Raw genomic sequence first — 72,089 nt, 5'->3', positions numbered from 1 at the left:
CACCAGGTAGAGTAACTCTTTGTTTGGAGATCATTAGCCAGCAATTGAGCCCCATGGGTGACAACTTCATGAACCAAGGTCTATGGCTGGCAAGTGCCAGAGTCGGAACTCAAGTGTTTTTTTGAATCTGACTTTGAAGCTTGAATGACATGCTATTCTGTGTTAAACATAATGGCCAAGAAACTCCTAGATAGATAGATAGATAGATAGATGAATCGATAAAGGGACAAGTGGATGGATGAATAAATGGATCAATAGATAAGACATAGATAGATGGATAGATACATACATAGATAATAGATAAAATGGGTGGATGGATGGACATAGATATGTATAGATAGATATGATAGAGATAGAGATGCAGATACCAATACGCCGGTAGAAGGGGGAGCACGTAGGAATTTTCGTAGACACTGACTCGTGTGGCAATATCAATAGAGAATGGGATGACAACAAACAAAGCAAAACAGAAGACCTCAATGTAATAGTGAGCTGTATTAAGTGGGAAAATGAATAGAATGAGAGAAATGAGGTACTTTGTTTTCAGTGACCCACAAAGCCTAGTATTATATGTTTAGTTCCACACAGCACTCTTTTTTTTTTTTTTTTTTTTGCGGTATGCGGGCCTCTCACTGCTGTGGCCTCTCCCGTTGTGGAGCCCAGGCTCCGGACGTGCAGGCCCAGCGGCCACGGCTCATGGGCCCAGCCGCTCTGCAGCATGCGGGATCCTCCCGGACTGGGGCACGAACCCACGTCCCCTGCATCGACAGGCGGACTCTCAACCACTGCGCCACCAGGGAAGCCCCACACAGTGCTCTTTAAGAGAGAAAGTGGAAGATGGGAATTGTCCAGCAGAAGGTAAGCAGGGTGGGAAGGAAGTTAATCATAAAAAAAGAAAATAGTCAAGGGAATGAGTTTTTTCTTGAGAGGAAAGGCACTTAGGAAAATTAATTCCTTCTTACTATGAGGACCTCAGTTTACAGGAAGCGGAGATAAACAGTGAAACCCTGGAGACTTGCTGTTAGAACCATGGATAGAAGCTTAAGGGAGACAAAGTTAGGGACCTTATCAGAGTGATGCTCAGAGAGTCAAAAGCTAGGTTTCCAAATCTCAGTCACGTTTGTACCACCTTCACTGTATCTGCAGAAAACCTGCCCTATGTTTTGGTCCATTTTTCTTTAAACTGACTTTCTTATTAAGTGTAAATAAATGTATTTTAAAAGAATACCTTCTAGCATCACTATACATGGAAAATAAGTACCATTCATTGTAAATGAGAGTAAATAATAAAAATAAGTAAGATGAAAAGACAGTGATATGGAATTCCATCTGGTCTGAAGGCTGCTACCTCTCTGTTAAAAAAAAAAGGAATAATAAGAATTAATGTCATACGTAGAAAACAAACTTATGGTTACCAAAGGGGAAAGGCAGGGGAGGGATAAATTAGGAGTTTGAGATTAACAGATACACACTACTATATATAAAATAGATAACCAGCAAGGACATACTGTATAGTACAGGGAACTATACTCAATATTTTGTAATAATCTATAAGGGAAAAGAATCAGAAAAAGAACACACACACACACACACATATATATATATACACACATATAATTATATATGTATATTATATGTATATTATATGTATGTTATATATATGTATATTATGTGTATATAATATGTAATATGTATATATACATATATAATATATATGTACATATATATATAACTGAATTACTTTGCTGTACACCTGAAACGAGCACATTGTAAATCAACTATACCTCAATAAAACATAATTAATGTCATAAAATACACACTTAATTACTAACTTACACCAAGTAAACTAAATTACTTACATCATCTTCATATTTAAAAATAAGAAATTGCATCATGTACATCTCATAGGGGGGTAAAATTCACAAAGAGTGAAATAAATTTACAAAAGTGGTAGTTCAACATAAGAAAAGAAAGATTGGAAAGTGTTGGCGAGGTGTTAGAGGATATTGAGATCACCTCCTTGATGTCAGAAGAAACGTAAGAGGGCTAAGAAGGACATCACTTTCACTCTGGGAGAATTAATGTCCATCCCATCCTTTGGGAAACACTGACCAGGATGTCCAGTGATGGGTCATTTAGCAAATAGGGAGCTTCAAGTCAAAGAAGTATTTCTAAGAGACCATAGTCAGCAGGGATGTCGGTTAGAAGGTTACCCAGCTACCAGGCAGCCAGAACCCTTCTGGCTCAGAGCGTTAATGATTTCATGGTTTACTGAGTGGGACTTTCTATAGAGAAAGGGACCTTGCTTCCACCCCGTCCCATGGCTGGAGCTCCTGGTTGGCTCCACAGGGCTGCTCTTTGACGTCTCTGTGTTTATCCCACACCACAATTAAAGCTGCCCGTTTTCCAGGGCAAATGTGAGAGGGGTTGTTTGTGACTCGGCCGGCAGGCATGCAAATCTGGCCGCGCGGCACTCAAGGCAGCTCCTCATTTCTCTGTGTCACTGTGGATCTTGTATAACTTGCATTGTTTCATTCTCCTGGTAATGCAGTCATGATTTCTTCCTGATTGAGTGGGAAGTAGCTCAAGCAGTGCCACCAAACAGCGCCAGCGGGGAGGAGGAGGGGCAAGTGGCACCCAGGAAAGGATCATTGTCCTTTTCACTTTTCCTGCACAAATCCAAAGGTGCCTCTCTTGGAGATGGAGAAGATGATGAAGGCCACATATAACAGAGTGCAAAATGGTACGGTCTTTGCAGCCAGACGCAGCTGAGCTCTGATGCCAGCCCTGCCATCTACTGTTATGTAAACTTGGGTGAATAAGTGATTTAATCTCTTTAGGCCCCAATTTCTTCGTAAATACAATGAGGTTAATAAAATAACAACTCACAAGGTCCTTATGAGAAATGGCTGTGATAAAGTGAATTCACGTAAAACATCTGTTTAGTTCGTCTTTTATGTTCGGAATACACGGGTGCTGCAAGGCAGAATGATGGGCAGGAGTGAGCCGCAAGCTTGCCTTGTCATCAGCTCGCCTGCATATTGTCATTCCCAAGGGAGATGGGGCTGGGAATTAGGAAAGGGTGTTTGGTGTAGATTTGGGGGTAACTGAGATAAACAAAGAAACCAGCCCTTTCCCCTAAATTTGTTGTGGCATATGTTCACTCATTTCTTAAATTTATTTATTTTTAATTTTTAAATCTTTTTTTACTTGTTTTAAAATGTTTTATTTTGTATTGGAGTATAGTTGATTAACAATGTTGTGATAGTTTCAGGTGTACAGCAAAGTGATTCAGTTATACATATACAGGTATCTATTCTTCTTCAAATTCCTTTCCCATTTAGGTTGTTACAGAATATTAAGCAGCTTTCCCTGTGCTATCCAGTAGGTCCTTGTTGGTTATCCATTTTATATATAACAGTGTGTACATGTCAATGTTCACTCATTTATTTAGTGAATATTTCTAATGAGTAACTGCCATATTCTACACATGGCATTAGGTCCAGTGGATTCACGGGTGGAAAAGATAAGCACCCTTCTTGTGCTCATGAAGCTTATAATCTACTGGGATGGAGAAGACTCACCCTGACTTACTAAATACACATGTGATGAATGTTCTGAAAAGTGACAGACACAATGAACATCTATTCCAGGGAGATCCAAAAAGTCTGCAGAGTCAGAAAATATTTCTAGGAGTGGGCAATTTTTTAATCCAGGCCCTGAATAATGAATTCATTCAGCTCAGTGGTGAGGCATGGGGAGAGAGGAAAAGGCCGGCTCATTGGAGGAATAAAAATCAGTTCAGCATGTCTAGGGGGCCCTCGAAGGGTAGCCAAATTTTCATTTTGCTGATTAAGTACATCTTTTAAAGCAGCTATTGACTATCATAATTTCATGGAAGAAAGAACTTTTGAACACCAGGAAAATAAGGAGACACTGTTAGATTAATGTCAGCCCTTTGAACTGAATAAATTCAGAGTTATAAAATATCCACTTCATTTTGCTTACTTTTACTTAAAAACGTGTCTGTCACCATTGTAGGTTTCCAAGAGAGGTAGAGAAAGAACCAAATCATTCTTACTAAAGAGAGCTTTTGGCTCCAACTTGGTAACTTATTTTCTCCCAGTGAGGTGACCCAGAAGATAGATAAACATCAAAGACTTGCATTCACTCCCTCATTCATTCATTCAACAGTATCCCTTGAGCTCCATGTATATACACAAGACACTGTGGAAAGAGCAGCAGAGACTGAGGAAGATACTATTTGTCCCAGGAAAGTGCACATCTCTTTCTTTCTCTGTCGAGTTTTTAGAATTGGGGCTGAGTCCACAGAATCTGAGTTGAACCAGTCAAGATTCCATCACATATAAACAATATCATGTGCTATTTGTCTTTCTCTGTCTGGCTTACTTCACTTAGCATGATCATCTTTAGGTCCCCCCATGTTGCTGCAAATGGCATTATTTCATTCTTTGTATGGCTGAGGAATATTCCACTGTGTATATAGAGAGACCACAGTTGTAATTATTGGGCTGGCCAAAACGTTCGTTCGGGTTTTCACTTAATGTTACAGGAAACCTGAACAAACTTTTTGGCAACCCAATATATTCGGTTCACTACTGGCTTCAGATGTTTTCAGAGTCAGATCAGGGCTTTCCCTCAGCAGGATTTGGGATCTGAGCACTGGCCAGACCCCAGAGATCTCACTACGCTTCACAGAGCCACCAGCTTTCAGGGTCACTGAGGAATTCTCTCTGTCGTCAGCCCCACCCTGATTTTCTGTGCCTCTGGCGATTTCTCCCCACCTAGCTGGCCTCCCCCAGCACTGTGGAGTTGCTGCCTGAGCCTGGTGAAGGCCTGTGTATCCGGGAATACGTCTCAGCTCTCCGCCCTGCCCGCACCTTTCTGCAGCCACTCCTAACACTAGGCTGTACCTCCTGGCTTTTCCTCAGCTCATCAGACCTTCGTGGGCCCATGCCAGGCACTCTGAAAAGGATCCTCCTCTAAGCCCTCCTGTCCTGCCTTCACCATGTGGCCTTTGTGTGCTGAGTGGAGCCCCCCAGGAAAAGGGTCCTCAGGGTGGTGCAGACTCGCCCTTTGATGGGTGCTCCAACAGATTCTAATCCATCATGGTAGCCCACAAGGTCTGGTAAAAGTTAGGCTGATTTCTCCTTTCAGTTTAAGGTAGGTTTGCTCCTTCTGCCTTGCCCAGGGGTAAAAGAAGCCAGGGGTTTCTTCTCTCCTATAAATAGCTTAGCTCTTTCTGGATTTTAGTTTAGGTTTCTTTGCATCTCTAGATTTCTCCTCTCTCCCCCACTTCTCCCCCTCCTTCTCCTTCCTCTTCTTCTTGCTCTTCTTTTCCCTCCCTCACTCTCTCTCTGTCATCTCTTTCTCTTTCTCCCTATATATACAAAGTATAGTAAATAAAGCCAAATTCTACATACTGCCTTCTCTCAGTAACACTTTTCTACCTCTCCTCCAGAGGTAATAATAAAAAAAACTTGTATATATGATTCGTATTTTATATACTTTGACTAACCATCAAAATATAAAGAGTTGTAGTGTTATGAACTTAGACAAATTGCATATACTATGCATATCATTCTGAAATTGACTTGGTTTTCTCAAGATTCTGTTTGGGGATCCATCCAGGCTAACCCAAGGAGATCAAGTTCTTTGATTTCATTTTCTGTTCACAATTCCATTCCATGAGTACCCCTCTGTATATTTATCCATTACCCTCCTGGTTGACAGATGGATTGTTCTTTTCTAAGGGTTAGGGGTATAAACATAGGGGGTAAAAGGGGGAAAGTGAAGTTCAGTAATTTGAGCACCTGTTTTGTATTATTTTAGGACTGTGGGCAGAAGGAAAGATATAATACATTTCCAGTTTAGTGGGATAGACGGGGAGGTATGCAATCATTGAATTTGCCTTTTAGGAAGATTGATCTTGACTACATAGGGCATATGGGAAGGAGTCGTTGGACACAAGGAAACTCAGTAGGAATAGTCTGTGATGAACCGCAGGGGTCCGATGAGGCACTGGAGAAGTTCAAATTAAAGCAGTGATTGTGAACAGTGGGAAATAATATGGACATGGGACCCACATGGCTGATACAGTGAGGGTGGGATGGAAGCCCACACTAGTCTTTCCCCAAAACCTCTGCTTGCCCACCAAGCCACACCTGTGCTGTCCAGAGAGACAAGGGTCAGTCTATGGAGAGACCCAATGATGGGGATAAAGTGGTGTATAGTTCTCAGTGTCTGCTCCTAAGAAACTCAGAGGACTTAAGAAGTCCAGTGGGAGAAATAAAAAAAACTGACTTTATAATATAGAGCAAAGCTGTACTGTCTACTGGTATGTCTGATCCCAGCACAAAATGGGCACAGAGGATGAACCGCTGTGCCAGACGGTGAACATGAAGAGGTATTTCCAAGAGATGCTGTCTCTTCAGCTGAGATGGAAGGACAAGTAAAAGGTAGCCAGGAAAAGAAAAAAAGAAAAAGTGTGCAATCACAGTCTAGGTAGAACAGACAATTTTCAGGATTATACGACCAGGACAGCTACATAATGATTGCTAGGTGTCTGGCACAGTTCTAAGTTTATTTCCTCCTCACAGCAACCCCCTAAGACAGGTGGTGTGATTGCTATCATTCTCATTTTCTGGAGGAGTAACGTGAGGCAGAGAGAGGCTAAAGTCACACACCCAGTAAGCAGCAGAGCAAGCGAGGAATTAAGCCCTAACAGCATGGCTCAGGGACCACGCTCTCAATCCCTGTTGTACATCAGCTCTCACTATGACTGCATACGGTTCAGCGCAGAAGCCGTCAGTGGCTGTATTCCAACTCAGGATTCAGTAAGGTTTTCTGGGTGGAAGTGTCCAGTAGAAGGAGCCCGAGAGTGAGAAAATGGGGCTGGGGGTGAGGAGGGAGGGAGGTCTTAGTGCCTGTGCCATGGATGCCTGGGGAAGCAGAGGCTAGGCAGGAAGGGAATTGTAAAAATGGGAGGCGACACCAAGAAACGACATCCAGATGTTACCACAGGCTGATGCAGCTGGGCTGGGCTGCACGTGATGCTCCTCTGGTCCCCATTCTCAGATTCCACCTTGATGCAGTGACTCCCAGTCCTAATCATTTCCCTCACTTCCTGGTCTGCATATTCAACTGGTTTTTCACACTTTTTCCATCTGGAAAATTTCCAGGCAACCCTATTTAGAGCAGACAATGTATAAATGCCAAGTTCCTTCCTTCCTTCTTCCTTCCTCTCCTCCCTTCCTTTTTCACACACTGGATGAGCATCTACTATTTACAAGACCATGTGTTTTTTAGGCTAGAGCAGGCATGAAGGGGCAGCCTTGCTAGTTACAAACATGAATCACCTATGGCTTCCCTCCTCAAAGAGCTTGCAGTCCAGTAGAAAAACACCCAACATTTATCCTGAAACATTTTTTTTCCATCAGAGAAGTCTTGAAAAATTTCTCTATGATGTCAAGAAGTTGAGGACAAGGGAAATCTTTCCTTTTCATACCATGCTCAAATTGGAAGAAAGCTCAGAAAATTGTGGCTTTGGGATCCTATCTTTGTGTTCAGAATTCTGTGGAATATATCCCAGAGTTTCTGAATATATCCCTAGTAGATCTGTGATAATATTAAACATAATTAAATATAATTACTATCGCTAAGGTTAATGATATATGAGTTAATAATAATAGCTAAATCATATGTAATGTTTACTATGCCCCAGAGATTTTTCTCATTGCTTTCCAAATAGAAAGTCACTTGGTCTTTGCAAACATCTTATGAGAGAGGTGCTATTATCATCTTACTTTATAGGTGAGGTGATTGAGATATAGGTTATGTAGTTGGTCCAAAGCCACATAGCTCAAAAATGGCAGACATGACACCCAAATGGTATGGCTCTGGAGACTCAACTTTGAACCACTGTGAAATTTTTCATCTTACTTATAAGTAAATAAAACTACTTAGAACATAGAAGTTATACTTTATTTTCTCAATGACTTTTTTTTTTAAAATTATCTGAGCATCTGAAAAATGTTTTGGCCTTTAAAAAAAAAAAACTCTCACATTCCAAAACTTGATTTCTACAGATTTAAATCAATCTCATTTTACGGGCAAAGAGACTTAGGAAATGACTTTCCCACGATCGTGAAGACAGTAACAGGACATGGCTTAGGACCCAAGCAGTATAGAAAAATGTTGCCAAGTATAGGCTTTGAGACAGAAACACCTAGAATGAAGTCCCAGCTCATTCATTAACTAGCCCTGTAGGCTGGAGCATGTTGCTTATTTGCCCTCCGTCTCCATTTTTCCATCTTTAAAATGGGAAAGACATTCTATGAACCTCACAGTGTTGTTATAAGGATCAATTGAGACAACATATACAATGTGACAAGCATCATGCCTACACATTGTAGCACCTCTGTTGTTACAGGTATTCTTCTGGTTGTAATTATACCATTTTAACTCACCCAAATCTTCTCAACTTAAATCCAGTGGTCTCTCCACGGTATCAGGCAAAATCACCTGCTTGTGTGGGAGTATGCCCTCACCCCCTCCAGGCTTTACTAATAGCAGCAGCTACTATAGCCAAATAAAATGGGCTCCATAACCTCTTATCACCATGTCTGAAGAGACCCAGCTCAGTGAAAGAAGACACAATTTCTCACTCTGTTGACAGTCAAGGACTCGTGTTTCCAATCGTCAAGTTCTTCACAAGATTCTGCCGTTCCAGCTGATTTATCATGTTTCCTTCTTTATTTTTCTGATAGCCAGTAGAAGTCATCTAAAATAAAATGGCAATGTGCAGGTTCTAGGATGAGAATTTAGATGTCAGCCAAAGACCTTCATGGTCACATGCCCAGATGCAAAATTTTACAAAGGTGGAGGGCAGGTGGCAGGGGCCATGAAAGAACGCAAGTGACAGGAAACATGTTGTGGCTGAGAGAGGCTTGATCTTAGAGATTTGTATCCTAGTGTGAAGAAAACTCAGTTTGGGATTCTAATGACATCCTTCTGGTCCAAAGAGGCCCATCACTCTTCAGACAATGGTGAAAGCATATCCGAGCTCACATTGGAGCCTCAGAACCTGCGGTGGAATTGCGCTCGTCTGCTCATCTTTGTGCAAAGGTAGTTCAGTATTCTCCATGGATTTCTGATTCTTTAAAACAATTTCCTACTCACTTCAGAATTTGTCACATTTTCTCCTTGGCTTCTTTCTGTCATTTTTGCTGCTTTCTTTCCTTCTTGGGCTTATAAAGACATCCATCCTGCTGGAGGAGACCATCAATAAAAATCACCGTGCTCAATGCTGTGATTAGCCAAGAACAACGCTCTTCCTTACTTGAGTTTTCGCCAAATCAACATCACATGATTTTTCACCTTCCCTTACGACTAGCATTTCAGATGTCGGGAAGTGATCTTCAAATAATAAATGATTAAATCTTCCTGTAAAGAGAGGAGTCTGGGAGAAACATTCAGCAGGCAGTAGAGACTTTTTTCAGCAAATACCCCTGTCACACTGAGTGGGTCAAACCAGGGTTCTTCACAGGCCACGTGGGCAGGACTTTAGGATTTTATTGAGACTTTTATGGACATGAAACGGAATGAATGTAGGTCTGTAATGGGCAGCTAGACTTGTCTTGCCCAATAGCTCTTCTCTTTCTTCTGGTTACAGAATTTTTTTTTCCTTTGCAAAATTTCCTACCCCGACCCCCCTGTCTTCTTAATCAATGGAATGACCATGTGACTGCAGCAAATTGGTCAGAGCAGCCTATCCTCCTGGACACAACCATTGATGCAGGAACCTGCATGGGATCCAAGAAGGGCCAATCAGGGATTGATACGGCCACTAGGAAAGAGATGCTTTCACCTCAAATTCTGTGAGGTCTATACAAGTCTGGCATTTTGCACTCACTTGGAGAGAGTCTGGTTGAGAAATAAACCAACAAAGAGGAAAATAGATTTGAGAGATGGCAGAGAGAAAGAGAAACAGAGAGAGATGACATCATTTGGAGCCTAACAATAAGTTACAGCTGAATCTGTAACAATCTGAATCACACAAAAATATTTCAGTTGCCTGAATCAATAAAAAACCCTTATTCCCACTCCCTCCTCCATTTTCTGTTGTTGTTTAATCTACTCTTAGCTGTTTTCTGTCACCTGCAACTAAGCCATTTAATGTCACCCCTTTCAAAAGATTTTATCCCCAACAGAATTTGCAAAATATTTGTGTTAGTGTGTGGCCATTGGCTTCCCCCAAATCTCACTGCAAGGCCAGAGAGAGGTTGCAGTTGCCTCTGCTCTCAAATATCAGACTAAGGTTTGGAAGCTTAGAGGGGAGGCCGCTGGGCCAGGAACAAAGTGTAGAACTGTAACTCTTGATCTGCTCCTGATGTAGTGGGTGTTACTGTGGATGTTTCTGCACCTCTATGGGCCTCTATCTCCCCCAGGTTAGCTGTCACTTGTAAATAACTTGTGATTATGGGGATAGTAATCAGACAGTATTATTTCAAACCTTGGCTCTTCCATGTAAGAGTTGAGTGACATTGCAAGACAAATATCATATGATGTCATTTATATGTGGAATCTAGAAAAAGGATCCAAATGAACTTATTTATAAAACAGAAGTAGACTCACAGACATAGAAAACAAACTTGTGGTTACCAAAGTGGAAAGAGGGGAGGGATAAATTAGGAGTTTGGGATTAACAGGTACACACCACTATATACAAAATGGATAAACAACAAGGACCTACTGTATAGCACAGAGAACTATATTCAATAACTTGTAATAACCTATAATGGAAAAGAATCTGAAAAAGAATATGTATATGTACATATACATATATGCATTCTATATATGTGTGTGTATATGTATGTACACCTGAAACTAACACAACATTGTAAATTAACTATACTTCGATTTTAAAAAGTGTTAAAAAAAATGTTGAGTGACACTGAAGCAAAAAAGGTCATATTTCAGATTCCTCATCTATAGAAATAAAGGTGAAAAGAGTAATTATATCATGAAGAATGAAAAAAATTCACATAAAGTATTTAGCATGATATATGGCATATAGTGAATCTCAGTACATGTAAGTTAATGTTATTACTTTATTGGGACTTGGGGGGGATCAATAAATAATCAAGGCTTCACAGATGTAACATGTGTAAGCCCAGTCATTGTTTGTGTGTTTGTGTGTGTGTGTGAGAGAGAGAGAGACACAGAGTTGGCAGCCATGTCTACTGTATTCACAATATACAGATTGAATGTTGAATCCCATCTCTGACACTATCATTAAGTGATCTTTGATTGATCAGATCTTTCTTACTTTCTTTTTCTTTTCCTTTTTCTTCTTCTTTTCCTCTTTCTTTTTTTCCCTCCTTTTGTTCAACAATTTATTGAACACATACAATATACCAAGTATTTTACTAAGAATGAAGTATGAAATAAACAAAATTGTACACCACTTATCTTTTCCTCTTGGACCTTAATATTTAATATGACGTCTCTGATAACTTGTCCTGGTCCCACCACGTGCAAGTCCCTTTGTCACAGGGAATGCAGACCAAGCTCTTCTCAAGTGCTTATCTCTCCTCTTCCAGCATTTTCTAGAAAAAAAATAGGAGATAACAAACGTTGTCTGAGCTAGTTGAGTGTGGACACTGATGCATGCATTTTCTGAGCTTTGGCCATTGGAATTGTAGAAGCAATTGGTAGCTGCCTCTGGGAGTAGACCTACACTTGGTTTACCTGGGAACATTAAAATAGACACAACCAAAAAGGCATCACTTCCTTTGCCCCAAATCTCACACTACAAGCCAGATTGGCCGTGCCTGGATCTCTCCATGACAAGGGTGAATTATAAACCAAGGGCTGCATTTGTTCCTCATCCCTCTCCCCTTTCTGCCTTCCTGCACTCCCAGGTGCCCATGATGGAGATGTGATTGAAGTTGCACAGAAGGAAATATTTTAAGACCTGCCAAAACACTTGGCTCAGAACTCGCTTTTCCAAGCAACCTTTCTGAACAAGGTGACTGCAGTGAATTATTGAGACCTTAGAGGGTTCACCAAGAGGAGCATAGCACAGAGAGGGTGGGGCCGGAGGCTGCAGCTAGAATCTGATTCCCTTCCCCACTCCTGACACCAGCTGGGCTGCAGATCTGCTATCTCCTTTGGGAGCTGTCTCCTGGGCCTGCACAGGAAGGGTAGGATGGCATCAGGCAGGGGGCAGCTGAGGGTTTGGGACTCCACACTTATCTTTGATGGTGAGAAGCAAGACATTAGTACATGACTGTCCAGATACATCTGGCTTCAAGGCTCAGGAGAAGGGTTTTTTTTTTTTTTTTTTTTTTTTTTTTTGGTACGTGGGTCTCTCACTGGTGTGGCCTCTCCTTTTGCGGAGCACAGGCTCCGGACTCGCAGGACCAGCAGCCATGGCTCACGGGCCCAGCCGCTCCATGGCATGTGGGATTTCCCTGCCGGGGCACCAACCCGTGTCCCCTGCATCGGCAGGCAGACTCTCAACCACTGCGCCACCAGGGAAGCCCAGGAGCAGGGTTTTTATAATTAAAACATATGAGGTCCACAGATATAGAGAACAGGCTTGTGGTTGCCAAGGGAGAATGGGGTTGGGGAAAGAAGTATTGGGAGTTTGGGATTAGCAGATGCAAACTATTATATATAGAATGGATAAACAACAGGTCTTATTGTATAGCACAGGGAACTATATTCAGTATCCTATGATAAACCATAGTGGAAAAGATATGAAAAAGAATATATATATGTGTATATATATATATATATATACACACACACACACACATATATATATATATATATATAAAAAACTGAGTCACTTTGCTGTATAGCAGAAATCAATACAACATTGTAAATCAACTATATTTCAATAATTTTTTTTTTTTTTTTTTTTTTTTTTTTTTTGCGGTACATGGGCCTCTCACTGTTGTGGCCTCTCCCGTTGCGGAGCACAGGCTCCGGATGCGCAGGCCCAGCGGCCATGGCTCACGGGCCCAGCCGCTCCGCGGCATATGGGATCCTCCCAGACCGGGGCACGAACCCGTATCCCCTGCATCGGCAGGCGGACTCTCAACCACTGCGCCACCAGGGAAGCCCTCAATAATATTTTTAAAATTTGAAAAAAAAAGAAACGTGAGGTCCAGCTTTAAATAACACATACAGATATTCGTTCCTTCCCATATGAAAACATCACAGTGGCTACCCCAGTTCCAAGCACTTTCCAAGTGTTCATGCAGTTAATCCTCACAACATTCTATGAGAGAGGTGCTATTTTTATCCCCAGACATAGTTGGGGAAACTGAGGCACAGATAAAGAAATTTGCATAAAGAGTATTTGGAAATATTTGGAAAGTGTAGAGCCAGGATTCAATGGGCAATCTCCAGGCCTGCACTCTACTTACTATGCTACATGACCTCTTGCTGATAATGATGCTGAAGGGGAAGAAGTTACTGCTGATGGTAACTCCCTGAGCTGAGTAATCTGTCTGCCACATTTCATTCACTTCAACAACATCACAAGCTCATGGTTTTATCCCCATGTCACAGTAGAGCACAATGAGGATAAGAAAAATGAAATGATTTGCATGAGGTCACAGTAAGAAAAAAACAACCACCACAAAAATCCAAACCAGGACTCAATCCTAAATCTGTCTGACTCCAAAGTCTATGCTTTCTGAAATGCAGTGAGCACTCTGTGACTTTGACCTAGAAAGGAGCAAGACCTTCACAAATCCTCAAGTTCCCAAATGCCACCAGCGCAGCATTCAAGATTCCTCATGAGTGCAGTAAAGCATGGCTGAAGGAAAGCCAATTGCTCCTGCAGAGAAGGACTGAGTCTGTAAATACAAAACTGAATTTCCACATGAAGCTCGTTCCTGTCTAAGAATCGCCACTTTCCTAAATCCCTGTAATTTCTCATCCTTTCCATCCCCAGCATGAGCAGTGGACTTTCCTGAGGGGACCATTTCTTTCACAAAGTATCAAGTTATAGTCATTTCCTAAGAGCTCCGAGTACGTGATGACAGGATGTGAATAGCAGTGATGTGCGTAGGGGATGCTCAGCCTGGCTCGCTAAGCCAGGCACTAGCCCTGCAATCTGTGTTCGTAAAGGATAGATTATGACACAGTGTGTGCCTTCAAGGTGGCCTGTATATAAATAGAGAAGTCATCAGTTTGGATCTGTTCCCAGAGATGACATTAACTCTTTTTTTAAAAAATACTTACTTATGTATTTATTTGGCTGTGTCGTGTCTTAGTTGTGGCATGTGGGATCTTTCATTGCAGTGCGTGGACTTCTCTCTAGCTGTGGTGTGCGGGCTCAGTAGTTGCGGCACTCAGGCTCTAGAGTGCACGGGCTTAGTTGCCCCACAGCATGTGGGATCTTAGTTTCCTGACCAGGGATTGAACCCATGTCCCCTGCACTGGAAGGTGGATTCTTAACCACTGGACCACCAGGAAAGTCCCGACATTAACTCTTTTTTTTCCCTTAAATTAATTAATTAATTAATTAACTTTATTTTTGGCTGCATTGGGTCTTTATTGCAGTGCGCTGGCTTCTCATTGCAGTGGCTTCTCTTGTTGCGGAGCACGGGTTCTAGGCACGTGGGCTTCAGTAGTTGTGGCTCATGGGCTCTAGAGTTCAGGCTCAGTTGTGGTGCATGGGTTTAGCAGCTCTGCAGCATGTGGGATCTTCCCATGGACCAGGGCTCGAACCTGTGTCCCCTGCATTGGCAGGCATATTCTTAACCACTGCGCCACCAGGGAAGCCCCCGACATTAACTCTTATTTAATACAAAACTAGAGCCAGATCCCCAATCTAATGTCTAATATCTACCTATCAAAGGCTGGTGGAATAAATTACAGAACATCCACACAGTGGAATATTATACAGCACTTAAAAGGAATGTGCAATATCTCCATAGATTGCTGTGGAGTCTTTGCCAGGATATAGTCCAAAATTAAAAATCTAAAATGTACAAAAGTGTTTATAACATGCTGCTATCATTAAGGGAAGGCAAGTAGGAGTAGTAGTAGCTTGTGGGATCTTAGTTCCCTGACCAAGGATTGAACCCGGGCCCTGGCAGTGAAAGCACTGAGTCCTAACCACTGGACCACCAGGAAATTCCCGAGTATGTAGTAGCTTATATTAAAAACAATGAGAGTGTTCTTAGGGGATATTGGGAGTTGTGAGTCCTATTTCTAGCAGCTCTTCTCTAAGTTCGAAATTATTTCCAAATAAAAAGTTTAAAAATGTAAAAAAAACCCAAAAAACCCTCCCCAAACAAACAAACAAAATGAAAGTGTTTTTAAAAATAAAGAAAGAGGAAAAGAGGGAGAAAACAATGTGGATGGGACAGAATCTTGACTTCTTTGATAATAAATTCTATAGATCTTGCTCTGAAACCATGTAAATATTTCCCACAATCACAAAACCAATTTATATTTTACAAAGCAATTCCTAAAACATAACAAATGAGCCTGATTGTTCATCAAGCTGATGGCATACACATAGAGAGGGAAACTATATCATGATTTTAAAATAAGTAATTTCACTCTGTATCCCTAATGAGATACACTCTATCACCTACGATAACTGGGGGGAACTGTTTTAAGAAAGCGTATCAGTAGTGGTAGTGTTGCTGTTGTTACTGTGGGTCTGCTGTATGTGTGGTATGAGACAAAACAAATGAGAAATCATGTTGGCATCATTGGGAACCAGGATTTCTAGCACAGAAGAAAGGAAAGGAAGATTACTGAAGTTAGTCCTGGATTCAATTTGTAGGTACATTTTTCTGCAGGAGAATCGGGATCTAAATATTTCACCACAAGCTTGTTTCCATCAGTGGCCCAAGACTTCTGACCCTGGGCAGAGGGCTTGTTCTGATACAGATTGCTCTTTAAGGTATAATCTGAAATTCTTAAGTGAAAATATGTCTCTGGAAAGAGAAATAGTTGGTTTTGTGGCTCATGGCCCAATTAGCATCCATCACTGTGACTACATACACGTGGGGGGGGGGGAGGTTGGTTTCCAAGTTTTTTTTTTTTTGCAAGCATGTCAAGTAACATCTATGGGTATTTTTTTGGGTTGGGGGCACACTTGATGGCTAATTCTCATCCTTTTAACTCTGTCTTCCAGTTAGGAATCATTATTAAATTTAAAAGTATAAAACATAGTTGAATTTAAAAAGTGATGACATGTCCAAAGGCAAAAAGCTATGAAAGAACATCAGTTAATCCTGAATAATTAAGTCAGATCTTGGTTATTTTTCTGAATTGATTGAACCTTAAATATCAGGGTGAAAAATACTTTAGAACTTTGGCATCAGGTAGACATAACCTAATACCCAACATATAAGTAGGATTTCAAGCCAGCTGCCCAATAGACCAGAGCATGAACTTCTATGGTGGTAAAATGTAGATAAGTGTACCTTTTTCTTAGAGTTTTTGTGAAGAGTAAGCAAAATACTGAGGTAACATCAAGGGACTGACACAGATACAGTAGGCATTCAACAAGTTATCACGAGGCTATGCTTCAGAATTAGGGCCAACTGGTATAGTATTTGTGCCCCGGAGTTTTGCCACTCAGCTAGTCACCTTCAATACTTTCCCAAATAGAGCAGGTTTGCTAGGCAAATCACAAGTCCTTGAGGAAAAAGAACGTAAATGCTGAAAAATAACTTCACTTTGAGCTGTGATTGTCTTTAGTGATATTTTACAAATATTCCCTTCCTTTGAACACAAGGTAGAATGTCATTTCTTGAGTATGATGCCATTGACTAGAACTAAGTGATTAGTTCTGTCCCCTGAATTGTCAGCAAAAGTGACATTCGTGAGGGTCAAATGCCAGTACAAGAGTCTCCCCTGCTCTCTCATAGCACAGCAACTGCCAGAGATGTTTCAGTTGACAACTGTCCTATCAGCCTAAATTCCCAGCTAACTAGAATAAGCAAAGTTCCTATGCTGACTTGTGGTGGATATATAGTGACAGAAAGAAATCAAGCTTTTTTTTTTTTTCTTAAGCTATTGAGAGTTGGGAGATGCTTGTTGCTACAGCATAATCCAACCCATCCTGACTGATACATAAAATCAATCGTATTTTAGCAAATTGATTTTCTATAATTCAGTTAAATTAAACTGATTTTTTTTGCCTTGGGGGGGCTTTTTCATAGTTACCCTCAAAAGTTTTTCAGATCCAATAATCAGCATTTTATGTACAAATTTGATTGCCTTATTCAGATGGTTTTCTATCACGGCATAGATTAGTAGATAACAGAAATGCAGTCAAATACCTCTCTCCTCAAGGGGATACCCTCATCACCTACTATTCTTCTTAAACCTTACAGTCACTCTGGCCTTCTTCCTGCTCCTCTGACAAACCAAGCTCATCCTCTGAGCCTTTGTACTTGCTGTTCCCTCTAGACACCCTGAAGCATGTTGTCTTCAAATTTTGAACTAGGTGGCTTCTTCTGTTATCCAACCTCTGCTTGTATTTCACCTCCTCAGTTGGAGAGCACCTGTCTGTCATTTCACCCTGTTTTATGCCCTTCGTAGAACTTAGCACTAACTGCGTCTGTATTTTTTTATGTATATGTTTGTTCGCTAATTATCTGTATTCCCTTCTGAACAAGACAAATCTTTTGCCTATCTCATTCACTGCTAGAAAAAGACAGTGCCTGGAACAGGGGTGACAGACAGAAGATGCTCCATAAATGTTTATTTAAGAAAGATGAGGGCTTCCCTGGTGGCGCAGTGGTTGCGAATCTGCCTGCCAATGCAGGGGACACGGGTTCGAGCCCTGGTCTGGGAAGATCCCACATGCCGTGGAGCAACTAAGCCCGTGTGCCACAACTACTGAGCCTGCGCATCTGGAGCTTGTGCTCCGCAACAAGAGAGGCCGCGACAGTGAGAGGCCCGCGCATCGCGATGAAGAGTGGCCCCCGCTCACCGCAACTAGAGAAAGCCTTCGCACAGAAATGAAGACCCAACACAGCCAAAAATAAATAAATAAATAAATAAATAAATAATTTTTAAAAAAGAAAAAGATGAGTGTATGAGACATATTTTCTTCCCTATTATTGCTGAAGGATGTGTCAGTATCCCCTCAACCTTTGATAGAGGACCTTGGATGTGTTCTACTGAAAACATCAAACGCTTTGTGAGATTATTGTTGTACTTAAACATTCAACTTCCTACATCTGTGCATCGTCTGAGACAGCAGTAGTGGCTATATTTTCTGACAAAGATACCCTTTCCCTCCTTTCTCTCCAGATGGTGCTGAAGTTTTCTCTTCTTCAGGAAACATACTCTCCTCTCTGCTGGTTTCATCGGTTTTGTTTTGTTTGTTTGTTTGCTTGTTTATTTATTTATTTTTGGCTGTGTTGGGTCTTCATTGCGCGGGCTTTCTCTAGTTGCGGCAAGCGGGGGCTACTCTTCCTTGAGGTGTGCCAGCTTCTTGCAGTGGCTTCTCTTGTTGCAGAGCATGGGCTCTAGGCTCACAGGCTTCAGTAGTTGCAGCACCCAGGCTCAGTAGTTGTGGTTTGCGGGCTCTAGAGCACAGGCTCAGTAGTTGTGGCACATGGACTTAGTTGCTCCGCAGCATGTGGGATCTTCCTGGACCAGGGATTGAACCGGTGTCCCCTGCATTGGCAGGTGGATTCTTAACCACTGGACCACCAGGGAAGTCCCTTGCTGGTTTTATCTTGACCTCATCAGTCACAAAAATTCTTGCAGGAGATCTGTTGTTTGGATCATTTAAACTTTGTGAATTTTGAAACTTTGTTTCAGTTAATACTCAATGTGTACTTCTCTGAATAATTTCTACTTGGTTCCTAGAATACTGGGCTTCCTCTCATTCTCTTTTGAACGGCAGCTTGCCAGGGTTTGCTAACTGCCCCCGGCCAAGTCTCTGTGGAGGACAGTAGATGGAAATACTTCATGCTGAGATAGTATTGTTTGAATGATGAAGCTGACTTTTCAATGGAAAACTTAGCAGTCAAAGAAGATATTTAACAGCCCCTGCTTTTAAGCCCATTGCTTAACTAAATGACAACAGGATAATTCCATTTGGAGGACTTGAACTCCTCGGAGTAGATGGAGCCAATCACTTCAGGGTGTCAATGGTACAGGTGAAGGCCTGCAAGGTAGTAGATTGGTCCTGAAGCATCTGTCTTCTGGGGAGGCTTTTGCAACATTCAATGGAAATTTGCCTGTTTTCTCTCTTTCCTTAGAGAAGTCAAGGTAGACATTGGGATTCAATCTAGACACACTATCCTGAAAAGGCAATAATTTCCTTATGCAGAAAATATTCCATGCTCTGGACAAAGTATGCACAGGATAGAGTGGCTCACGTTTGCAATAATACATTTGAGGAAAGGCCTCTGTTGTACAGCAATGTACACGTATGTTCTTATTGAAAAAAAATCTTTGTAGTCCCTGTTTATCGAGGCATCATCATTTTCCAAAATCAACTCTATTCCCTTCACAGAGGTCAGTTTTATAAATGATTGTGTGTGTGTGTGACACATAAAAGGATGAGACTAAATTACAGAGTAATTTTTGAATAATGTACAATAATTATGATGATGATGATGATGATGTTTATGGATGGTTTGTCCCAATGCCAAACACTGTGCTAAGTACCTTATCTATAGTATATTTTATCACTTAATTCTCACAGTAACCCTATGCAGAAAGTACCATTTTAGAGATGAGGAAACTGAGGCACCAAGAGATTCAGAAGCTTATCCAAGGCCACACTGCTGATGAGGAACTAGGAATGGACCTGGTAGTCTTGCCAGGACCAAAACTCTTAACCAGGAGTTTATACCTAGAAGAGATCATAAGGTATATAAAATTGTTGCATCATGGTTTTATTTCCTTTACCTCTATAATCAAGTGGTTTTCCCTAATGTTATGTTTCTAGGTAAACCTGGACCCACAGAAATTGCATGTGCATTTTTTCCCAGGAGCAAGATCATAGCTTTTATAAATTTCTCTAAAGAGTCCATGACCCAGAAAAAAATCATAATAGGTAATATCTGTGTTTATTTACTCTTTAAGGTTAATTTTTATTTACACATTCAACAGTTATTTCCTGACAGTGATCAAAGCATTGGGCAGAGGGACATGGTCTTCTGCATCCAGGGGTCCCAAAAGTATGTTCACACATCATTATGATGGTCCCCTCCGATTCTGAGATTTTATGAATCTCCAGGCTGCTGTGTCTACATCAGTCTGTGGTTATCTGTCCTTTTCCAGTTTACCCAGAGTCATGGCCACACAGTTCAGCACAGCACTGTTTTAAAATTAGTCCCTATGTATTAATTCCTACCTTCTTATTTGTATCAAGCATTCCTTAAAGGCAAGGATGATGCTCTCCACATTTCTGGCATCTCTACCCAGCCTTTCATCCAGGGATGGGCAAAGAGCAATTACTTAGTGGATGTTCTTTGAACATTCTTCAATAAGCCTGGTGCAGAGAAACGAATCTGCAAGATAGAGATTCACCTCCCCCCACCTCTGTCTCTGACAATTGTTTGATAATTAGAGATCACGTAAGTTAGGTGTCTGTCACATAGGAGGCTCTTGGTAAATATCTGTGCCTTTTGTTTCTGAGTGGTCTCACCCCACCCCCACCCCATTGGTTGGCCCAAGTCAAGAGGGACGAGAAAGTGTTTCCCTGCCTGCAACCCCCAAATGGCCCCTTCCCGGCGCTGAGCTGGAGTCAGAGAATGGCTTTTCCCCAAGCCTTTCCATCTCTACCATCTGCGCAGCCAACTGTTCTCTGGCTGCAAGCTTCCAGCTTGCAACCCCGCTAAGCAGGTGTGGCTGACGCCTGCCTCTTCTCTGCTTTGCATGCGGAATCTGATTGTGTTTGACAGGCTGCTCGAGATGGAGAGAAAAAACCCCATGAACTGGATTAAATGCTCTTTGTTTAGACTTTATTAGCCAAAGAGGCTGCTGCATCATTAATTGCAGAATAAGCTATAATCTCACATGGAGGCAGAGACTCAGCCCTGTGAAACACAGCCTTGCGAGACACAGCCTTGCTTCCACGTAGGATGGTTTGGCAGGGAGGTGGGGGCAGGAGTGGTTCCTAATTGCCTTGCGGTTTTGAGGAATCAATGGGCACAGACAACGAGAGATGTCCTTTCCACCTTTATCCATCCACAGGACACTAGGAAACCAGATCACTTTGGCGGGTTGCTTACTCTAAGATTCAGTTTCCCCATTTTGGAAAGTATAGGGTTGTGATGAGGATTAAATAAAATAAATAAATAAATAAAGAGTAGCCCAGTGCTTTGCATGGGTTTGAGCACCCAATATATTTTAGCAAATATAAATTAATAATAATAGTTATTATTATTTTTTATCATTGTAATGATTACTCTTCTTAAAATTTAGACCATACAGAGGAGTCCCCAGAGGCCAACCCTTCTTAAGTTGGGCTTCCGAGATAGAAATTTTAAAATAATAGAATCCTGGAAACTTCTATTTCACTTCAGTTAGACCAAAGAGAAGTGCCTTCTCCAGAGAGAAACAGAAATTCAGCCACAGTAGAGGAAGATTTAAGTGGACTGTTCTATGTTTATTCATGATAATGTAGATGAAGTGTCCTGAAAAAACAAATAACTCTTCTTTTTTAGATTATGCTGTTAAAAATACAAGTACAAACAAAGACACTTTTAAAATTCATCTCTTTGTCCCAGTTTATTAATCTGAAACTTTCTTAGTTAACAAAAAAAAAAAAAGAAAAAAAAAGAAAAAAGAGCTTCTGCACTGAAAAGAAGTCCAGTCTGTCTAATGTTGCTGAGATGAGTACACACAATCTCCTCCCTATTTAAAAATATCTTCCCCTGCTCATTACCCTGATGCTGAAATCCCTGCTTCTGACAGCTGTCTTTCTTCCTTGCCCCAGGGTAGACATGCAGCAACCACGTGTTGAATAAATCCCAGATTCTGCTTGGGCTGACACCACCCATTGTGTCTAGCTACAGTCTTCCTTGAGTCCTCATTTATATTAGCATAGCTGTATCTGCTTTCTTTTGGAGAGTGTTTGCCTGGTCTATCCTTACCATGTTTTTACTTTCAATATCAATTTATTCTCACATCTAAGGAGTAATTTTGTAAACAGAATATATCTATATATCTATAGCTGTATCTATCTATTTCCAATTCTGACAATCCCTGTCTTTTAATTGTATTCATTCATCTATTTACATTTAATATAATTTATGATATATTTAGGTGTAACTCTACCACTTTACTATTTTCTGTATTTGTCTCATTTATTCCATTTCCCTCTCTCTCCTTTGCTTGATTTCTATTGGGGTATCTTGTTATGCCATGTCCCCTTCTACTGAAATAATAATTATGCATACTTTTACTATTCTTTTAATAGTTAGAGATTAGAGCATGTGTCCTTGACTGTAGTAAAATATGAATTACTGTTCTCACTCATTTCCTGATATTTGGAACCTCAGTATACTTCTGCTCCATTTACTCCCTCTTGCCTTCTGTTGTATAATTGTCATATATTTTAATTCTGCATATACTTTAAATGACATAGGACAATGTTATCTTTCTGTGCCTTCAATAGACACACATTTTACACATACATCTAATCAAATTTTTTTGTTGCTGTTCATTCCCTTCTTCATTTCCATGCTTCCATCTAGAATAATTTTTCCTGAGCCTGAAGAACTTTAATTTTTAAGTATTTCTTTTAGTGTAGATCTGCTCTAAATTATCTCAGGTTTTATTTTTCTGGAAATGTCCTTATTTTGCCCTCACTTCTTAAATATATTTATGCTGTAAAGAATTCTAGGTTGGCAGTTACTTTTATTTAATGTTTATATTTTGTTTTTCATCTTTTTCTAAGAATTAGCATCATACTTATTGTTATTTCTCTGAAGATAATGTTTTGTTTTGTTTTCTCTTCTCTGTCTGCTTTTAAGATTTTCTCTCTTTGGTTTTCAATAGTTTTATTGTAATGTGACCCAGTGTGGTTTTCTTTGTATGTATCTTACTTAAGTTTGTAGTGCTTCTTGAATCTGTGGGTGGATATCTTTCAACAGTTTTAGAAAATTCTCAGGCATTGTTTCTTCAGATATTGCTTCCGTCCCTTTCTGTTTGACATCCAATTCTGATATCCCAGATACATGCATGTTAGATCAAAACAGTGTGTCCCATATGTCACTTTTCTGTTTTTTACTCATACTTTTTCTCTCTGATCTTCTGTCTAAATGCTTTCTACTGATTTATCTTCTAATTCATTAATACTTTCTTTGTATATGACTGCTGTGTCAGTTAAACACTATTGCTATGTTAATTTCTTTTTTCCAGTCTAATGTTTTCCTTAAATTAGCTTCTCTGCATTTCAGTTATCTTTCTAAATTGTTTATCTTGTCTTTCATATTTTGACGATACTAATCACAGTTGTTTTTCAGCCCACGTTTAATGTACTATCCAATACATGGATCACTCCTGGTTCCATTTCTATGGTCTATCTCTTTTATCGGCCTCACATCTTTGTATACATAGGAAGTTTTGCATGAACGCCATACCACATATACTTGAAAAAATTGTAGAGGCTCTAGATGTTGTTGTCTTTCTCCTGGAAGAATTTATTTAGCTTCTAACCAGAATTTCAAGTAGGAGCAGATTATCTCAATACAATCAAGCATGAAGATGGTTCAAAGTATGTTTTAGGATTATAAGAACATTTCCATTTCATTTCAGCTGTCCTCCTGGGGTGTGATCCTTCCACCGTCCCAATAAAATGCCTGTCTTGTTTACTAGAGCTTCTCCACTCTGTCAAATCCTGAACCCCAGTCCTTATCTCCTCTGAACTTTTGGCATCTTCTCAGGCTCCCAACAGTGACTTTCTGCCTGGTGTTTCTGCCTCTCATTCTGTCCTCCATGTATAAATAAACAAATAACTCAAGGAGAAAACCAGCTTAGACTCTCAGACTCTATTCCTCTATTTACCTTCTTTCTGGTATCTTGCCCACTTGGGTCCTGGCTGTCTGGATAATTCTAAACTTCCTTTTTGCTTTACTTTTTGGCCTCCACAACCCTATGAGGCTGATGAAGTGGCTCTTTGTTGATGCTCTCTACTCAGATTCTCATGCTTACGGGGCTCACCTCAGTGGTCTCCCTTCTCTCCAGAACCTTGCCACCATCACCCCCAAGTCATAGCTGCTGTGATAACTATCAAATACTTTCTATTATAACACAGTATTTGTAGTTGATTCTGATGGGAGTGTTGATCTGATACAAATGTGTTTGTCAGAACTGGAAATGGATATTTGGGTCTACATTTCAAGCTGCAGAATTTCTTAGACTCTCAAGTTTCTAGTGAGGAAATGATTTTCTGTATCTCCAAACTGAGTCCCAGAAACCTGAAGGAAATGTCCCTCGAAGTCTTGAAGTTTCACTCAGAAAGCCCTCGGATGAAGTCCCGCTTGGTGGCAGCGATGGAAATACAGACAGACGAAGCCTCTGATTTTCAAGAATGCCGTCTGGTCCCCTGGCAGCTTCACACCACAGTCTTTCCTCTTTGGAGAGAACGCCTCGTTCCATATGTTCCCCCAGACGGTAAGCTCGATTTAGGGCCTCTTTCCAAACTCAGCTGTGGTTTCCCACATGGATGGATGGTTGGGAGTTTTGTTTCTTCCGGCTTTGCTGGGAGTCATTCAAGGTGAACGCTCCTAGGTGTTTGGAAGGCTGTGCCTTTGGAAGGCACGGTGCTGGCCTCCAGGAGTCAACTGTGGATTCCTCTCTCAAGGTCTCAGTTCCTCATCTTTCAGACCCAGGCACTGTTCCAGACCCTTTCACCTCAACATAATATATTTGAAACCTTCCATTCCCTCATTTCCATGGCCAACGTGGCTGACCTCTCCTCCCTGCATTCTGCCCAGCTCCTTGCCTCTGACCCAGCATCTCTCACCCTGAGTAACCACAAACTGGTATTTCTTTCATTTAGTTTCTCCCACTGCAAACCCACCCCTATAAGTCAAACCAGCTTCTACATGATATTTCTAAACACACACTTGGTCATGCCGGTATCCATATTTAAAATGTTTTAACCTCATAGGCATCACATTTATACTTCCTTTGTGGAAGGAGAAACACACTGCAGCCCCTCTGCAGAACAATTTGTGAATATATGCCATGAAAAAATGCACATCCTCTTACCCTGAAATTCCAATTCTACTAATTTACCTTCAGAAATCCTAGTCAAGTATATCCATTGCAACACTGTTCACAGTAAAGATGGGAAAAAACCTAAATGATCATTAACTGATGCTATTTAAATAAATTATGCTGACTCTAGCAGAACTGCCATGTGGCTTTTTTTTTTTTTTTAAAGCATAAGGTGGACACTTCAGTGCTTTTATGGATCAATTTGCCAAGATACCTTTTTTTTTTTTTTTTTGTGCGGTACACGGGTCTCTCACCATTGTGGCCTCTCCCATTGCGGAGCACAGGCTCTGGATGCGCAGGCCCAGTGGCTATGGCTCATGGGCCCAGCCGCTCCATGGCATGTGGGATCCTCCCAGACTGGGGCACGAACCTGTGTCCCCTGCATCGGCAGGTGGACTCTCAACCACTGCGCCACCAGGGAAGCCCCAAGATATCTTTTTAAGTGAAAAAAATAAAAACCAAGTTGTCAAACTGGGTAAACAGGATAATCCTTTATATGTTTCCAAAAAAGTGACAGAAAAATAGACATTTCTTCACTTATGCATCATCTGTCTTTCCACACTAAAGCCTCTGTTGAAAGACTGTCATTTATTCTATCTTCTGAATAATAATAATAATATATCAGAGAAAACGGCCTGGGTACTTATCTGTTGTGTCGTGGTTTGATTATGATTTTGAATCCACTTGTTTATGACAAAAATGAAGTTGTGTTTGAGAGTGAGATGATTTTTGAAAATGAAGTTATTCTTTTGATATAAAAGGGAAGTTGTGTGCCAGGATGTGATCATCCACACCTGTGTTTGCCAGTAAGCCCTCAGTAGCTCAGCTGCTGACGGATCCCGGGAGGGCTTATCGATAAGAACATGAGGACTTCCCTGGTGGCGCAGTGGTTAAGAATCCACCTGCCAATGCAGGGGACATGGGTTAGATCCCTGGTCCAGGAAGATCCCACATGCTGCTGAGCAACTAAGCCCATACACCACAATTACTGAACCTGCGCTCTAGAGCCTGAAAGCCACAACTACTGAGCCTGCATGCCACAACTACTGAAGCCCACGCACCCTAGAGCCTGTGCTCCACAACAAGAGAAGCCACTGCAATGAGAAGCCATGCACCACAATGAAGAGCAGCCCCCACTTGCCACAACTAGAGAAAGCCCGCATGCAGCAATGAAGATCCAACACAGCCAAAAATAAATAAATTAATTTAAAATTTTTTTAAATCTTAAAAAAAACATAGGAAGAGCAACTGTGGGGAGGGGACATTTAGACGATAAATGCTCAGCGTTTGTGAGGACCATTTAAAAGTGTTTGGTCTGGGCAAGACTCCCCTTTGCTGATCTCTGTAGCTCTCCAAAGACCTTGGGGCATTAGCTCCTGCCGTGGTAAAGGCAACTCTGTTACCAGCAGTGGCAGAAGCCATGCTGCGGCTCTTAGAAGAAGAGCATCTTCCCCACCAACAGCGGTGCCATCATTCCCTAGCAACAGGGATGCTTCACTTTCCTTTCCCCAGCAGTTGGGTATCAGCTAGTGGTTGGGTAAGCCGACTCTCCCAAGAGCTAACTCGTAGAAAGGTACACCTCAACTAAATATGGACTTTATTTCTTTCATCTCCACTTGCCTGGAACAATAGTGTAATTAATCTCTCATTGGTTTGGAGTATGTTATTTCTTTGTTGGTTTATTAAGAGATATTATCCTGTATGCAACTGGCTTGTGAAATCATTATAATTCCCACTGTGAACCTGTGTTAAAGAAACTATTCACACAGATAATCTCAGTCTCTCAGCATAATTTGTCCTGAAACAAAACACTGGGAGTCTGGGGTGAGAGAGTCTTGATTTTCATTGTTTACCCCCACCAAAAAATATCCTTGAGTGTAGAAGCTCCAATCAGCCTCATTTCCCATCTCCCCACCATGTACTCTGACCACTGCCCACTCCAACATACTCACCCTGTCCTGAACACACAGGGTGTGTCCACAGCAGAACACATCTGATCAGTTTCCTTGGCCTTGCACAGCCTTCTCAGATCTGCCACTAAACTCCTGCCCATCCAGCCTTAATCAGACTCCATCCCTTTGGTTGCAAACATGCTTGTTCCTTCCTCCAGATTTTTTTATCCCTCCTCTTTAGCACCTCTCAAGTTATCTATATCTTAATTATGATCCTCTCCCTAAAGGCTTCAATGTTCTACCCAGACAAAGACCAACTCCTACTTATCGTCACATAAGGAGCCCAGAACAGTGCTCAGCAAACCGTAGGTGCCAATCAGTATTTAAGAATGAATGAGTTTCATGAAACCCCCAAAATGGAAAGAGCCCAAATGTCCATCAACTGATGAATAGTTAAATAAAATGTGGTATATCCATACAATGGAATGCTATTTGGCAATAAAAATAAATGAAGTATCTATATCTGTTGCAGTGTGGATGAACCTTAAAATCATTATGCTTCAGTGAAAAGCCAGTCATGAGGGACCACTTATTATATGATTTTATTTACATGAAATGGTTAGAATAGGAAAACCCATAGATATCGAAAGTAGGTTGGTGGGTTTCTGGGGCTGGAGAGGATGAAGGGTATGGAATTGCTTTTTAAGGAAATAAAAATGTTCTAAAAAATTGATGATTGGTGATGGATGCACCACTCTGTAAATATACTAAAAGCCATTGAATCGTACATTTTGAATGGGTGAATTGTTTGGTATGTTAGTTATATCTCAATAAAGCTGTTTGAAGAATTGAAAATGAAAAGAATGAGTGAGAGAAGGGTGAATCATGAACCAGGTTAATACAAGTTAATGGGGCATCTCAGTAAGTAAAAAGCCTCTCTCACGTGACTCCCTATAGCTGCCAAGAGGGTCCCTCCTAAATTATTGAGTTATTTATACAATAAATAGCATCAAGGCTATTGTGTGCCTTCAAGAAGTTAATCTAACAGAAATATTCTCTGCCATTGGAGAGCTAATCACTTAGGGTAATAGCCTGATATTTAACAAAGTATTATCCAAAGAGCTTTATTATTGTTATTATTACAGTTGTGTTAAAAGCTAGAAAGGAAAACATCCAAGCCACCAGTAGAGTAGAAGAATATTCCTTGTCTGGTCTGGATGAGGCCCCAATTGTCAGGTAATTTTCATTGGACGTTTGGACGTTTTCTGTTAACACTGCTTGACCTTGTCTCCTCACAAACTAACTGAGCTTTTAGTAAAAGAATGCAGAGCCAGCCAGTGTGTGCTTGGAGTCTCTTACCCTGTCACTGCTGGGATGGACGGCCTTACCTGGGGCACTGAGGAGTACCTGGAACTTGGCCCTGACACTGTTCTTTGATACTAGCGTCCACATCCTCCTTCCAATGCCCGGCAACAGGGATAGATAGCTTTAATTACACCAGTCCTTAAGGACACTTCCAGGCCTTCACTGAGGCATTTCATTTCCTTCTGCTAGGGGCCCCCAATGCCAGGTGATATAATTCAGCAGAAAACTTCCCCGGGAGGAATTTTGAAGACTAAACCTCCAACTTCGCTGACACTGCAGGTGTTCACTGAGCTGGGCCCACTTCGCTTCTTTTCTTAGGGCCAGTGATTCATAGCTTCTGGAGCTCATGAAAATCTGATCAGGCTAGTCTTGGACTGAAACTCCTATATTCCCCATTGTCTCCAGTATAGATTTCAAATTCCTACAGATGACAACACAGTCTTTTGCATTAACCCTATTTGCCCCCTCCCTTCCAGCCATGTCCCTCACCATCCTCATCTTCACCACTAGCATTAGTACATCCTTCTGAGATACTACACGTTGTACTTATCCTTGGCATGAATTTTCCACCTCATCCCCCCAACAACCCTCCGAGGCTGGGAGTGTTCTTATCTCCATTCTACACATGAAAAAAGAAAAAAAAATACAGGGAGGAAATAACTTCCCCAAGTCTTATAGCTAATAAGTAGTAAGATTCGGATTTCAGCCCAGGCAGTCTGACTGTGATTTTAATCACTTCACTATTTCACATCAGCAATACCAAATTACTTGCAATTCACCCAATGTGCAATTTTCTCATGCCTCTGGGCAGGAATGGATCTGGTTTTCTGTAGGGCTGAAAGCATATACCGTTTTGCAGACCCTCTTTAAGGAAAAGAAAAAAAGTACTAATAAAAATTTAGGTATTTATAAGGGAAAAGAATCTGAAAAAGAATAAATACATATATATGTATAATTAAATCACTTTGCTGTACACCTGAAACTAACACAACACTGTAAATCAACTATACTTCAATTTAAAAATCCAATTTAAAAAATTCAGGTATTAATATGAATGCTTATTTCGAATAATAAAAAGATGGCAAATTACAATTTTAAAATGCTGAAAAACATCAGAAAGTTTTCTTAAAAATCCAGAAAAACTACACTATTTCTATCATTGTCTCTCTGACATATATGTCTATCATATGAGTTTCCTACTTTTTCTCCAAGGGCGGAGGTTGGTAAACTGAGGCCTGAGGTCAGCTGCTGTTTTTGTAAATAAAGTCTTTTTCGGCACACAGTTGCACCTGTTTGTGTACCTCTATTGTCTATGGCTGCTTTCTTGCTACAAGGAGTTAGAGTTGAGTGCTTGTGATAGAGAAGGTATGACTACAGAGTCTAAATTATCTACTATCTGGCCCTTTTACATAAAAAGTTTGCCAATTCTGCTCTAGGGCTGTGGTCTCTGAAGGGAAGAACTTAAGAAAGGTGCTATGAAACTTAGTTTCATTGACTTCTTTTTACCTATTTTGCTGCCTCTGGGCCAGAAATCCATCCACTCTGGGTTCCTCCTTTGAGACTTAGCTCAGACATCTTCTCCCTTAGAAAAGCATTCCCTGACCCCTCCCCACCAGCCCACACCAAGAGCCAGTCCTCTGTGCTCCCACACTCCCATTCAATACCCCTTCATTTATTGTGGGGAAAAACATCATTTCTCTAAGCTTCCCTCTAATTCAAGATTGGAAAGATGAGGATGTGGTCTGACCAGACAGGGTCCACACTGATTTGAAAAGAGTGACACATACTACTTAGCTGCCTACCTTGTATCCATTCTCCTTTCTTACTTAGTCACAGAATGTGATTTTATTCTGAGCGGTGGTGTGTCAAGATCAAAGATTACATTTTCTGTCTCATGGTTCTGGTCAATGAGATATAAGTGGAAGTGTTGTGTGGGATTTTGAAAAGGGTTCCTACTAAGAACTGCCTCGGGTTGGAGGTAACTCCTTCTTCTGTCATCACCACCCTGTCTCCTTTTGGCTTCTTTTAATATAGATGCAATGGCTGTAACTCCAGCAGCCATCTTGGATTATGAGGTGACTTTGCAGATGGAAATCAGTATTAAGGCTAGCAAAATAGAAACATAAAATGTACTCTATGTCCAAGCAGACCCAGTAGAGCCACCATAAAAATCCTGAACTATCTACTTTCAAAATACTCTTATGTTAATAAATAAATTCTTGTGTGTTCAAACCACTGTAAATGAATCTCTGCTCCTAGCAGCCAAATGCAACCCCTAAGTGGTACAGGAGACAAAATTCTTAGGTTATTTAATCAAATAAGGTGGGAGGGTGAGAAACGCTTTAGAACTATTGAACACAAAAAATGTTAGATTTTTGTCATATGATTTTACAAATTAATGATAATTGACATTCTAATCAGGCACTAAACAAATTGTGCTATGAGAGAGGTTATCTTAGGATATGTTTTCATTAGACAGTGTTCATTGATGCCAACTAAGAACTGTAACATATATGTATTTAAGCAAAAAAAAAAAAAAGAAGAAGAAGAAGAAGAAGTGGCGGGGTTATTTGGTTCCTGTCACTGGGATGAATGAAAATGGATCCAAGGCATCCAATAATGTCATCATCTTTTATGTAAGTTTCTCACTCCCTGTTCCAATAGCTTTTTACATGTGACTAAGCAGCAGGGAAGCATAGCCAAAACAAGCCAAGGTGTGCAGTACTTTCATTTAGAGGAAATATACTGTTTTCTCTCCCAGAATCCATGTAGATAAATCCCAGGGAAGATCTCTGATTGGCCAGCTAGGATCACATGCCCACCCCTTGTACCATGTAGTATTGGCAGGGAGGAGTGTGGGGATTGGCCAGTCTGGGTCACATGCATGCCCATGTGGTCAGGGGACAGAATACCATGATTGGCAGCCCCTCTGGGATCATACAGGATACATAGTCAAATGGATAATGAGAGATGAACCGTGTCCCAAAAAAGATGGATTATAAGATAAAACCATAGTACTCACTACCTAGTGCATGGCTGTTAGCTCTTTGAGAACAGAGGCCAGTTCTGTTTCATATCTAATGTCTCTGGCACATGGTGGACATCTTATGGGTGTTTACACCTTCATCAATGAACACTTAATTTGGGTATTTTGTAACAATAGAAACAGTAGCCATTTGTGAACTGCCTCCTATGCCAGCAATTTTTTTTTTTTTCATTTAGTCCTTAAAACAATTCCAGTTGCTGATGAGGAAAGTAAAGCTCAGAGTCATCCAATAATTTGTCTAAAACTGCACTGAATTCAAACTCCATTTTTATCCAAATACAAAATCCATGTTTTTGCATGACAACACACTGCCTCTAAAAGTTTTCAGGGTGGTACACCTTATCACAGATCTGTGTGTTTTTTTTTGTTTCATTTTGTTTTTTTCAAATCATGTTGGAGAGGATCAACAACAGGGAATTTCAAATCTGGTTGCCCATAATGATCACTTTGTATGCTTATACTGGATCCTGGGCCTTGTTCTTGTTAATTTTGATTTAGAAATTATGGAGTAGGACCTGGTAATCTGTATTCTAGCAACTACTGTGAATACTACAAGCAATCAGAACACACAGAAAACAAAGCATTTATGCATTTACCACCAAGCTTAAAAATAAAACACATCATGTGTAATTAAAGTCCTCTGTAATCCTCTCTGATGTCATTGCCGTCGCCCCACCACCCACCCTGCCATAGGCAATAGCATTTATCCTGAAGCTTGGGTTTACTATTTCATCTGTGTTTGTACCATTACTACATATGTATGTCCATATGTAATATATAGTATCTTTTTGCATATTTTATACAATATGCATTAACTCCACGTTCTCTTCTACAATTTTCTTTGATCTCTCAGTTGTATCTTTTGAGGTGCAATCACATTGATGAATGTAGTACTAGTTCATTTGTTTTCACTGTTGTATAATATTCCATTGTTTGCCTTTATTTACTGCAATTTATGTATCCGCTTTTTCTTTAATGTACATTTAAGACGTTTACAAATGGTCACTTTTACAATGTTGCAGTGAACATTTTTGAACATATCCCCTCACATCCCCTCACTCATACCCATGATACTCTCTAGGTTATATTCCGAGGGGTGGAATTGTTGGGTCATGGGGAATGGTGAGTCTGTTTTTTTTCAGAACTGCTCAGTTGATTCTCATGGGCAGGAAAATTAAAGAACTGCTAAGTCTGTGCCAACCTCAATCTGTTACACCTCAGTGCTTCTCAAATTCTAATGTGCAAATGAATTTCCTTGGGGATCTTGCTAAAATGCAAATTCTGATTCTATAAATCTGGAGTCGGGTGAGATTTGTAATTTCTAACAAGCTCCCAGGTAATGCTGATGCTGGTCTGCATGAACCACACTTTGGCTATCAAGTTCTATCTGAATAAAAATGAAAGCTCATTCTTTCAACAAACTAGGCACATACTATGGACTAAAGGCAGACGATGTGGGCAGGAATAAGAAGGGTGAACAGACAAGTCTTTTTGTTGGAGACAGTCCCAGTTTTGCCTAACATCTCTATGCCTCTGTATGTGACAGATGTCATGGTTGTCCTTAAACGAGACACTGTTTCTGTATCTTATGCTCTAAGTAAGGAAACTTAAAGGAATCAGCTTTCTGAAAAGGAAACTCTCTACCCTATGCAAAAAGCTTGGACGTCAGGACTAGATTCATCAGCATCTTTCTCAGGGCAAAATTAGACGAAGCCCCAGATATTATTCTCACCAGCATCCTCCTGTCAACTCCAAATAGTGAGGGAGCAAGAAGGAAACCTGGAATTATTCACTGTTTCACAAATTTTTCTCCTTCAGAATTCTGAGCTTTATTGAATTGCTGATTTTTTTACTAAATGTTAGCACCACTTGGAGATACAAACGCTAAGCCCAAACAGAGGCAATGATATCACTGAAGACATGGTGGTTTGAATTTTGATGCTAACAGTTGTGATTAGATAAAATGGTTTTGAAAAAACCACAGACTCATCTCTGATGCACTTGGACCTGCTACGGTTGCTTGCTTTGCACACCCCAAAATACGGGGTGAGTTTTCACTCTAAACAACCCATTCTTTAACTTCAAGTAGTGTTTCTTTTAGACAAGATGGAAAGTGATTAGAAACGAATGTGCATGGAGGAATCTCGAAGACTTTGCTTCAAGCCCTTCACTTCAAGAAAGTGTGATGTATGTTCTCACTCTTGCAAGATGATGCTCAGAGCCTTCCATGGAATTGGAACAAGCATTTGCCTTGAAATCCAATATTTGGGCTCGGCTTCTATGAGCAATGTGGCCTTGGGAAACCCAATTGCTTTATTGAGCTCCTCATTCAATGGTACAGAAAACATTTTTTTAGAACTGGAAATCATTTTTCTGGAAAATATCTCAGAAGATTGTTACAGATGAAGATCCTTACAGCTAGAAACACACACGAATTTCTCAATGTCACCCAGCCAGTGTGGGTTTATAGGGCTTTGCCCAGAAGTAAAGCCGTGTATGAGCTGCCAAACACATCTAGTTATAAAGATTGAACTTGTCATGAAGGCACCTTAGCTTTTACAGTTCCATTTGGACTTTATTAACTTAGTAAAATGTAGAACATTAGAACTAGTAATATGAGATTATCCACATGCACTAAATATTTGATAAGCATTCATCATTTTATTTTTCAAATGGGCTGGATATAAATGCCCAATTTCTATAAGTGTGATAGCTCCCAAGCCCCTTTATGTAATAATTATTGACTTCTTGTTTATAAGCAGTCCTGAAAGTAGTGTCTCTTTTTAATTGGTTTCCTGATGACTTTCTTTTTTCTTTTTTTAATTAAACAATGCCACAGACAAACTTTTGAAGCTAAAGACACTTTAATGGATATGATCTGTCTGCCTTTCTTTTCCTGGCTGTATTCATTATAGGCAAATCAATGAAAATTGATAAACTCATGATGGAAAAAAGGAATGTATTTGTATTCATTACAGGGGATTGGAGATAATAATAAAATGAAGTGTTGTTATAGTGAGATATAAACGCAACCTACAGAACTGTTCAATATGAGAATAGCTAGATACATTTCATTACCATGATAGGAAGCAGCTCAGAAGCGGAAGCCAATAATTTTAAAAGTCTTGAGCACAGGGTTATGCTGACTATACAGTTCAATACATTAATTGACAATAAATCCTGCTTGGCTCTAAAAGGCACTTGACTAGTCATTTTCAAGATGGTCCTGATTTTTTATGATGCAGAACTTTTAATTTACAGGGATGATAAAAATAGATTTGCTTTCAGCCACTTGTATTTGATTTAATTACCTAATCAACTATAAATCATCTACTATTGAAAAAGTAATTTAAAAAGATGATATTTGGCTGTCATATTTTTGGGTTACTGCTTGGGAGAGTTTGGTGACTGAAGAGGAAGGAGACTTTGGCAGGGTGAATCTTCTACACTTTCCTCCAAAGTCCGAAAGAACTCTGCAAAGTTCGGCTCCACCTCCAAAATCAGTCAATTGGCATTTTGACTTACTTACTTCTTAACCAGATATACCTTGAAGGGGTGTGATGTTGTCATTACAATGGGAAAAATTGGGACTTGATTATATCTTAGCATTTTTCCAGCTCTTATATGCTGCCATATTGCCCCTAGTGACAAGTTGGATGTGAATCTAATATGGTAGTGAAGATTGACTATAGAAAATAGAGGCTCACCTCAGCAGAACCTGCTAGATTAAATGCTTGATTATAGATGATGGATATTTATGATTAAAGAAGAAAGGCGTGGTTTCCTGGAATAATTGGAGGTTCTGATGCCCCAATGTCAGAAGACCTGCTACAACATCTCTCTCCAGTCTTGGTGAGACAACTCAGACACTCCCATTTTCTATTTGCCTCTCCAGAAATCAAAGTCTGCAGCTCTTTTGTGACCATATGCTAATTACTAGCCACTTGCTTCTAAAAGGTATATCTCATCTTGTTCCTGTGCTGCTCAAAATTCTTCAGTGGTTTCCCATCATGCTCAGTCTAAACTTTTAGGCAAAGCATCTCCTTAACACTTCAGACTCTGTCAATATTCCTCCATCCGATGTGTTCTAAACATTCTGAAGGTCTTTTAATTCCTGAAGAATTATGGTTTATTGAGGGAATTCCCTGCTGGTCCAGTGGTTAGGACTAGGCACTTTCGCTGTCGTGACCCAGGTTCAATCCCTGGTCGGGGAACTAAGATCTCACAAGCTGCAAGGCATGGCCAAAAATGAATATGGTTTATTGGCTGAATGGATGGATGGATGAGTGGATGGATGGATGCAAGGATGAATAGATGCAAGGAAGAACGAGGGGATGGATAGGTGGAGGGATGGATAGGTAGATAGATGGATGGATGCAAGGATGAAGGGATGGAAGAGTGGGTGGATAGATGGATGAATAGCTCAAGTAACTGTCTTTCCCATTCCTGGAAGTATTTACCCCTAGTCCCTAAAATATCTTCCTTTGCTCTAATTCATTCTTCTCCATTCTACATCTCAGACATGTCAGTGTGTCTGAATCATATTTACTTGCTGGATACTGAGGTGATTATGCCTCTTGATGAAGTTCAACCTTACTTATGGTTCTAACCTCTCATCTTGGCCTTAACTCTGGGGACCCTGAGGTGCTGGTGATGGACACTATTTTCCTTGATTCATGTTACATTTAATTACCTCTCTCTGACAACCAGGCATAGGATTCTTAGCAGCTTTCTATTCCCCCACTCCTATTTTCTTTGGAGTCAACCCATACTGCCTGTCTTTTAACTAGAGGGGGCTGCAGTTCTTGGTCACATGTAGGACCAAGATGAGAGTGGTAGATTCAGAGCTGAGTCAGTCAGTAGATTTTTAATTTCTAGAGTGAGACTTTTCTCTAAGTTTGGTGATGATCTCTGGTTGTCAGTTTCTCCCAAACCTCATCTTAGTTTGGCAATAATACAAATGCCTTATACCAAAAAATGTTAATAATTTTCAAAGCTGTATAATGGATACAATGGGTTTATTTTTCTGTCCTACTTGCATGGATGCATGGAATTTATTCTTTTATCTTTTTGAGCTCCATATATTAAAATGAGCAAAGATGTGAAACTCATGATACCTAAAATACATGTGTGTGTTTATACCTATTATTGAAAGGAAGGAGTAATAGCCCAATTTTACTTCAATACAAAAATATTATCCTAAACATAGTTATTTTCATTTATATATCCCCGGCCCCAGTCCAAGAGCATAGACCCATATTTTTACAGACTGGCATTAATAGTGCCCAGGTCATTTTGTGTTCTGCTTTGTTCATTTCATAATTGATCAAAAACATTTTCCATATTTCCACCCAGTTTTCACAATTATAACTTCTACAATCTGCAAAATATCCTATCATGTCGATGGAACATCATTTAGTTCATCATTACTCAATGGATGGACATTTTAAATTATTTCTATGTTTTTGTTGCCATTGTTGTCATTGGAGATAATGCTGCAAAGACTAATAAAAGATGTGAATATAAAAAGTCTGATTAAAATTTATCATCAATTTTTCCCTTCCCCAAAGAGTATTTGATTACCTTAGAGCTCATTATGTCCTTAATCTCTATTTTCATTTTCTTTTTTTCAATTTTGGTACCTATTCATTACCTCTCTTAATATTTTGTAATCTTTCCTTTCTCTAGCTTTAAGCTTAAAAAGCATACGAAATTCTGTTTGTGCAATAACACAGATAGGAAGTCAAACCAACCTGAATTCAAATGCTCTGTCTACCACTTTGTAGCCCTAAGAACTCAGAGAGGTGATTGAATATTTCTAGCTTTCATTGCTTTCATTGGCAAAATGAGAACAATACCTTCCTTATAAGTTTATTTTAGAACAAACTCTAAGAAAACTTTTGTTGTTACTCTTAACATTTTTATTATTATTTTCTTTGAAGAGCTTTAAAAGTTTGGACTCGGAGAAGGTAGGATCAGGCCTAAAGACTGTAATAGAAAAAAAATATTTTTGGTATGGTTTATTCATCTGCTTGTTTTCTTCCCACTTCCATTTAAATAATTGTAGAGAGCACTGTTATGGTAATAGACCAATTGTAGGGGGTCTATGCGTAACTCACCGTAAAAATCTTTCTCTGAGATTTCTTTCCATGTTATTATATAATATTCCTAAAAAATGAAGTTTAAAATAAATGGCAGCAGTTTGCCCCAAAGAATGGGTATTTCACATTTTTTCACACACAAAAAAAATGGTGATTCATTTAGATGGTATTGAAGTTTTAACTATCGTAAATAACATTGTGGTCAGTAAATTTGAGTATAAAGCATTTCCTTCAAATAAGTATTATTTCCTTAAGATGAATTCCTGCATTTGGACTTATTGTGTCAGACAATATACACATTTTAAACTTGATTCATTTTGAAATTATGTTTTTCTAAAGTATTGTACAAATTTTTTATACCCGCTAAACCCTCTTAGGTTCCGTAATACTAGCAAAAAGAGGATAGAAAGCTTCAAAGAAATGAACCCAGCTAGTTTAATAATACAAGATTCATATTCTGGGAAATATCATACACATTTCCTTTTACATTTTGTTTCAGACTATGTTTGCATATGAAATAACCAAATAAATACTGTTTTCATAGTAAAAATGCTATCGCTCAGACAACATATAAGGAAAGACATAAATTCACCTGGTAAGTGATATTGTAACAGGGAAAAAAATGAAAAGGACATTTATTTTGCTAAAAGCTCCACGGATGGGGCTAAAATACAATACAGCTTGATCAGGTTCAGTATAATTTTGCGTGTCTCACAAATGTCAGCCAAATGGTTGATTGCTTAAAATAATACTCTGTGTTTAGACGTTTTGGATCAGCAAAATGTCTGCTTGTAGTTGCTATTATTAAGAAACAGTGGTTTTGCTTTTCTCTTAGTGATGGAGTTTTTCTAGACTAGCATGTAAAGGGTGGGATTGTCTAAGCTTAGCACTCCCCCCAATTTTCTCTTTCTCTCTCTCTCTCTTTCACCCAGGCAGCAGATCACTCCTTTTCCATCAAATGTTCACCTTTGCTAATGAGTAGTTAATGGGTTTTGGCATCATTGAAGGCACAAGCACAAACAAGGTTGTAGGATCCCGGGATGGCCTGGTGTACTGTAATCGTGCATATGGGATCCTCAGATCCAGCCCCTGAGCCTTTTCCTACATCCCTCGATACTTTCCTGGAGAATCGAGTGTTTAGAAATACAGCTCTATTTTAAAACCTCCAAGTCACCACTTTATATGACTACATCCTCTTCTCTTGGAATTGATAACATGTTGACTCAGAGTCATAATGGTAACTTCCTCATGAACAGCTGATGTTGTGAAATTAACAAAGACGAGAACTCCCTGACAGTTGAAGCCAAGAAATGAATTATAAAAATGTACTTCAGTCACAATACCAGAGAGACTCCGCTTATGAATTAGTAACAGATGGGAAAATACTATTCACTTCCAGTTTTACATAAACGTCTATAATGCTTGTTCTGATCATAAGTTTTTATTTCTTCCAGAGCTTCATTATGGTTCTAGCAAGATTTGCCATTAAAAATAATAATAATAAAAAGCTTGCTGTGGGTGGATGCTATTTTTCTCTCTTCCTTCTCTCTCTGTTAAATAAAAAAGTAAAGAATAATTCAGGTGAAAGATATACATGTCATTTCATTGCTTACTTTTTGTATTGCAAAACAAAGTATTTTATATTCCCCTAAATCACGTGGTCGAGGGTAATTTATTATTATTTTTTTAGACTAACATCTATGCTCTGAAAGGGAATTGTTAGTTAATAAATTCTCTGTGCCACTTTTCCATAGTACTCCTGCTTTTCCCACAATTAGAAAGTAAACATCTCTGATGTTTGGAGCAAACTCTTGATATAAGAACTGTCTCCATCAACACTGTGTCTTGATACTAGTATTTGGCACAAATCTAAGCCCTCTTAGATTTCCCTCGACAGCTTCCTTCTTTGAGAATATACCACTTCCACCTTCTGGACCACTCTGCTGCATCTCTGGCAGTGCCCTTGCCAGCCTAGTTGGGTTGGCTGAGGTCAAGATGAAGCCGTGGACCTGGATCACCCTCATTCCCAATAAGCTGAGCCCTGCCCACCCCAAGTCATCCCTCCACTTCTGCTCTTGGATGTAATGCCACACCATGGGGGAGGGGATCCAACCTCCTTGAGGGATATTCAAGGGCAAATGATATAACCTTGAAATGTGGAGAATCAGTTTTCCATGAGGGGGAATCTTGACCAAAGGAAACAGGTATAGAAGGGCCCAGGCAAATAAATTCCTCCTTCTTTCTCCATTACGGAGTCTCCTCCTACTTGTACTTCCTTTGTGTAACTTTTCTTAAGAAATTCCCTTTTGCTAAGCCACCCTGCTCACTGAGCAGAAGTGATGTGTCTCTTCGTAGCTTGTCATGAAGTGGTAGCCGTCCCTGAAATCCAGGGTGCGGTATCGCTTCACATCTTTCCTGGCCCCACTCCTATCTTTCCTTTACCCTCCCTGTCCTGGACTCTCAGCTCTCAAATAAAGTGAGAACACTTTCATCCTTGTTCAAGCTCACTTTCTTTTTTTTAAATTTTTTTAATTTTTTAAATTTTTATTGGAGTATAGTTGCTTTACAATGTTGTGTTACTTTCTGTTGTACAGCAAAGTGAATCAGTTCTACATATACATATACATATATTCACTCTTTTTTAGATTCTTTTCCCATATAGGTCATTACAGTGTATTGAGTAGAGTTTCTTGCGCTGTACAATAGGTCCTTATTAGTTATCTATTTTATATGTAGCAGTGTGTCTGCGTCGATCCCAATCTCCCATTTATCCCTCCTCCACTTTCACCCTGGTAACCATAAGATTGTTTCCTACATCTGTAACTCTATTTCCGTTTTGTAAATATGTTCATTTGTACCAGTTTTTTAGACTCCACATATAAGCAATATCATACGATATTTCACTTTCTCTGTCTGACTTACTTCACTCAGTATGACAATCTCTAGGTCCATCCTTGTTGCTGCAAAAGGCATTATTTCATTTTTTATGGCTGAGTAATATTCCATTGTATATATGTACCACACCTTCTAGATGGGCCACCATCTGCCTTGAACTGCATAATTATTAGTAGTTCCCCTTTTCACTCTTTACAGTTATAGGGTCACCTTCTCTCTAGAAGAGAAAACTTTGGAAGAAATGGAATGGAGTGTAGTAGGTTGCATAGTATCCCCCAAAAGTTCTGTCCAAGTCGTAGCCTCTGGTAGCTGTGAATGCAACCTTATTTGGAAATAAGATCTTTGCTGATAGAATTTGGCTGAAGGTCTCAAGATAAGATAGTCCTAGATTTAGGGTGGACCCTCCATCCAGTGATGAGTCTTCTTACAGGAAACAGAAGGAGACACAGAGACACACAGAGGGAAGGGCCATGTGACAATGAAGGTGCAAGTTGGAGTGATGGGTCTACAAGCCAAGGAGCTCACAGAATTACTGGCAGTCCCAGAAGCTGTGAAAAAGGCATGGAACAGATTCTTCTTTGGAGAATCAGAAGGAACTGATCTTGCCAACATGTGGATTTCAGACTTCTGGCTTCCAGAACTATGAGAGAATAAACTTCCATAGTTTTAAGTCACCCAGTTTGTGATGCTTTGTTATAGTAACCATGGAAAACTAACACAGGGAGGACAGAAAATCTTAGTTGACTTTTGTTTTTTTTTCTGAAGGGAGAGGGATTGGGCTTGACCTGACTCATGCTTGCCCCTAGGTTTGAGAAAATACCCACCATTAAGCATCCCTCAGATGCCTTTTCAGATATGTATTCACATAAACAACATTGGTTAATTCACAGATCAAAAATAAGATAAAGACTCTTTGGTCTGCAATTTGGTAAATCCCTGGTGTTTTGCCCAGCCACATGTACTCTCTTTTAGCCAATAAACCCACTTCAGTGAGGCTTTCTAACTGTTCTCTGCCGTGGGAAAGACCTATATTTTCCAAGTAGAAGGCATTCTGCAATCTGGTGAACTCCTATTGATCCTTCAAGAACCAGCTCAAATGTCTCCTCCACTATGATGTCCTCCTGATTTTCCCAACCACTGAGCATTCCCTTATTTGTGCATTTAAAGTATCAAATGTTTTCTTTTATAGAGTACCATTCACCATTTACTGAAATTGTCAATTTGATTTCCCATCTCTTTCACTAAAAGGACCTGCATTTTTGTGTTCAGAGTGTGTGTATGTGATCAAAAGCCCATACATACCTATATCAAATGAAGGGTAGATCTTGTTTGCAAGGCAGGCTTCTTGAAACAGTGTCTAAGGACAATTCTAAGTACAGAAATTATGTTCCTCTCCTATCTTTTCCCTTCAAACTAAGCTGCTTATTCCCCATAGCCAATCTTCCTTCCTAAAGTCAACATTTTATTTGTGAAAGTGCTTTTAAAAGACAGGGGGATTTCGGCATTATTTTAGAGAGACTTTCTAAAGAACAATAACAAGTCTATTTGAATCTTTTATTTTGTATTAACTAGATATTTTATCATAAGTGAGCAGGGAGTTTCTGGGTCACTAGTCTTTATTGCTTTCTTGAATGCATCTCAGCCTTTTCCATAGTTCAACTCCATATAATCCCCAATCTTTTTTTCCTTCAAATTTTAACTCCTTCACTGTGTTCCTCATAACTCCTCTTGTTAATATCTCTGAGAATTCACTGTTGAATTATCATCTTCAATGTGAAAATGTTTTGAACTCATGGTGAATTGTGCCTTTTAAACAGGACTGTAAGAACTTGAGTAATTCAGCTTGTTTTACCCTGAGCCAAAAATATTTGTTCCAAGGTTTTCTTTTCCTCCTCGTTTTTGAGTGACTGAGGGAGCTCTGTCCTGTAGCAGTGGCATCTGTTTTAGGTTTATGTTTAAAGGAGTCCTTATCTCTGACCCTGGCATAATTAAATAAATGTTCTCGGGGTCCCTTTTGAATTCCCGCAAAAGGACACAGTAAATGTTCACTGTAATTTCTGTACCTGTCTTCTTGCCTCTTTCTCTGCCTCCTTTCTTCCACCTGTTCCCATCAGGCACCCCGTTTCTTCCCCAGTCTCATCTCCTATTACACATTCTCTGCTTCAACCACAAAGACCATTTCTGAACCTGTCTCTGTGTGTTTGTATATCCTATCCTTTCTGAATGGAATGACCTTTCTCCTAGTCCAGACTCACCCATCAATGTTCAGAGGGAAACCTCACTCCACCAGAAAGTCTGACTGCTCAGAGCACTTTTTTCCTGTCCTGAGTTAATCTATTGAGATGTGAGTTGTCCTCTCTGCTCTGGAAAGTGCCAATAAACGAGATAAACCTTTTTCTTCTTCATTGCAAGATGGCAGCTGGGACTTTGTATTCTGAATTCTGGCTCCCAGCCTGCATGGAGGTCAGGTCACAAAGGACAGACAGAGCAGAGCAACAGCTTGTAAAGTTAGCCAAGGACACCTGATACAAAGAAAGGAGTGCAGAGCTGGGGAGGGATTGCCCTAAGCACAAGAATACCTGGGTTTGTGTTATGAACAGAAATAGTAACAGAAGATGGACCAGCTCTACGTTGGAACAGAAGAGGCAGGAAGGCAGGTGGGAAGATGGCAAACTGAATTGAAGATGAAAGAGGTGAGCAGACCCCAATCCATCTAAGTTTCTAAGGTCTGAGTCAAAATCTGCATTTGTTCAGTGACACAATTTCTCCAGATCTGCAAAGCACTGGGTCAGAAAATTGTCATTTTCTGAGCGCTTAATCTGTGCCCAGCAGTGTTCGATGATTTGATCACATTATTTCATTGAATCACCAAGTGACCCTGGAAAGAATGTATTACTGCCCACGTTTCTCAGAAAGGAACACCAGATGCAAATATGGCATTAGAGAATCAAGTTTGGAGTTCAATGTCAATGTGTCTGATGGTTAAAACATTTTCTGGTCTACCAGGTCCTCTCTCTTTTTGAAGCCAGGGCCTGAGGCCTCTTGTTTGGCCATACCTGGTCTCACATATGTATGGCCCCAGTGGAACCAACCTCTACCCATGGGAGAAAGAACTCAGGACAAGCTAAGCCCATCTCACTTTGGTGCCTCAAATGAAACTGGATAAGACCTAGTCCAGTCCCAGCCCCTAACGAGATTCTCTGATTACCAAAGAAGGCAGTGGAGGAGTTAGAAATTTAACTGTCAACCTGGGAGTTTTCTAAGTCCTTCTGCTTCTCTCAGCCTTTCACTCCTCCCTACAATGGGCAATAAAGTCCCATTGGCACTCATAGGCAGAAGACTTCTGCCTCCCCTGTGGGGTTCAATCTTTGGCTAACCTTGTTGAGCCTCTTCTGTCATCATTATTGGTCTCTTTTATGGCCCTCACTGGAACTTAACACTCTTTGTAAGAATCAGCCCGGTCAGAGGGTTCCAGAGGGGACCATTGGAGTTTTATGGAAACTTTTCCATCTGCTAAATAACCTTGAGAAAAGAGTTTAGTTATTGACTTCCTGACTCATGGCTCTACCTCCCCAGCCACATGGGGTGAGAGTTTATATTCTCTGACATTCAGTATCTCCTGAGGATGTAGCACCATTGTTGACCTGAAGCCATCATTTAGTCATGAAAGAAACTGACTCGGAGTTTCTGATTGGCTGTTATTTCATTGCCATTTAAATAAGTCCAAGTTTGGAGTGTATGTCGCTAACTCTCCCTGCTATGTTCCTGCCCCTGTCCTGTCTTAAAGGCACACACATAGATGACATCCACGTTTGCCCTCTTTTAGGGTTTGAGTAATAGATGCATGATTCCAAGGTCAAGCTCTTAAATCCCTCATCACCCATTAGGCTCCTCCCAATTACTCTGTGAATCACTACGGTTTAAAGACACTATGACTTAAAAATAGATTGATAAAAGTGTAGATATAAAGACTTTTCCAGGATTTGTGTTGTTCTATAGGTGACACTGGAGGGAAAATTATAAGTCTTCTTCCTAGGGATCTCTCTAGAACCTGTCAGGGTAAGAACACTTGGCCATAAACCCACCATTTCCAGCCAGAAGTGTCAGAGTTTCTAGAGAATTGGGTTTATGAGGAATGGTTGCAAACAACTGAAGAAGTAATTAATTGAAGGAGGACAAGGGGTGTGTGGCATTCAGCAAGATTGTGCTGGCATAGAACAGCCATGAGAATGGAAGTAAATACCCAAAATACAGCACAATTTCTGTAACACTAGGCAGCATCATGATGCTTTACATAAGTTATACCATTTATTTCTTGCAGCATCTCCATGAACGGGTATCTTTGTTTGTTTGTTTTTTTGTGGTACGCGGGCCTCTCACTGCTGTGGCCTCTCCCATTGTGGATCACAGGCTCCAGACGCACAGGCTCAGTGGCCATGGCTCACGGGCCCAGCCGCTCCGCGGCATGTTGGATCCTCCTGGACCAGGGCACGAACCCGCGTCCCCTGCATTGGCAGGCGGACTCTCAACCACTGCGCCACCAGGGAAACCCTAATGAACGGGTATCTTATACCCATTTTACAGATGCCAAGACTGAATCTCTTACATGTCTTTTTTTTTTAATGAAATGTAGTTGATTTACAATATTGGGTTACTTTCAAGTGTACAGCAAAGTGATTCAGTTATATATGTATAATATTCAGATTATTTTCCATTATAGGTTATTATAAGATATTGATTGTAGTTCCCTGTGCTACACAGTAAATCCTTGTTGCCTATCTACTTTATATATAGTAGGCTGTGTCTGTTAATCCCATACTCCTAACTTATCCTCCCCTCTTTTCCCATTTGGTAACCATGTTTGTTTTCTATGTCTGTGAGTCTGTTTCTGTTGTATTTTGTACATAGACTCATTTGTATTATTTTTTAGATTCCACATATAAGTGATATAATATTTGTCTTTCTCTGACTTACTTCACTTAGTATGATATTCTCTGGGTCCATCCATGTTGCTGCGAATGGCATTATTTCATTCTTTTTGATGGCTGAGTGATATTCCATTGTGTGTTTGTGTGTGTGTGTGTGTGTGCACGTGTATACCACATCTTCTTAAACCAATCATCTGTTGACTTTGATTTTTTAGATCCTGAGTGTGAAGCTTGACTTTTTACTTTCTAGATACCAGGAGGTTGGCTTGTGTTCAACCCTTAGTTGACTAGGGTTCAAGCTTGTTGAGACTAATTTCAGTGGTGATTCTGCTATCTAGACTGTCTGATGATCTTGACTTTAGCCCATGGAGTATTAAGAGCCCAAAATAAATAGGCCCTGGAACCAACAGACCTGGATTTGAATTCTGGCTATTCCTTTTTCAGTATGACTTCCCTAGTCTAGAAAATGAGATGTATAGTGTTTAGCTTCTGGAGTTTTATGGGGAATTAAATGCACTAATATTGTAAAAATAGATGCTCAGTAGAGTTTGGACTCTCTTTCTCACAGTTTAGTGTCAAAGGTCCATTGCCCCTTATATAGCAAACTGTCTCACCCATCACCCTCTGAACTCCCACATTTACCCATCCCTATCTTTTAGAACCTGGAAACTTCTACCTTGCATTATGCATAGAACTATGTCTAGTGCGCATACATTGTTGGAACTCATCACTGCATGTATTCATCAGGGTTCTCCAGAGAAACAGAATAAATATGTATATTATATTATATTTAATAAGCAGCATTAACAGACCACCTCTCCAACAAAGTATCTTTATAAGAATTCCCAGTGTTCATAAAGTTGAAAGACGATATGAATCTGGTGATGGAAAAAAATAAAACAAATGGCCTGTTGTAGCTCAGGGCATCTCAGCCTCAGCACTGACATTCTCTGTTGTAGGGGGCTGTCCTGTGCACTGTAGATGTTTAGGAGCATCCCTCGTCTCTACTCACTAGATGCCACTAACACCCTCTCCCCAGTTGTGATGATCAAAAACGTCTTCGGACACTGTCAATGTCCCCTGGAAGATATAATCACTCCCAGTTATGATTCTCTGCTTTATAGCATAGATAAACAGCAGAGTCCAGATTTGAGCTCATTTATTTCATTCTAGAGCCCAAATTTTATGTCACCATGGTAATGATTACTAATTCTGGATCCTTACATCTTTAAAGTTCCTCTCCTTTCAACCTTCAATTCACTGATAGGACTGCCCCCCTATCCCACTCACAACAACCAAGAATGTCCCCAAACATTGTTCTAGGGGTGTGGGCGGGTGGCAGGCAACATCACCTCTGGCTGAGAACCACTTCTGTAAAAGACATGGAGGGCTTCCCTGGTGGTGCAGTGGTTGAGAGTCCGCCTGCCAATGGAGGGGACACGGGTTCATGCCCCGGTCCAGGAAAATCCCACATGCCGCGGAGCAGCTGGGCCCGTGAGCCATGGCTGCTGATCCTGTGCATCCGGGGCTCCGCAGTGGGAGAGGCCACAACAGTGAGAAGCCCGCATACCGCAAAAAAAAAAAAAAAAGATATGGAAACCTCTGCTTCAGGTCACAGGGATAACTGCAGGAGTGAGCATTATGCAGGGGGGGTCACGTGCTCTGTATGAAGCCCCGTGATGTCACCTGACATGTGACACCCACTTTAATTCTCACAAGATTCAGAAAACAGATTGAGACTCAGGCGTGGCCAGCAGCGTCCTCTAGGCCACCGAGCTAAGAAACGGGAGCCAGAATTTGGATACCCTGCGTTTTCCTTCACTCTGTTGGGACTTCTCCTCCAGATCCTGGAAAAGCCAGTATTAGAAGATGACGTGAAATACCAAAGAAAGAAAGGAAAACAATCAGTGGAGGCAAATCAAGACTACAATGAGATATCACTTCACACCAGTCAGAATGGCTATCATCAAAAAATCCACAAACACTAAATGCTGGAGAGGGTGTAGAGAGAAGGGAACCCTCCTACACTGTTGGTGGGAATGTAAATTGGTACAGCCTCTGTGGAGAACAGTATGGAGGTTCCTTAAAAAACTAAAAATAGAGCTACCATATGATCCTACAATCCCACTACTGGGCATATGTCTGGAGAAAAACATGGTCCAAAAGGATACATGCACTCCAATGTTCATTGCAGCTCTATTTACAATAGCCAGGACATGGATAGAAATAAAGGCTTTCTTCTTCCTTCCGGAACTCTATTTGGTTAAGACAGCAAGCGGGGAGAGGTACATTCTTTGTCATATTTAGTTGTAGTGCAGTAGTGATAGTGGTGATCCTGGTATGTAGTTAAAGCCATCACCAGGTCACTCAGGTGTGGCTAAGTCAAGCAAAACAATTCCCTGTAGGTTTGGAATCTCTACAAGCCAGGTGTGCACTGGGTTATCCGAGGATTTGCCAAGCCACAGAGAGCTGAGGCTGCATCTCCCATCCGCCCTCTCATTGCTGATTTTATGGAATCGACCACAGTAACAAATGGCCTTGCATTTGGATGGTGGTCCCAGTTCTGGTTACAGCTGAAACTCCCTGTCATTGTTGACATATGTGCACTCTGAGAGCTCTAGTGCCACTGGCCATCTGTCCAGGAGTCCAGAGCCATCCTCGTCATTGAAATTCACAATCAGAAGAGGCAGCTCTTCCCCAGCAGACACCTGAAGCCCGGGGCTCACAGACACGGCCTCGCCAGCTACCCATCAGTGCTGGGAAGTCCCCGGATCAACAGAAAGTGGAGGGAGGGGATCATGCAAGATGGATGGGGGCTCTAGGCCATCACCCCTGAAAAAGCCCAGGGGACATGATTTCCCTGAGTGTGAGCATGGTGAAGGGGAAAGGGCAAGTTTGATGGTTGCAGTCAAATTTGGGTTTGAATCTCTGTTCCAGCCCATATGGGATGCATGATCTTGAACAAGTCACGCCTAGAGATTCAGTTTCTGCCCTTGGAAAATCACAACAGACTCTTTCCTTCTTCCTTCATAAGGGAATAATTGGTGTGAAAATTAGCTTTGTCACTTAGTGAGTGATCTGTTGTGGTGAGAACTGTCAGCTATGGCCCCCTACACAACATGGACTTTATTATTTATGGAAGGGAAAAGGGGGAAGAACCAGATGGTATGGCCCAAGCTCATTTGGGGAGAGAAGATAAAGCATTAATTCGGAGACTCGGAAATGTTCATAGAGACAAATGTGAGAGTCACATGATGAGCCTCAACTTTTATTTGAAAATGTAACACATTATCAGGGAAAGCGTAAACAGGATGCAAGAATGCCTAATAATAAATATATCTTCCTCCCCGCCATCAGATGACCGGGTCTCCCTCTCATGAGAAATCACTGTGGCTAGTTTCTTGTGCATCCTTCAAGCAACAATCACTGTGTAGACAAGAAGAGAATTCTACAAAAGCGACTTCGACTTTGCTTTTTCTCACTGATTAGATCTTGTTCTTGAATCAGAACCTCTGTATCTGTCTCTTCCTTTGCCAGACCAGGCAATACTCCACCCTATGGACGTACCATCATTCCTTTCAGCAGTTTTCTGCTTCTGTGATGACAACTATTTTGCTATCATAAACGATGCTGCAAAGCACATTTCAAAAACCATTCTCCACGCACATGTAAGTAAAATATTAGAGACAGGGTTTGTGAGTCATAGGGAGTAGACCTTTCTTCTCAATTTGAAAAACTAATGAGCCACTCCACCAATAATAGGCATGCGTTATCTGTTTTCACACCCAGAAGCACCCACACAATGCTCTGACACCCCACTTTCCCCTTGGAGCACATATGTGTGTTTTAATTAATTAATTAATTTGGGGGGGGGAGGGGGTGATGTTGAGAGAAATGAACCATGAAACCCAGTTTATAAAAGAGATGCTCTGAATTGAGACAAATTAAGGACGACAGAGAAGCTGCCCCCCTTCTGGAATGCGCCCCTGCAACAATGTCCATCATAAGCCTTTGGAGGCAGCAGCCTTATGCAGGAAGCTTCCTGCGTTTTCATTTTTGCGGATAATGCGTAGGGCGGGCGGGAGGGGCGGTCTCTGCTCGCTCTGCTCTCTTCCTGGAGAGAGGAGGACTGAACGGGAGCAGGCAGAGGGGGCAGCAAGGGTCACTTCAGCTCATGGACCTAAAGGATCCATGCCCCGAGGCTGCCGCCATATAAGGCAAAGGTCCATCACCCACTGCAGACGCAGACCCTCCCAGAAAGCCCGCTTGAGCTGAGAGGTGAAGTTGTTCCCTGCGGATGCTTGAATGAAAACGAGATAAATAGTGAACTCTTTGAAGGTAATTTATCCATCCCTCGCTACTTGCCTGTCCCATACACGGCCATCCTGTGCTTGCCAGAAGCAGACAAGAAAGGCGAGATAGGTAGCAATCCCTCCGGGGCTGCCCTGGGTCAACTTTATCAAAAAGATAAAATGTTTTGGGTCTCGGCAGACCCCTGGGCTGGCTCCAGGTTGGGCTTCCCGAGGCATTAAGGGGTGAAGGAGGTGAACGCACCGCTCTTCCTGGTACATCCCAGCGGCCTTGCCTGTGTCGCCGCTGATAGCAGTTTTATCAAGATAAATCTAGTGCTCCTCGGGAAGGATATTAATAAATTATCTAGTAATGAAAAATGTGAGAGGAACCATACTCTTACATCAGGCTTGTGATGATTACTTTGATAGATGCACTGGGGAGATTTCCTCGACAAGGCAGAAACGAGAAACATGACACATAGACCTTTAAGGGTGACCTCAGAGGAAAACAGAAGTTGCTGAATGATACAGAAGCAGAATAGAGAAAACCAGAGCTGCGAGGCTCTGTGTGTCCACTGCCAGATGGATGGGCTCAGCTGATCATTAGGTTTAGAGTCAGATGCAGAGACGGGAGGAGGATAGAGGGAAGGAGGGGAGCGGAGCAGAGGGCAAAGACTGGAGTCTGGTTGTGAAAGCCTGTGGTCGAGATTGGCATAGATGCCGGGACGGAGTCTTAGCTTTCTCGCAAGACACTGAAACATCCTAAGCCTCCTTATCTGTGAATGAAGAGAACGTCAGTGGCACTTAAATTGCAGGGTCGTGGGGGATTGTGTGCAATAATCACTGGAAAGCTCTTGGAACCAGTAAGTACTCAATAATGGTATCATGGTCCCTGAGAGAAGCGGGGTCCACTTGAGAGCTGATAAATGTGGTATGAACACTGGGAAGGAAGCAGGTGCTCAGATGAGGCTGTTAAAGAGAGGAACCCCAGTGCTTTTTTGTCAACAGTCCTTGACACAAGTTTCTTGTGCTCTGTTAGGTTCTGAGGATGCTAGCTGAAATGGGGTGAAGCTTCCCCTCACAGGCAACACAAAGTCTAGTGTGGAAGATGGGTTTGTACAGTAATCAAAATAAAGTATGATGAAGGGCTATGAGAAAGGTATCAGACCTTTTGTGTCAGACCGAGGGAAGGCGTGCTTGAGGAGGCGACCTTGGAATGGAATTTTGAAGGATAAAGAGGAATCCATGGAGTGATGGAAGAGAAATGGTGGTTCTTTTAGGAAAAAAAGTCTTGGGAATTGCATGTGATTCAGCACAATTGGAAGGGAAAATGGAAACTAAAGAGAAGCAAAAGAAGAAGCTGGAGACGTAAGCCTGGACCAGATTAGTCCAAGTTACTTTTTTAACATGCACGGGGTACCGTCATAATGCAGTGAGGAATCACTGCCTTTTTAGCATCTGTTTCTCCCCTGTTTTAGCTACTGCTTCTTGATTCACTGTCGGAGACTGGCCTCTCCAGCATTCCCATTGATTTGTGAGCTGCAGAGCTGCACACAGGAGGCTGGGGGAAGGCTGGGAGGGCAGACAGTCACCTGAGGCATACCCCCCTGCTAATTCTACCTGTGCCTCCCACAAATCCACGGTGTGGCTCACTGAAGGCTGGGGAGCACAAGGATGGAGCTGCATCTTCAAAAACTTGAAAATACACAGGTGGGCTGGAGAGCAGAAAAAGCTCCCCAAAGGTCCACAGAGCTGGAGCCTTGCTAGTGAAGCAAAGGGAGTTCTAAGAAGTCTCGCCGGGACTCGGGTCCCAAGCCCTGCTGAAGGGAGAATCTTCATCTTACCTATAAACATTTTCAACCACCATGACCTGAAACTACAACCCAACTTTAACCCAGTAGTGCTGGGATGAGATGAAAGAGGATAAACCCTCCCACTCTACTGGGTGAGAGGAAGAGGCAAACCCTTGTCCAGGGTAGATAGGATTTAATCCATATCTACTCTTCTTCCTTTTTTTTTTTTTAAGAATTTTTTTTTGATGTGGACCATTTTTTAAAAGTCTTTATTGATTTTGTTACAATATTACTTCTGTTTTATGGGGGTTTTTTTGGTTTTTTGGCCACGAGGCATGTGGGATCTTAGCTCCCTGACAGGGATTGAACCCATACCCCCTGCAATGGAAGGCAAAGTCTTAACCACTGAACCACCAGGGAAATCCCCTATTCTTCTTTTATATACAATATCTTTTAGACATAATTACAAGATTTTTTTTAAAAAAGGACAATGTGACCCACAAGTTAGAGAAAAAAAATTGGTCAGTGAACTCACAGATGACCCAAATGTGAGAATTAGCATAAAAGCACTGTAAAATAACTACTCTCCACCTGCTAAAACATCTAGTGGAAAAAGTGGACAATACACATGAAATAATAAACATTTCAACAGAGAGGGAAAACATGAACAAAGAAACAAATGGAAATGTTAGAACTGAAAAATGTAATATCTTTAAGGAAGAATTCAGCAAATGGGCTTACTTGTAGGCTCTACATAGCAGAAAATATATCATGGATAAATAAAATTCAGTAAAATTGTCTGTTCTGACTCTTCAAAAAAAAAAAGCAGCAGAGTCCTATGGGACACTGTCAAATAGTATAACATACATGAAATTGGAGTCAGCGGTCAGAGACAGGGTCTGCCTTTCTCTCCACTGTATCCCCACATCCTGGCACAGTGCCTGAGTGTTCACACAGTAGAGGCCTGGGGGAAAGTTGTCACCTTTTTTCTTCCTTTGATATCTTAGGACATTTACTTATGTTGGCTGGAAGAATAACTCCAGTGCCCAAACTTGCATAGAAAGAGCTTTGTTTATAATATCTCATCTTCCTCTCTCTACCCCTCTTCCCTAAATGGGAAGGATTTTGAAGTCAGAGTGAATCAAGTTCAAATCCTGTTTCCATGTATGTGTTACTAGAGTAGCCTTGCACAAACTACTTCACCTATCTGAGCCCATTTGCTCATCGTAGAAACTGAAATGGTAAAAACTCTTTTGCAGCTGTTGGAATTGATGATCAGATAAGTCAGATGATGTGGAAGGAACTGGTTTGGTGCCCCTCCTTTCCTCCTCTCCCATCTCACTGAGCTCTCCTTCTTCCCTCCCTTCCTGGCCCCGTCCAGCATCTCTCATCCACCTCCTCTACCCCACTTGCACCTCCCCTCCCCCTTGCTGCTCCCTGTGTCTGTGCTGTATGAATACACCATCTACCACCGTGTGCATTGAGTTAAGGTGACATTGGGTTAAGGTGACACCAGGGTGGTGGTGGTGGGGGGGGAGAGGAATTGATGGACACTCTGCTCCATTTCATGCCAGGTCCCCACTTCCTACTGAGAAGCATGATATCAAACCAGGTGGCTCCATTAGAGTCTATCTAGATTAGGGGTCCTCGGCTGGAGATCAAACTGCTGAGCTCCAAGGGGCCCTTGAGTTGAGACACAGTATGCATTCTCATGCAGATCCTGTTACACACGATGGACAAGAACACTCGGAGGGCATCTACTTCAGAATCCCCCCAACCCCAATTCCTTACACATGTTCTTGTACTTAATCTGATCATTGACTACATCGCATGGAGTGAGGAAATACCAAATCTGTATTAGTTCTTCAGAGAAACAGAACCAAATGGAGATACTGAGAGAGATTTATTTTAAGGAATTGACTCACCCTTATGGGGGCCAGCAAGTCGGAAATCCACAGGGCAAGGTTGGGGATTGGGGTGAGAGCCGATGTTGCAGTGTTGAGTCTGAAAGCTGGAAACTCAGGCGGCATTTCTACATTGCAGTCTGGAAGCAGAGCTCCTTTCTCTTCTGGAAACCGCAGTCTTTGCTCCTAAGGCCTTCCACCAATTCAGTACCCATACATGTCTCCTGAAACCATACTTCACCTCGAAATAAAGACAATAGCAAAGTCATACTTCTCCCTCACAAAATACAACTATCCTGCAGAAAACTGAAAATGCACTAACCCTTTCGCTAGAAGAGGATGCAATGTCCTTAGATAATGTTCACTCTTCTCCTTGATAGGCTGAAACTTTATTTTTTATTAGCTTCTGCTTTATAAAAAAGTGAATCAGTCATACATATACATCCGTTACCACATCCCTTCCCTCATGCATCTCCCTCCCTCCCACCCTCCCCATCCCACCCCTTTGTGGTCACAAAGCACCGAGCTGATCTCCCCGTGCTCTGCAGCTGCTTCCCACTATCTATCTACCTCACGTTTGGTAGTGTATACATGTCCATGCCTCTCTTTCGCTTTGTCACAGCTTAACTTCCCCCTCCCCATATCCTCAAGTCCATTCTCAAGTGGGTCTGTGTCTTTATTCCCGTTTTACCCCTAGGTTCTTCATGACATTTTTTTTAATTCCATATATATGTGTTAGCATACAGTATTTGTCTTTCTCTTTCTGACTTACTTCACTCTGTATGACAGACTCTAGGTCTATCCACCTCATTACAAATAGCTCAGTTTCGTTTCTTTTTATGGCTGAGTAATATTCCATTGTATATATGTGCCACATCTTCTTTATCCATTCATCCGATGATGGACATTTAGGTTGTTTCCAGCTCCGGGCTATTGTGAATAGAGCTGCAATGAACATTTTGGTAAATGTCTCTTTTTGAATTATGGTTTTCTCAGGGTATATGCCTAGTAGTGGGATTGCTGGGTCATATGGTAGTTCTATTTGTAGTTTTTTAAGGAACCTCCATACTGTTCTCCATAGTGGCTGTACCAATTCACATTCCCACCAGCAGTGCAAGAGTGTTCCCTTTTCTCCACACCCTCTCCAGCATTTATTGTTTCTAGATTTCTTGATGATGGCCATTCTGACTGGTGTGAGATGATATCTCATTGTAGTTTTGATTTGCATTTCTCTAATGATTAATGCTGTTGAGCATTCTTTCATGTGTTTGTTGGCAGTCTGTATATCTTCTTTGGAGAAATGCCTATTTAGGTCTTCTGCCCATTTTTGGATTGGGTTGTTTGTTTTTTTGCTATTGAGCTGCATGAGCTGCTTATAAATTTTGGAGATTAATCCTTTGTCAGTTGCTTCATTTGCAAATATTTTCTCCCATTCTGAGGGTTCTCTTTTGGTCTTGTTTATGGTTTCCTTTGCTGTGCAAAAGCTTTGAAGTTTCATTAGGTCCCATTTGTTTATCTTTGTTTTTATTTCCATTTCTCTAGGAGGTGGGTCCAAAAGGATCTTGCTGTGATTTATGTCATAGAGTGTTCTGCCTATGTTTTCCTCTAAGAGTTTGATAGTTTGTGGCCTTACATTTAGGTCTTTAATCCATTTTGAGCTTATTTTTGTGTATGGTGTTAGGGAATGATCTAATCTCATACTTTTACATGTCCCTGTCCAGTTTTCCCAGCACCACTTATTGAAGAGGCTGTCCTTTCTCCACTGTACATTCCTGCCTCCTTTATCAAAGATAAGTTGACCATATGTGCGTGGGTTTATCTCTGGGCTTTCTATCCTGTTCCATTGATCTATCTTTCTGTTTTTATGCCAGTACCACACTGTCTTGATTACTGTAGCTTTGTAGTATAGTCTGAAGTCAGGGAGCCTGATTCCTCCAGCTCCGTTTTTCGTTCTCAAGATTGCTTTGGCTATGCGGGGTCTTTTGTTTTTCCAAACAAATTTTGAAATTTTTGTTCTAGTTCTGTGAAAAATGCCAGTGGTAGTTTGATAGGGATTGCATTGAATCTGTAGATTGCTTTAGGTAGTAGAGTCATTTTCACAATATTGATTCTTCCAATCCAGGAACAAGGTATATCTCTCCATCTATTTGTATCATCTTTAATTTCTTTCATCAGTGTCTTATAATTTTCTGCATACAGGTCTTTTGTCTCCTTAGGTAGGTTTATTCCTAGATATTTTATTCTTTTTGTTGCAATGGTAAATGGGAGTGTTTTCTTGATTTCATTTTCAGATTTTTCATCATTAGTGTACAGGAATGCCAGAGATATCTGTGCATTAATTTTGTATCCTGCTACTTTACCAAATTCATTGATTAGCTCTAGTAGTTTTCTGGTAGCATCTTTAGGATTCTCTATGTATAGTATCATGTCATCTGCAAACAGTGACAGCTTTACTTCTTCTTTTCCAATTTGGATTCCTTTTATTTCCTTTTCTTCTCTGATTGCTGTGGCTAAAACTTCCAAAACAATGTTGAATAAGAGTGGTGAGAGTGGGCAGCCTTGTCTTGTTCCTGATCTTAGTGGAAATGCTTTCAGTTTTTCACCATTGAGGACAATGTTGGCTGTGGGTTTGTCATATATGGCCTTTATTATGTTGAGGAAAGTTCCCTCTATGCCTACTTTCTGCAGGGTTTTTATCATAAATGGGTGTTGAATTTTGTCGAAAGCTTTCTCTGCATCTATTGAGATGATCATATGGTTTTTCTCCTTCAATTTGTTAATATGGTGTATCACGTTGATTGATTTGCGTATATTGAAGAATCCTTGCATTCGTGGAATAAACCCCACTTGATCATGGTGTATGATCCTTTTAATGTGCTGTTGGATTCTGTTTGCTAGTATTTTGTTGAGGATTTTTGCATCTATGTTCATCAGTGATATTGGCCTGTAGTTTTCTTTCTTTGTGACATCCTTGCCTGGTTTTGGTATCAAGGTGATGGTGGCCTCGTAGAATGAGTTTGGGAGTGTTCCTTCCTCTGATATTGTTTGGAAGAGTTTGAGAAGGATGGGTGTTAGCTCTTCTCTAAATGTTTGATAGAATTCGCCTGTGAAGCCATCTGGTCCTGGGCTTTTGTTTGATGGAAGATTTTTAATCACAGTTTCAATTTCAGTGCTTGTGATTGGTCTATTCATATTTTCTATTTCTTCCTGAGTCAGTCTTGGCAGGTTGTGCATTTCTAAGAATTTGTCCATTTCTTCCAGGTTGTCCATTTTATTGGCATAGAGTTGCTTGTAGTAATCTCTCATGATCTTTTGTATTTCTGCAGTGTCAGTTGTTACTTCTCCTTTTTCATTTCTAATTCTATTGATTTGAGTCTTCTCCCTTCTTTTCTTGATGAGTCTGGCTAATGGTTTGTCAATTTTGTTTATCTTCTCAAAGAACCAGCTTTTAGTTTTATTGATCTTTGCTGTCGTTTCCTTCATTTCTTTTTCATTTATTTCTGATCTGATCTTTATGATTTCTTTCCTTCTGCTAACTTTGGGGGTTTTTTGTTCTTCTTTCTCTAATTGCTTTAGGTGCAGGGTCAGGTTGTTTACTCGAGATGTTTCCTGTTTCTTAAGGTGGGATTGTATTGCTATAAACTTCCCCCTTAGAACTGCTTTTGCTGCATCCCATAGGTTTTGGGTCGTCGTGTCTCCATTGTCATTTGTTTCTAGGTATTTTTTAATTTCCTCTTTGATTTCTTCAGTGATCACTTCGTTATTGAGTAGTGTATTGTTTAGCCTCCATGTGTTTGTATTTTTTACAGATCTTTTCCTGTAATTGATGTCTAGTCTCATAGCATTGTGGTCGGAAAAGATACTTGATACAATTTCAATTTTCTTAAATTTACCAAGGCTTGATTTGTGACCCAAGACATGATTTATCCTGGAGAATGTTCCATGAGCACTTGAGAAAAATGTGTATTCTGTTGTTTTTGGATGGAATGTCCTATAAATATCAATTAAGTCCATCTTGTTTAATGTATCATTTAAAGCTTGCGTTTCCTTATTTATTTTCATTTTGGATGATCTGTCCATTGGTGAAAGTGGGGTGTTAAAGTCTGCTACTATGATTGTGTTACTGTCGATTTCCCCTTTTATGGCTGTTAGTATTTGCCTTATGTATTGAGGTGCTCCTATGTTGGGTGCATAAATATTTACAATTGTTATATCTTCTTCTTGGATTGATCCCTTTATCGTTATGTAGTGTCCTTCTTTGTCTCTTCTAATAGTCTTTATTTTGAAGTCTATTTTGTCTGATATAAGAATTGCTACTCCAGCTTTCTTTTGATTTCCATTTGCATGGAATATCTTTTTCCATCCCCTTACTTTCAATCTGTATGTGTCTCTAGGTCTGAAGTGGGCCTCTTGTAGACAGCATATATATGGGTCTTGTTTTTGTATCCATTCAGCCACTCTGTGTCTTTTGGTGGGAGCATTTAGTCCATTTACATTTAAGGTAATTATTGATATGTATGTTCCTATTCCCATTTCCTTAATTGCTTTGGGTTCGTTATTGTAGGTATTTTCCTTCTGCTGTGTTTCTTGCCTAGAGAAGTTCCTTTAGCATTTGTTGTAAAGCTGGTTTGGTGGTGCTGAACTCTCTTAGCTTTTGCTTGTCTGTAAAGGTTTTAATTTCTCCATCAAATCTGAATGAGATCCTTGCTGGGTAGAGTAATCTTGGTTGCAGGTTTCTCTCCTTCATCACTTTAATTATGTCCTGCCACTCCCTTCTGGCTTGTAGAGTTTCTGCTGAGAGATCAGCTGTTAACCTGATGGGGATTCCCTTGTGTGTTATTTGTTGTTTTTCCCTTGCTGCTTTTAATATGATTTCTTTGTGTTTAATTTTTGACAGTTTGATTAACATGTGTCTTGGCATATTTCTCCTTGGATTTATTCTGTATGGAACTCTCTGTGCCTCCTGGACTTGATTAACTATTTCCTTTCCCATATTAGGGAAGTTTTCAACTATAATCTCTTCAAATATTTTCTCAGTCCCTTTCTTTTTCTCTTCTTCTTCTGGAACCCCTATAATTCGAATGTTGGTGCGTTTAATGTTGTCCCAGAGGTCTCTGAGACTGTCCTCTGTTCTTTTCATTCTTTTTTCTTTATTTTGCTCTGCAGCAGTTATTTCCACTATTTTATCTTCCACCTCACTTATCCATTCTTCTGCCTCAGTTATTCTGCTATTGATCCCATCTAGAGTATTTTTCATTTCATTTATTGTGTTTTTAATCGATGCTTGATTCATCTTTAGTTCTTCTAGGTCCTTGTTAACTGTTTCTTGCATTTTGTCTATTCTATTTCCAAGATTTTGGACCTTGGAAATAGAATCTTGGATCAGCTTTACTATCATTATTCTGAATTCTTTTTCAGGTAGACTGCCTATTACCTCTTCATTTGTTAGGTCTGGTAGGTTTTTATCTTGCTCCTTCACCTGCTGTGTGTTTTTCTGCCTTCTCATTTTGCTTATGTTACTGTGTTTGGGGTCTCCTTTTTGCAGGCTGCAGATTCGTAGTTCCCGTTGTTTTTGGTGTCTGTCCCCAGTGGCTAAGGTTGTTTCAGTAGTTTGTGTAGGCTTCCTGGTGGGGGAGACTAATGCCTGTGTTCTGGTGGTTGAGGCTCGATCTTGTCTTTCTGGTGGACAGGGCCACGTCTGGTGGTGTGTTTTGGGGTGCCTGTGGCCTTATTATGTTTTTAGGTAGCCTCTCTGCTAATGGGTGGGGTTGTGTTCCTGCCTTGCTAGTTGCTTGGCATAGGGTGACCAGCACTGTAGCTTGCTGGTCGTTGACTGAAGCTGGGTGCTGGTGTTGAGATGGAGATCTCTGGGAGATTTTCGCTGCTTGATATTATGTGGAGCTGGGAGGTCTCTTGTGGACCCGTGTCCTGAAGTTGGCTCTCCCACTTCAGAGGCACAGCACTGACTCCTGGCTGCAGCACCAAGAGCTTTTCATCCACCCAGCTCAGAATAACAGGGAGAAAAAGTAGAAAGAAAGAATTAGTAGAAGAAAGAAAGAGAGAGGGAAAGAAAGGAAGAAGGGAAGAAAGGAAGGAAGGAAGGAAGAAAGAAAGAAAGGAGGGAGGGAGGGAGGAAGGATGGAAAGAAAGAAAGAAAGAAAGGAGGGAGGGAGGGAGGAATGAAAGCAAAAGGAGGAGTGAATGGAAGAAGGGAGGGAGGGAGGAAAGAAAGAAAGAAAGAAAGACAGGAGGGAGGGAGGGAGGAAGGAAAGAAAAAGAAAGTGGAAAGAAGAAGGGTGGGAGGGAGGGAGGAAAGAAAAAGAAAGAAGGAAAGGAGGAGCGGAGGGAGGGAGGGAGGAAGGGAAGGTAGGAAAAAAAGAAAGAGCAGGTAAAGTAAAATAGAATAAAGTATGAAACATAGTAGCATTATTAAAATTAAAAAGTAATTATTGAAAAAAAAACGGACCGATAGAACCCTGGGACATATGGTGGAAGCAAAGCTATACAGAGAGAATCTTACACAGAAGATTACACATACACATTCACAAAAAGAGAGCAGGGGGAAAAATCAAAAATCTTGCTCTCCAAGTCCACCTCCTCAATTTGGGATAATTCGTTGTACAAAGAGGAAAAGGGCGAGAAGTCTGAAATCTTGCTCTCTAAGTCCACCTCCTTAATTTGGGATAATTCGTTGTAAAAAGAGGAAAAGGGGGGAAAGTCTTAAATCTTGTCCTCAAAGTCCACTTCCTCAATTTGGGATGGTTCGCTGTCCATTCATGCACTCCACAGACGCAGGGCACATCAAATGGACCGTGGAGTTTTAATCCGCTGCCTCCGAGGCTGCACAGAGAGATTTCCCTGTCTCTTTTCTGCTCTCACAGCTCCCGGGTCTCAGCCTTGGACCTGGCCCCGCCTCTGCGCGTAGGTCGCTGGAGGGCGTCAGTTCTTCGCTCAGACAGGACGGGTTTAAAGGAGCCGCTGATGCGGGGGCTCTGGCTCACTCAGGCAGAGGGGAGGGAGGGGCGCGCAGTGTGGGGCGGGCCTGCGGCGGCAGAGGCCGGCGTGACGTTGCAGCAGCCCGAGGCGCTCCGTGCGCTTTCCCGGGAAAGCCGTCCCTGGGTCCCAGGACCCCGGCAGTGGCGGGGTGCACAGGCCCCCCAGAAGGCGGGGCGGACAGTGACCCACGCTCGCACACAGGCCCCACGGCGGCAGCGGCAGCAGCAGCCCCAGCGTCCCACGCCCGTCTCCGAGGTCCGCGCCTGTTTCCGGCGCTTCTCCAAGCAGCCCTCTTATTCCCCTCTCCTCACGCACCAGGAAACAAAAGGGAAAAAAGTCTCTTGCCTCTTCGGCAGCTCCAGACCCTTTCCCCGGACTCCCTCCGGGCTAGCCGTGGTGCACTAACCCCTTCAGGCTCTCTTCCTGCCGCCAGCCCCAGTCCTCTCCCTGCGCTCCGACTGAAAGCCGATACCCGAGCCTCAGCTCCCAGCCCCGCCCGCCCCGGCGGCCAAGCAGACAAGCCTCTCGGGCTGGTGTGTGCCTGAGGGCACCGATCCTCTGTGCCGGAATCTCTCCGCTTTGCCCTCCACACCCCTGTTGCTGTGCTCTCCTCCGCTACTCCGAAGCTTTCCCTCTCCGCCACCTGCAGTCTCCACCCGCGAAGGGGCTTGTAGTGTGTGGAAACCTTTCCTCCTTCACAGCTCCCTCCCACTGGTGCAGGTCCCGTCCCTATCATATTGTCTCTGTTTATTCTTTTTTTCTTTTGCCCTACCCAGGTATGTGGGGAGTTTCTTGCCTTTTGGGGGGTCTGAGGTCTTCTGTCAGCATTCAGTAGGTGTTCTGTAGGAGTTGTTCCACGTGTAGATGAATTTCTGATGTATCTGTGGGGAGGAAGGTGATCTCCGCGTCTTACTCTTCCGCCATCTTCCTCCGGGGTCCCGATAGGCTGAAACTTTAATGCTCTACTAAAAAATTAACAATTCTCAAACATTATGGTGTAAAGTTAATATGTTAATATGTCCTTATGTTTTATGACAAGGGAATCAGAGAGGAAGGGAAACAAAGATATTTGCTTAAAATATATACAAATATAAACATATGCATAAAAATGTGAGAAAAGTACTCAAAACAATGACAGTGTATTACAGTTGTTATCTTTTTTGTTTGTTTGTTTGTTAGAAAACAGGTTCAGAAAAGGAGTTCTGTCTCCCCAGGCACTGCCAGGGCTTTGCTTTGGGACATGGCAGGTCAGCATCTGTGCTGAAAGGAGCTCAGTCTTCTTTGGACTCACTGGGATTTGGGCTTCAGGACTACACAGGGCTCTGTCCATGCTGTCAAGAGCCTGGTTCTTCAGGACCTGCCTGGGGAGGCGCCGCCTGGAGGACAAGGCCCAAGACATCCCCAACACCCAAGACAGATTGGCTCCTAATATAATCTCAGTGCCGCTGCAATACATGTGGACTCTTCCAAGGGCGATTAGCCTCACATCTTTGTGTGAACTGGATCTGTTTCTTCAAAGCCATTGTCTAAATATTGAAGACGCTATGTGGCATCCTCAGTTGGTGGCTTGTTTTGGACTCGGGGCTCCATTTCAGTTTGAATTTCCAAATTGAGTGGATTCAGCAGGCCTGCCAGCTGCACAGCCTCTGCTGAACTGAGTGGTTGGGGCCTGCACTTCCCAACTGGCCAGCAGGTGGCGCCAAGCCCAACTCTGACTTTTGGGGCTCCTGAGTGTTCAGCTGGAGGACTGAATTCCGTGCTTGAGCGTGGCTCCTGGTGCAGTGGACAGGAGCTTGGCCTCCTCAGGATCTGCCCGGACTTTGACTTCTGGACAGCACCGGGACATGTCAACATTGACAGAAGATCAGTTTCCTCAGGACAAACTGGAGCTTCGGCTTCTTGACGGTGCTGGACCGCATCCATGCAGGCAGGAGCCTGGTGTCTTCAGGACCCACTAGGAGGCATCTACGCAGGAGTAAAAGGTAAGGAAAAGGTCGGAAGAAGCTTCCTGCATGGATTGCTGCTGAGGGCGTTCATTTTCAGTGGAGTCAGCAAAGGAAGGGCTTGACGTGGAGCATTGGGAATTTTCGTTAGTTTTGTGTGTGGTGTAGACTGGGCGCAGTATCTTTTGGTGTGTGGTGTCTAGCTTTCCCGGCAGCATTTATTGGGGAGGATGGTCCTTCCCTGGTGATGTGTGTCCTTGGCGTCTTTGTCACAAATTAACTGACCACACACATGTGGATTTGTTTCTGGGCTCTCTATTCTGTTCCTCTGGTCCATGTGCCTGGTTTTGTGCCAATACCACACTTTTTTTGGTTGCTATGGCTTCATGGTATAGTTTGAAATCAGTGATGAAGATGCCTCCAGCTGTGTTCTCCTTTCTTAGGATCGCTTTGGCTACTCGGGGTCCTTTGTTGTTCTGGACAAATGGTGGAATCGTTTTTTGTTTCCGCGTAAAATGCCATTTGAATTTTGTTAGGGATTGAATTGAATGTGTACACAGCTTTGGCCAGATGAACATTTTAACAATATTCTTCCAGTGTGTGAGCACGGATTGTTTTTCTATTGATTTGTGACTTTAGTTTCTTTGTCAGTGTCTTATGGTTTTCAGTGTGCACATCGTTCATGTCTTTGGTTAGATTTGTACCTGGGTGTTTTGTTCTTTTTGATGCCCTTGTGGATGGAATTGTTCTCTTAATTTTTCTTTCTGGTGCTTCATTGTTGGTGTACAGAAATTTAACTGATTTTTGTGTATGGCTTTTGTATTATTCAATTCTACTAAATTCATTTATTATAACAGGTTTTTTTTTTTGGTGATTTGATGTGCAAAATTGGAACTCAAAAGTCCCACTGTTTCTATCATAACCCAGGTCATATGCAACACCCAAGACATAGTGGCTTCTCATATAACCTTACCACGGCTCCTCTTAATAACATGTCATTGCTTCCTAATTGTTCATTTGGCAATGTTCTGTTTGTAGCTTGAAGTCACCCATAATGGGAATATTTACATTACAGAAATAGACAAATATTACCAATAAGGTCTTTTGACGTGTGTGTGGTTCATTTGTTAAATATTACCTGTGCATCACTGAATATGAGCTCCATGATAATGGAGATTTTTTTTTCATCCTAACACCTAAAACAATACCTTGCACATAGCAAGTGTTTAATAAATGTTGACTTAATCAATTTAGCTGAGCTCAATATCCACCACTGTACAACTGGGAAAGCTGAGGCTCAGAGAGGTCGTCACTTTCTCAAGGTTGCCCAGCTCATAAGCAAGTAAGCCAGGATTTAAATCCAATTCACTCTGACTTCAGACCTAAGCTCTGTATTTCCACAGAGAAAGGGGACCCAGGTGTAGAGATTCCCTCAGACATTTTGACCATCTTTCCTGAAGGACACTGAGTAGGTGCCACCACAAGGAAGACCCAGGGTGGCCCGAGGGACCATGGGTACCAAAGAGGCCAGCTTTTGCCATCACCATCATTGACACATTTTCCTCTATGCCATGGGTTTGACAAAAATAAATTCTCTCGCAGCCCACAACTTCTTAGTTAGGCTGTAGTCACATATCTTCAGACTTCAAAAAAGGCAGTGGAAGCAGCTTACAGCCATTGGCAGCTAACAAGAAGTAGGGTATCCACTGGCAGTATTTTCTCCTTGCTCAGTAACTCGAGTCTGGCCCTAAATCTCGATTATTCTTCCAGGAGGATGGTCATGATTAAAGGATTCCTTCTGTAGCTGAGGCCCAATGATAAGGACTTTCTGCTTAGACCCTCCTAAACTACAAAAAGAACATAAATCATCATTTTGCATCAACTTGGTTTCCATATTTTATTTTTACTGGAAGTTGTGAGGAGGAGGCACAGTAGGTTAGGAAACCTGGGTTTGATAAAAGAAGCATGCCCATAGTATGGTTGATGTGTTTCTGATGGGGAGGGTCAATTCTACAGCATGATTAATTAATCTCTCTTATTTTATGAGACACAGCAACCAACCTGCAGGGAAGGGACCAGGTATTTATGAAGTCCTAAGGTGTGCCAAGCATTGTGCAGCATGGCCTAGATATTACCTCTTAGTCATAGAAAAATTTATTAAAGTTGATGTTATTAACCCTATTTTATAGTGAAGAAACTGCATGGGAGGAGTTGAGTACCTTGTTCAAGGCTCCATGGCTAGTGAGTGATAGGACTTGTACAGCAACCCAGGCATTCTTAATCCACCATGCACACACAGCATTTCACCTAATTGCTGTCTCTCTTCAAAAAAATACTCTGCAGCAATTCAGTCTGAGCCCAGGTTTCCTTCCCTAAGCAGAATCTGAAGGAAGCAACGTTGGACGTTGGGCTGGGGAACAGTTCTCAGCTGGGGGAGGGGGTGGTTTTGCCACCGCCGCCCTGTGCACCAGGAGATACTTGGCAATGTCTAGAGACACTTTGAGTTGTCATAGCTGAGAGGGGCGATGCTCCTGGCATCAAGTGGGGAGAGACCAGGGAGGCTGCTCAACACCCTGCAATGCCAAGGGCAGCCCAACCACGAAGAATTATCCAGCCCCAAAATGTCAATCTTGCCCTGTTGATAAATCCTGGTCTATAGCGACCACATGGTTTTCTCTTCCCAGAAAGAATCTCCCTGGAGAAGAAAGGGCTGAATCAGAGGACTCAACCCACAAGGGCAGGATTTCAAGTACAAACTGGATAGATAGTTGGGGAGCTCAGAATCTTACTCAGGTACACTGGCAAACCTTTAAAACTGGCTTCCACATCTGTTCTCTGCACCCAACCACCCTGAGCTTTCTCCAGTGATTAGCTGAAAATTCTTACAAATCTTAGGATTGCATCAAAAATAGTATATATTCTTTTCTCTATCAAATCATTGACATTGTGAATGCCTGGATTGGGGCTTCTTCACTTCGGTTAGGAGTTCAAACAGAACACTCATAAAAACCAAAAAGAAAACCAAATCTTTAATGTTCTTATTACCAAAGTCATATGTGTTCATTGCTGAAAATTTAGAAAATAGAAGCCAACAGAAGCAAATAAAATTCTATGGCAAACTCATCACCCAGAAATAACTGTTTATAGTATTTTGGAGAATGGACTTCTACTCTTTTTTTCCATAAATACATGTGCAAATGAAATTATTCAAATAGACTCTGTGATAATCAAGGCATGTAAATTCCAGCAAATAAAAATAACAAAAATAATAAATAACAGCAGCAACAGTAGGTGAAATAAAAGCCAATACTGAAATAGTACAGATTTTGTGCCAGATGCTCTTCTGGGACCTTTCCATTTATGAGCTCATTTAATCCACTCAACAACCCCAGGGGGTAGGTACTGTTATTATTCCCATTTGCAGGTTGGGCACATATAGGCAACATGACCACCATCAGAAAGGCCAGAGTTCAACTGCACGTGCTCAGGAATGCACCTGAGTTCTGGGAGATGGTGTGAGCATCCCTTCCCCTTTTTCCTGGTCCCTTCTTCATCCACTTCATACTTCCTGATTCCAAGAGCTGTCTTAGTTTCCTGAGGCTGCTATAATAAAAGACCACAACCTGGGTGGCTTCAAACTACAGAGATGTATCCTCTCAAAACAAATATCATATAATATCACTTACATGTGGAATGTAGAAAAATGATACAGATGAACTTATTTGCAAAGCAGAAATAGAGTCACAGATGTAGAGAACAAACGTATGGATACCAAGGGGAAAGGGGAGGTGGGATGAATTGGGAGATTGGGATTGACATATATACACTGCTATGTATAAAATAGATAACTAATGAGAACCTACTGTACAGCACAGGGAACTCTACTCAGTGCTCTGTGGTGACCTAAAAGGGAAGGAAATCCAAAAAAGAGGGGATATATGTAAACATATAGCCGATTCACTTTGCTGCACAGCAGAAACTAACGCAACGTTTTAAAGCAACTATACTCCAATAAAAATTAATTTAAAAAAAAAAGAAATGTATTCTCTGAAGTTCTGGAGGCCAGAAGTCAAAATCAAGGTGTCAGCACGGCCACCTTCTCTCAATAGGCTCTAGGGGAGAATTCATCCTTGCCTCTTCCAGCTTCTGCAAGCTGTCGCTTCCTGGACTCATGACCCGTCTCTCTCTGCTACGTTTTCACGTGGCCTTGGCCTCTGCGGGCTCCTCCAAAACTTCTCTCCATCAACCCCCTTTCCTTCCTGCATGTCTGGTCTCCTCTCTTCAGCATCTCAGCTTCCTCCTCCCCCACGTCCAGGAGGCTGCAAGCCCCGTCCCATTTGTCTACACCACCATCCACGTCCTCTCCGCAGGTGTCTCTGGGTCTTAACAGTCTTTGAAGAGTGGCTCTTAGAAGCTAACTCAGATTCCTCCTGCTGATGTTGGTGACTTCTCATCATGGAACTAAAGGCTCTTTTGCTTTCAGGGGTGAAGATAGAGAACGATGAACAAAACGTGCAAAGGGGAGCAGAGAAGTCTGGCAAATGGAAAAAAAATACTTTTTTCCTACTGATTAACTCAATTAACTGAGGGCAGATTTCTTGAAGCAGCTCAGCATCACTTTGAGGGATCCTGCTAGCCCTGCTTTCCCTTTAACATCACTGGAGAGGGAGAAGCACCTCCTGGGGTGGAGAGAAATTATGCAGTGAAAACGTATCTCCTTAAAAAAAATTCTCCTCCCTGGGGCTTCCTAATCTCTCTTTCCTCTAACCTCAGAGAGGGCCAGACAAGGAATTTACTGCTTTTTTTTTAAATTTAATTTTTATTTTATATTAGAGTATAGTTGATTTGCAATGTGGTGTTAGTTTCTGGTATACAGCAAAGTGATTCAGTTGTACATATACATATATCCTTTCTTTTCAGATTCTTTTCCATTACCAGTTATTACAGAATGTTGAGTGGAGTTCCCTGTGCTATACAGTAGGTCCTTGTTGATTATCTATTATATATATATAATAGTGTGTATGTGTTAATCCCAACCTCCTAATTTATCCCTCCCCCCCACCTTTTGCCTTTGGTAACCATACTTTATTTTCGAAGTCTGTGTCTTTTTCTGTTTTGTAAATAAATTCATCTGTATCACATTTTTAGATTCCACATATAAGTAATATCATATGGTATTTGACCTTCTCTGTCTGACTCACTTCACTTAGTATGATAATCTCTAGGTCTATCCATGTAGCTGCAAATGGCATTATTTCATTCTTTTTAATGGCAAAATAATATTCCAGTGTGTGTGTGTGTGTGTGTGTGTGTGTGTGTGTGTGTGTGTTTGCGGATACCACATCTTCTTTATCCATTTATCTGTCAATGGATATTTAGGTTGCTTCCGTGTCTTGGCTATTGTAAATAGTGCTGCAATGAACATTGGGGTGTATCTATCTTTTCAAATTATGGTTTTCTCCAGATATATGCCCAGGAGTGGGATTGCAGGATCAGATGGTGGAATTTCCTGCTTTTTAAAGTCACTGTCTTGAGTCTTTTAATTCAGGAAATCAAAAGCAGGACCATAAGCCAGCCCTTCATGGGATGACATAGCCACTCTGGTGTGGGGAGTGTCTGGGCGTCTTCAAAGACATGGCAGAGCAGGTAATTAAATAACAAAACAGATGCTATTGAGAAAATAGTGTGGGTGGCACACTGGGTCAGAAGTTGAGACGGGACCAAATGGAGACATAATTTTGCTTCCTGCGACATGCACTCCTGAGTTCCACTTTATTGTAAAATGGGCCCTGTCTCCAATCTCCATCAAGTATTTTATACGTACACATATGTCTTTGTGCTTTGAAAATGAGAACAGATTCATATTCTTAACTGGTATTAAGTTTACAGTGTTGGAGGTTTCATTTGCATAATAAAATGCTATGCAAGAGGAGATGAGGGTTAATCAAAGGGTTTTATCACTCTTTTTAATTATCTTCATTATGCCAGAACAAGATGTAAATTTTAATTCTACCTTGTTAGCTAGCGGATTCCACCAAACTTTGGAGTATCCTAATCATCTGTCATTTTTAATAGGCACAGATGTCAGTGATTTTAGCAAATGAAATGCCCTAAATATTGTAAGCTTTGTTAATCTGATTGATATATCATTTAATATCATTAAACAATTATTAATGTTAAACATAAGATCACCCCAGATGGAGGCCCCTGTGAGCCACAAATGGGTCCCCTGAGTTTTTCTTTCCCCATCCTGCTCTTCATCAACTTATATTTGAAATTCTTCCCCATTCACACAGCACTTCTTTGTTTTCCTCCTGCTCCATCAAGTCTGTAACCAGAGCTTGCTATTCACGTGCAGTTCTTTTTCAGTGATCCACAAACTCTTTAGGTTTCTAAAAAGATATAGTACATACTGTGGTCTTAGCCCACGGACATGAAAAGGATTTTCAAGGGTTGAGCAGTGGGGGATGTCTACATAGGTGTTGGGTTTATCTGCTAAACTTATCATACAGAAGCCAAACGAAGTCTTCTTCCCAGCCTGGGTGATCAGAGGCAGAGCCTGCAGATCACATTTAAATGAGGGCACTGCTGAAGAGTAAACACCAAAGCAGGCTTTCTCTGGGCTCCAGGAGATAAGCAGTGATGCAGAAAGAGGTGGCTGCCCTTGTCTACTGCTGCTGAGCTTGGAGCTGGTGGGAGGTGGGACATGGGACATGACAGCAGAATCAGCAAGGATAAGCATCCCCAATGGGTCAAATGGATGTTTCTTATGGCCCTCTGATCGTGTTTTAGGTGTGAAAGGTGGTGCTATGAAATGAAGTTTGGGGTCTTTGGGAGGTAATTAAGACTAGATGTGATCCTGAGGATGAAGCCCTCACAAATGGGATTAGTGCCAGTTTAAGAGTCATGAGACAGCTTGCTTCCTCTCTCTGCTCTTTGCCATGATAAGATAAGCAAGAAGTCACCCATCTGTAACCCAGAGAGGTCACCAGAACCTGACCATACTGACACCCTAATCTCAGACTTCCAGCCTCTAGAACTGTGAGAAATAAATTTCTGTTGTTTATGAGCCACCTAGTCTAAGGCATTTTAGTTATAGCAGCACAAGGTAACTAAGACAGCTGGTATGCTGTAAAGTAATTGTGGAATTAGACATCTGAGCCAGAGGATCCCAGCTTTGATCTCTTACTACCTGTGCCACCGTGGACAAATCACTTAACCTCTCTGGGCCTCAATTTCCTCAAATGTAATGAGATGGATCATGAAATCTGATCATGAGTTTTAAATGGCATCAAGCATGGATTTTGGCATAGAGTAGGTACTCAATTATGATGGTGTGATACTGTGATTTATAATAGGAAATATGTATTTGGACTTCCTCCTGTTTCTGGTTCAGAGCTCATAAAACCCTTGGAATTTCCAGTGATAAGAGTGATCAATTTCGTTCCTTTTTATGTCTGAGTAATATTCCATTGTATATATGTGTGAAATTGAGTTATTTGTAGTGAGGTGGATGGACCTAGAGTCTGTCATACAGAGTGAAGTAAGTCAGAAAGAGAAAAACAAATACCATATGCTAATGCACATATATGGAATCTAAAAAAAAAAATGATATTGATGAACCTAGTGGCAGGGCAGGAATAAAGACACAGACTTAGAGAACTGACTTGAAGACACAGAGGGGGAAGGGGAAGCTGGGACGAAGTGAGAGAGTAGCATTGACATATATACACTACCAAATGTAAAATGGATGGCTAGTGGGAAGCTGCTGCATAGCACAGGGAGATCAGCTAGGTGCTTTGTGATGATCTAGAGGGGTGGGATAGGGAGGGTGGGAGGGAGACTGCAAGAGGGAGGAGATATGGGAATATATGTATACACATATAGCTGATTCACTTTGTTATACAGCAGCAACTAACACAACAATGTAAAGCAATTATACCCCAATAAAGCTGTTTTAAAAAAATTAACCAAGTTATCTCTTGTTATGTTAACGACCTCACCTAAGGGGGGTTGCTGGTTGCCAGGAGAACCAGTCCTGTGATTAGAGGGTTGAACTTTCAGTCCCATCTACCTGACCTCCTGGGAGGTGAGAGGGGCTGAATGTTGAATCAATTGCCAATGGCCAATGATTTATCAATTGTTCTGATATAATGAAGCCTCCATAAAAACCCAAAAGGATGAGGTTCAGAGAGCTTCTGGGAGTAGCTCTCTGTCTCTGTCTCAGTCTCTCTCTCTCCCTTTCTCTCTTGATAACCTCAGCCTTCCCTTTCTGTATAGAGCCCAATCAATAGTTACCCTTAGGACCCACTCCTGGCTTGAAAACAATTGGAGGAGCTATCATATCACTTGCCTGATCCAACCGGTGAATACCGTGTCAGATGCATTTTGAATGGCGGCCTTCCAGTTCTGCAGAAACTATAAAATTGACCCACCCTAAGAAATTTTCACAGTTGCTGGGATCAGGGACTCTCAAGCTACCTGTCACCTCACCTTCAGAGCATCTACCTCTGAGCTGTCTTTGTAGGCGATGCAGCAGGGAACAGATGCGAAATGCTTGGTATTCTATGGCAATGGTGCAAAGATAGTGGCCCCATTAAAATTCAGACATTCTCTTAAAGTTATCCCGAAAGGGGACTTTTTTATTGCAGTATGTGGAATTCCTCTTGCGACAAGTGTCTTTTTAGTAAAAAATCAATAAATACTCCTTTTAAAAAATAAAAGTTATGGGTAGTTTGATAGTTAATTGTGTGTGTGTGTGTGTGTGTGTGTGTGTGAGAGAGAGAGAGAGAGAGAGAAAGAGAGAGAGGGATTTTATAAGAGTTAAAAATAAATATGGAGGGAGAAAATGGACCAGTTACTTAGATTAGAATGTAATCTCTTTGCAGGGACAGAGGAACCCTATGTCAGCACTGTCCAGTAGAACTTTCTATGCTGTCCAGTATGGTAGCTACTAGTCACATGGACCTATTAAGTACTGGAAATGTGACTAGTGCAACAGAGGAAATGTGTTTGTAATTTTAAATAATTTAAATTTAATTTTAAATGGCCATATGTGGAGAGTGTCTAGCATATTGGACAGTGTCACCCTATGTTCACCCCAGCCTGAAGCTGAGGCCCTCTGTGAGCCCTTATTCTACAGAGGAAGTTGACTTTTTCACTCTATGGTACAATGATTTGCTGAGTTGTTCTCGAGGTCCAGGAGGCTGTGGCATCTATCTCACTGTTTTTTATCATTCCCTTCATTTGTCCATCAAGGAGTTGAGTATCTACTATGCACCTAGCCTTGTGCTAGACCTTGAAAAATCAAATAAAGTGATGGCCCCAGAAGCTCACAAATCAGTAGGGATGACAGGCTAGGAAAGAGTCAATTGCAACCGAGGAGTTCCATGATAGCAATGCAGAACCAGGTCCTGAGAGAGAAGTGATGAAGTTCTCTTAACTCAGTCCAGGAAGGGGAAGTGAGAGAAGGCTGCCAGAATAAGGAAGATGGAATGAAATGGCCAGGGTAGGAGGAGGTGCTTCTAGGAAAAAGAATGGAACTATTCAAAAGAATGACCACATAAGAACATGTGGAGCTGGACAGAGTTTACATTTCTAAGTACCACATGTGAGTTCAAGGAAAAAACATGACTTGAAAAGAACATATTTTCTTCGAGCTAAATCTA

Source organism: Mesoplodon mirus (genome assembly GCF_964341445.2).
Source record: "Mesoplodon mirus genome assembly, chromosome: 15".
NCBI classification, from domain to species: domain Eukaryota; kingdom Metazoa; phylum Chordata; class Mammalia; order Artiodactyla; family Ziphiidae; genus Mesoplodon; species Mesoplodon mirus.
This window is presented reverse-complemented; position numbering follows the sequence as displayed.